The sequence below is a fragment of the Cariama cristata genome, unplaced genomic scaffold (genome assembly GCF_000690535.1).
Source record: "Cariama cristata isolate BGI_N322 unplaced genomic scaffold, ASM69053v1 scaffold3238, whole genome shotgun sequence".
NCBI classification, from domain to species: domain Eukaryota; kingdom Metazoa; phylum Chordata; class Aves; order Cariamiformes; family Cariamidae; genus Cariama; species Cariama cristata.
In genome coordinates, this window is record NW_009632665.1 from 507 (window position 1) to 72,595 (window position 72,089).

The 72,089-nt window shown below is 40.1% G+C and overlaps 3 protein-coding genes across 3 annotated transcripts; 2 read left to right on the forward strand and 1 right to left on the reverse strand.

Moving 5' to 3' along the window:
* Positions 1-1,080: 1,080 nt before the first annotated feature.
* On the forward strand, positions 1,081-4,893 carry TMEM254 (transmembrane protein 254; the record flags this gene model as incomplete). Its single annotated transcript, XM_009706430.1, has 3 exons — positions 1,081-1,184; positions 2,364-2,423; positions 4,773-4,893. Coding segments are annotated over 3 exons (285 nt in total), but the record flags the coding sequence as incomplete, so codon positions are not given.
* A 9,547-nt stretch (positions 4,894-14,440) lies between these two features.
* LOC104166487 (probable serine racemase) lies at positions 14,441-44,179 on the reverse strand. Its single transcript, XM_009706431.1, has 11 exons — positions 44,025-44,179; positions 36,225-36,567; positions 31,689-31,805; positions 30,541-30,782; positions 26,156-26,321; positions 25,590-25,686; positions 24,610-24,685; positions 23,794-23,919; positions 22,870-23,037; positions 22,498-22,555; positions 14,441-14,737 (listed from the first exon to the last, which is right to left on the reverse strand). Exons 1-11 carry the CDS (start codon positions 44,123-44,125, stop codon positions 14,639-14,641), a joined length of 1,593 nt encoding a protein of 530 aa, XP_009704733.1. The 5' UTR covers positions 44,126-44,179; the 3' UTR covers positions 14,441-14,638.
* Positions 44,180-57,312: 13,133 nt separating this feature from the next.
* On the forward strand, positions 57,313-69,455 carry PLAC9 (placenta-specific 9). The gene is made up of 3 exons (XM_009706432.1): positions 57,313-57,370; positions 68,243-68,343; positions 69,303-69,455. The coding sequence occupies exons 1-3, from the start codon at positions 57,313-57,315 to the stop codon at positions 69,453-69,455; spliced, it is 312 nt and encodes a 103-aa protein (XP_009704734.1).
* Positions 69,456-72,089: the final 2,634 nt, after the last annotated feature.

Sequence of the window (72,089 nt, forward strand, 5' to 3'; positions counted from 1 at the left end):
ATTGAGTTAAAATAGGTCAGATTACCGGAGTGGGGAGATTAATGACAGTTTTGATATATCTGACAAGTTTATGAGGGTCATCCATTTACTGCCATGCATTGTAGTTTTTCTTCTATTTGCATGGATTTTTCTACATGTAAGAACTCCCACTGAAAAAAAATAATGGTCAAGGCAGGCCAAACGGCTCACAAAAAAGCTTTTGGACCGTTTCAGGAAACAGAATGGACTTGAAGCAAATTCTCTGTTTAAATCTATCATCTTGCCGCATCCTTGGCATAGCCAAGTTTACATACAGTTAGAAACTGCGGCATCAATACCAGAGGAAAGATAAGCCAGTGTGAACTTTGGCTGAGTTTAGTGTTACCTTATTTCCCCAGTGGACTTGAAAGCACACAGCTCGCTGACTCTCTGCTTCTCACCCCCAGCTTGTTAAAATAAAGGTAGCCGGGGAGAAGCACTGTGGACAGCTCAGTGACAGGAAAGAGACCAGAATACTCCGTGCGTCCTTGGTCTTGGGCTTCGTGCCCAATTCTCTTCTGTGCCCTGTTCCAAATAGAAGAAAATCTGACATTTTCTTCTTTAAGAGACTAAAGAAGAAAGACTGGTCCCCTAGTTTTAGATAGTTATTCCTCTTTCTCAATCTGGTCATTGTTTGAATTCTTCAGGTTAGTTGCATCAGGTTAACTTCTTCAGGACAGAGACAATGTAATTTTACTGCTGCTGTGCATAACAGGTAATGAGCTTACAACTTAAATGCCACTTAACGTGCAGATGCACTCTCGGTACACAAATAGCAACCCTAAACTTATCACCTTGGCATCTTGTATGTCAAGGAAAAGATATTTCATAGGTTTCAATCTTCTTTAGAAGACTGTTGGTTTGTTGAAGAATGTGGGTCTTGAACAAGGTTAGTGGAATGAAAGAGTTGAAATACTATGAGTAGATGAGCCCTAAACCATGTTTGACAGACATAGGGGGTGGGGGAAATGAAAAGAAAGCTATTTTGAAAGTTAAATTGATAGTAATTCTACCTTGAAGTAAACTAACTAACAGATTTTTCTTTTTCTTTTTTTTTTTAAGTGGGTAACACTTTGGCCTTCAACTATACCTTATAGTTATTTGGGAATATTTGGTAGCTTCCTTAATTATTTAGTGGAAAACCACCACAAATGGGTATGCTATGGGTAAGTTATATTTGACTGTGTAATTATCTTGCATCTCTCTTGTTGCCTCTCTGACTCTTCTGCTTAGTCTGTGTTAACAAGCTTTCCTGTAACCCAGTTGTTAATTACATTTAAAGAGCTCTCCTTTCAAGCTCATTACAACTAAGGGTGTGGGTTAATAAGTATGTAGAGGACTAGACAGGCTAAAATCAGTATGAAATGTTAAAAATTCAACTTAGAAATTGGTATTTGTGTTGTTATAATGAGACAGGAAAAAAAAAGTAAGATACTACTTTTGGAGACTGTTAGTAGTCCATATGTAAACTTATATTTGTAACACCTCCTAAAAGTGGTTCTTCTGTCAAATTGTTACTCAAATAGTCTAATTCTTTCTTTAGGAGTCTTCTTTTTCCAGCTTCAATTCAAGAACATTTTCTACCCTCCTACTAACTTATCATGATCCTGTCCACGTGAGAAATAACCCGCTGAAGAAACTGCATGGGATACAAAACTTAGGTTTTGTTATTTTAACTAACAAAAGAGCTGGAAAACATTTCCTTGTAGCCAGGTCTTTCACTTCCTGTAAAGAGAGGAAGACAGCAAGACTTTCTTATTTATTTTACCATGCATCACGCAGAAGATAAGCCTTCACATTTGCTCAGAGCATCTTTTGATCCTAACTGAATTTCCTGTGTAACTTTTTTTTTAAAAAAAAGCTTCTATATGAAAATTTGTAGACCAAGTAATATTTTATATTCTGAATCTATACACACAGTTGTTTTCATAGAACTAAGTCTATAACCTTCAGTAACTCATTAGGACCACTAAAAATACTTGTGTAAGTAAAAGGATAGATTTTGCACACTTAACCAAGATTAACTTGTACTGCTGTTAGTAAGCATTCGCCTTTTTGGCATGATCTAAGTGCTGAAAGTTTTGGAAACACGCAGTGGATACTTGAAATGGCAGGTCAAGGCATATTGCATGAATTACAGTTCCTCTAGTTTTCTCAGAGGACTTTAGTTTCTTTTAAGAGTACGCATGGTTTTTTCCTAAGATAAGAAACATGCCTCACTTTTGAGGTTAAAGTGAGTTGTCATTTCTGTGCTTCCAGTTTTACATTCTCTGCATAATGCATCTTGAATACAACGGTCTTCTCCCTAACTTTCAACAAAGTAAACCATGTTTTCTTTTTATTAGGTTCTGGGTGTCCTGGTTAATTCACATAGTAGAAGCCCTCTACGGTGTTAAGTTATGCCAGTAAGTTGTTCCTTCCCTTGACCCCAACACAGATCCTCTGGAAAGGATCTCTGGTACAAATGACATGAGCTACAGACTGATTTTGGTGGTTCTCAGAAGCCATGTTAGTTCAGAGGATACTGATAAAATTCTTGCTGCAGTGATAGTTTGCTATCCTCCACAAGAGGTTACTGCGAATTCTGCTCGTGGTTACTGTTGTACAGGGTGGCAAAAGCAAGGGATGGCAACTTGCAGAATGGCAGCAGCAGAGTTTGCCAGAGATTTCATCTGTCTGCCTCTGAACTCACTGTTCCCTGGGTAACATTGCGCTTTAGGAAACAAAGGGAACAATAGCATTGAAATAGTCTGATAACTTCAGGTGTTATAATTTCATCACATCTTACCTCATCAGAATTCTGAGACTGGTAATTACCTCCTTAAATGATTGCATCTATATTGTGAGAATACAATTGGACGCTTCCATTTGAGATTATTTAAGATCTACTTGTATCTGCAGGTTTGTGGGATAAAATACTTTGACTAATCAGACTTTATGGCCAACTAAAGACTTATGCTAGGATAACGAATCATTTGGAAAGGTATGCTCTCCAAACACATCGTCCTTCTGTTCATTTGAATTTTATTTGTAGTAGTTCAGAAAAATTTAGATACTGGTTTTCATGCTCTAGAGAGTAGATGGCCAGCCTGCCATTACAAAAATGGTGGTTTTCTACTTCCTTTAGTTCAGTTCACAGCTGTCTGTCACAGGCTTCTCAGGTAACATCTCTTGGAGACAGAGGGATTTTGTTCCATGGAAAGCTATTTAAGGTGGTTCTCGAGATAATAGAATATGGATGAACATTTTCTGCCTTCAGAATGGGAGCTAGTAAAAATTTTTTTTACCAGGCTCCAGTTTTCAATTATGTAGCTTTAAAGTTAAAACTTTAACTCTGATTCTGCAGATAGAAAGGTATATGGGCTTAATGCGATTTTTAAATATGAGGGAACTTTGATTACTAGTGAATGTAACAAATCAGTGTATTGTAATCAAGTATTGAAGTTTTACAGAGCAGTGTTAAAGCCCATAAGAAAGAGAGTGCATAGATTGCCTGCCCATCATCATCTCTTTAAGCATGCTTCTGTAGATTACTAAACAGTTGTACTTTACTACAAGCCCCAAACACCATGTACTTTTTACTGATGTAAAAGCGATGTCTACTTATGAACCTCACAAAGGAGGCCTGAGGAAGAACTAGTGAGGAAGTAGATACAAATTTGTTAATCATTAGTAGTACTGTCATTGGCTGTTGGCCTGTATTTCCGCATATGGTCTAGTCAAGTAAGCTTGCTTTATACAGGCAGGTAAGTTTTTCAGTCTCTGCACTCATTTGGAAACACTGCAGCTGGGATTATTAAAAAAAAAGGGTTTTCACAGCTGGTAAGACAGTTTAAGAATGAACATTGAGAAATGTTGTGTTAATCAACACTTGCTACACAATCATTTTGTACGTGTGGAGGGTATGGAATAATGAACAGCTGAACTACTCCAGCGAAGGTCGGTAGAGGGAGCTCCCTTGTCAACTAATCAGTTGGAGCGCAGTTATGCTTGACATAATTTACTGGAAATGTGAAATTCATTGGTTTTGGTGTCATGTTTATACTCATTCTTTTCTCTGAAAATTCAGTAGTAATTCCCAATAACAATGAAGTGGAGGAAAAAGTGACATTTTCTGTAATATACGGAAAAAATCGTATATGCTAAGTTAAAACTAACTGACATAGGAAGGTCTCTGCTTCCTAAATCAGGTCAGGTGTCTTCAGCCCCCTGTACCTGTATTTTTCTAGGCAGAAATTCAGGTAACAGTGCTTCTCCATCCTGCATTACGCAGTAATTGTCAGGCCTCTTTGCCCTGCTAGCATACAGTCTACCTTCAGTGACTGTAGTCAACAAGAAGTTATATACTCATTTGTGTATTAAGATTAGTATTAAGCTACTCTAATTTCTTGGTTCTTTGTATATAAGCTTCTAGGATAAGTAATTTCAAATAGCATAGATGGAGATTGCAATTTATATATTATTGAGGAAAGTGTATGCATGAAATCTCCAAAGGAACCTTTGTTCCATAGATAGCTTAAAATCCACTAAAATCACAAGAACTGGTATGTTTAGTTAGTACAGGGAATAAGTCTCAGTAGATTGAAATTAATGATGCTAAGTTCAAATGTTCTAATCAAGTCTGATGTATCAAGAATGGGTAGAGATATCTAACCTTACTTTGTAAGTATCACAGTATAGTCTGCAAGACCATAAGGGTTTGGTTTTGTTTTGGCGTTTTTTTGACACCTTTTTTGCTTTTGTTAACATTACAGATCTAAAGGAATCACCGACCCAGCAATTCAGTTTCAATGGTTCGTTCAGACACTTTTATTTGGGTATGCTTCCTTTGGTCTTCTGGTGTCTTACAAACCTTCAGCCAAGAAGCAGTACTAGAAGACAGTGAAAGAAGTCACTTCTCACATTTTTCATCCTCATTTTTCAGAAAATATCCTCACTTACATGTCTAGGTGCTGTAATTAGCTAAATTACATTCTTGCTACATGATGCAGTGCCCTTCTACCCAAGTAACTCTGCTACTCTCCTCTTACTAAATAAGACATAATTCACAGGACCCTGTGGGTAGCTCAGTGGAAATTCACCCCTTCAGCCTTGGCACTGCCAAAGTTTAATCCTATTTATTATGCAAGAAGTCAAAAGTTGCTTCTCTCTGGTTTTTGACATAGACTGTATATTCTGATTGTCATTGAAAAGTCCCTGACAGCTGGTAGTAATGGTTGATAAATTACCTTTTTATGTGGAAGAATTTTCTTCTACAACAGAGGGAGTTATTTACAGCCACAGGACAACTTGCACCTCTTTTGTGATAAGATTTAAATTTACCTAGATATTCTCTACAGGGCATTTTACTGGCTGGGTTGTTGTTTTTGTTGTTAGAATTTGGTCTTTGTACTTTGTTTTGTCAACTTATTTTCTTCCACGAAGGACGGACCACTGTATTGATGCAGGCACATTAAAAAGAATAAGTCTCAGTTCATGTTGAGGTGCAGTGATGAGCTTGATACATAAAGCACTTTAACTTGGTTTAATACATGTGCCTTAAATTTCATGCAGCATGACCTCATCTTTTGAATGAATATTTTAATCTTTGAGTTACTACAGCATAAAGTAGTAGAGCCTGTAGCTTTCAGGGCAGCTTTTTTGAAAAGTAATACATTATCCAAGAAAAAAGAAAAAGATTAATTAACATTCCAAAACCTAGCTGAAAATGTTATATTTGTGAATAGAATTAGATGTAGTGAGTCAACATACACCATTCTTTCCCAGATGCTGATGTCCTGTAATCTATGGTTGAGAGACCATCTTAAGCACCCCTCAGAGTATTTCCTGTACATGTAGTGAGCCTTTTATCATATTGTCTTTTACTTTTGAACAAGAATTTAGCCTGTCTTATTTTAGCACTTTTAAAAATAATAACTATTTATAATACTAAATACTGGTGTGGGGAGAAGTTTTACCACGCCACTTGTGGTGCTACTGTTTTGGAAAAAAGGACAAGAAAAGGTTGTTCTTCCTCTAACAAAGAGCTCCACGAGGCAGTAACAAATAAACTTATGCCTTGTGCAGTACCTACAGAGTGTAACAGCTCTGATAGAGAAGTCTTATTCAAGCACAGCTACAGAAAGTTTTTGCTTTTCAGTGGGTACTAAAAGTATGGAGAAATGAAGGGTTTGAAGTGGTGGTTTGTTTTGGTGTTTGTGTTTGGGTTTTTTATGACAAACTGATAACTAACATTTTGTAGAGAAGTAGAAACTCATGTTTAGTGGCTAGAAATCCAACAGGAATGTCGAGAACCTAAGCTATGTTTTACTGTGTAACCTTTTATCTTAGTCTGTGACTCTGGAATAAAAATTCTAAAAAAAAGTAAAGTTGTTTTTCTTTAACTTATCCTGGAAGTAAATGTCTATACAAAATATATAGGCATCATCTTTACACCAATATCAGTATTCACACTTAGAACATATAGGATGGTAGTAAGACTTTTTTCTTCTTAATAGGCATTTTTGTCTGTTCTTGTTTCCCACTATTCACTTACCATCAGTGAAGCTCTAACTAAGGTCAGAACTACTACGCTAGCTTCCTCTCCCACCACCAAACCGCACACCAAGCACTTGGCGTGCTCACCATCGCAGCTTTCACAGCCCTCATGCCAGGACTGGGGAATGGCTATAGATAAATCACAGCTCTGAGAAGTTAACCGCTCGCTTACTGTTAGACTCAACCTAATTAGAAGGGCTTCCTTTTAGAGAGGCAATGGTAAAAGCTTCCTCAGTGGAGCCCGAGGAAGCTGTAAAAGAAAAAAAGTGTAGTCAATTCATAACTGCCTTAGTTGAAAAATATTTCCAAGTTAGAACAAGTTTTAGCCAGACACTGGGATCAGCAGAGTTTTTTCAAGCCTCTCTGGGTGTTGTGTTTTGGGTTTTTTTTGTTTGGTTGGTTTTTTTAAGCTTGACAGAACTCAGCAGCTCTCTGTTTGGAGGTGGTTGGACATTGCTTATCAAACTTTTTAGAAATGCAACTGCATTGTATTCATTTACCTTCAAACATTTTTCTCTTCCCTACTCTTGCTTGGCAGCAGTTCTGGTTTTCCACTTTTTTTTTTTTTTTTTAAAAAAAAGAAGTATTTACTGTCAGCCTCTGTCCCAGAACTGTAAGCATCACAGATACCTGTTTTCTAATGTTTTTGAAGCCCATGAGATCCCCAACTCAAAATTTGAGAAGCAATGCTGACTAGCTTTTAGTGTAAAATAGCCTTGAGGAAAAAGAAACAAACCCACGGAATGACAAGATTCAAAATAATATTGACATACCATTTCTGAATATTTGTTTATAGGTTCCCTACCATCGCAGCAAGATAAACATACCATAATACCTTACAAAATTACTAGCTAAAAAAAGCCAGCAGAAGCATGAACAGCATGCAACTCACTAAGTCAGCAACTCACTAGGCTCAGGGACGTACATTGATGGCTAGTAACAGGCTCTTCACAAACAGCACTGGTTGCACCAGACGTAAGCATTTCTGCAGGCTATCCTGAGTGACAACAAAGGATTACGCTTAATCACATAGAGCAATTCTTTCCACTGCAATCAAAATACCCTTTCCACAACAAGAGGGGAGAGCAACAGAAGCGTACCCTTACGTTCTTACAGCAGCTGAAAGGCTAGGCTGAGTGCCAAACCATCTCCCACACCAACACCCAACCCACCAGGCCTGCCAAAAGAAAACACTTGCAAATGTTAGTACTTCACTGTAAAAAAATGTTTCAAAATATTACTTCCCACCAAAAGGAAAACCAAATGAAACTCACAGAAGGGCTTTTACTATTGAAGAACACCACTAAATAAGGAGGTAAATCACCAAGAAAGCTAAGCTGACATTAAGAAAGGTTTTTTCAGGGTGGATATTTCTGCCAACTAGGCTGTTGACAGTAGTGAAGAGGAATAAATACCGTTTAGCCTCGATTTCAAATTGAAAACATAAGAAAAAACCCAATCTTGCTATGATAGCCTATGTGCAAAACTGGGTATGCTTTATACTAATAATGTAAAGTAGATGCCAAGAAAATTAAAACAACAGTGCCCATTTTTTCTAGGCATGTACAAAAATAAGGCAGCATTTATTTAACCTGTATTGGTGAGAAAAAAGAAATAATTTCATACAAGTCACAAATAACCACATCATTTACAACAGTGCTTTTATGCTGTGAGTGTTTGGTAACTTTGTTGCAGGAGAAAACAGGAAAGAGACTACCCAGATCCCTTTCCACTTATAAATTATAATATATGGAATTTATGGAAGTGTGTGTAATGTACTTCTTATAAGTAAGGCAGGTAATCCAGATCAGCATGTTTGGCAAATCACTGCTCAAATCAAGCTCTTTTGATGAGAAGCTGGGTCAGCAAATGCAGCATCAGCTCAGAAACTTTGCTGAGCCTGAACAGAGGCAACAAGATGTCTTCCATCTGCTTCCAAAAACTGTTTCTAAAGCCTCTGCAGCTGTAGCTCATTTTTGCAAGGGAGTGATGAAAAACCTCTCTCAGAATCACAGTATGTTGTCTTGTTTTGCTTTCATGCTGACCTAGATTTTTCTAAACACAACAGGAGGCAACTGGGCCAGCCTTTGGAAATACCGAAGTGTTGGTTCATTAAGAACATTTAACTTGCCCTGGGGCTGGGCAGCTGGTCTTCTGAATGGCAACAGAGCCCAGGTAAAGCTGGAGGAACGGCCTTGTTGACCACCATTGTTGTAGAGTCTGCAGTAAGTTTGACCACTATAGGCAAGGTCTTTGAAGTCCTACAGTCTGCTTCTTGTGGGCATTCTGGCACGACCGCTGCAGCGGGGGGACAGAAATTGCAGACCTTCCACAGAAATGCAGTAGATTTTAGAGGAACACGTTACAGAAAGCAACTTGTAGCTCACCGATTTTAAGGCTTGCAGCCAAATGACCTTTGCAACGGAAGAAGGAACTAATGCAGTAGTGTTTCCATGAATGACAGAATCTGAATTATATGTATCATCTGTATTTATACCTTGCATTTGAATAAAGAGGGGGACAGCAATTCACATTTTTTAATTACAGTATTGTTGTATATGAGCCCTTGTTAATGAGGCCATCAGTCTCACTTCACTATTTACAAGGCTATGCAGTTTAAAAAAATCCTTTGCTTTTTTGCTTGTTAATTACCAGCTTGTACATTTTTATTCCCCTGCCTCCCAGCAGGTGATCCCCACATACAAAATAAAGAGATTTTTCTAAAGGTTTTTTTAATGACACCACTCATTTAAGGATGTAATGAATTTTTTTGGCATGTTGCCAACAGCCTATACATTCAGTTTATCTTGTCAGCAAGGTGTTTATTCAGACTGGTGCCTGTATGAAAGGCCAGCATGGACAGGGCAAGAAACTGTCATGGTTTGTTGAAAGAAAAAGAAACAAAAATCCCCTCAACATTTCCTTTACCATTGCTCTTCAGAGGCGAGTCAGTACTATGGCACAATCCACATGCTGTGCTAGACCTTACAAGGCCCCTGCAACTCCAAGCATAACCACAGCACATGCCTAGGAAAGAGAAGGGGAGAGGAGGAAAGAGAGGCATAAGGAATACCATTCTGTCATTTATCAGTCTTCTTTGAGACTATTCTCTCAAAGCAAAACCTCTTAGATGCCCCTTGAGGGAATAGACAGGGAGACCAATTTGCCAAGCTTGGAAACCACACAAGTTAAAATCTCTTCATAAAGATATTCTAGATTTCTTAGACTCAATGGTTGGACTCAATGATCCCAGAGGTCTCTTCCAACCAAATTGACTCTGTGATTCTTATCAAAAGAAAAAACACACACAAACAACACCCTTTTCCACAAATTTCAGAAGCATGAAAGATTAAAAAGTTCACAGCTGAAGAAAAAAAAAAAAGAAAAAAAAAGAGCACAACTAAGAGTACCTGTATCTAGAAGAGCTCTCAGACAACACCAACAACACAGCTGAAACCCCTCACCAACTGCTCTAGGGCCAAGGCAAGCCCCTCATATCCTTTCTGTGGATGCAATCAGGTGTGGTTGATCTGGCTCTGCCCCTTAAGGACTTACCCAGCTCTTGCTTTCTTCAGAGAGGCAGGCCCTATGGGTTTAAGGAGCCTATTGTTATGTATGATTGTTATTGAATTACTTCAAAATATTCATATTTTATTAGAATGTTTTCCAACCACAGCCACCAACTTTTGCTGCAGCTTTATTTAAAATAAATAAATACAGTGCTTTTAAGCAATAGGAAATTCACCAGTTCAGGAGGGCATGAAAAAAATTTGCCCTGCTCTGGGATGTAGCAAAAAGTTGGGAGCATATGAAAACAAAGGTTTGTAATAGAAAGAACCTTGGCAAACTTTAATATCCTGTACATGGCAGACTGCTTGCAGTTCAACAAACAGCAAAGAAGGTGACAGGAGAAGCGAGGCCATCAAATAAACGACTGGCAGGAATTACAGCCCAGCCCTGGAGTCTTGCAGTTTCCTTTTCTGATCACTAAACCACGTGCCTAGGTCTGGACCTAGCAAAAGTTTGATATAGCATGTCAAACCCACTTACTGCATTTTGGGATGGGGTGGAGGAACACATGTTTCTAAATCTTCCAAAAGTAGTAGGCTAGATGGCAAGGTGCTACTTGTGCGGACATGACACCTGTATGGGGAGATAAACTTTTCCTGATGCTGTGCAAACATGTACTGGCAGAACTTTAGATATTAATCCACAGCTAACAGGACCCGGCTGAAGAACTTAAGGAATCACTGTGGGAAGAGATTTTGTTTCAATTAAAGATATTCCTTGTTTGCATCAGTCCTTGGAAGAAGTTGTGCTGCATCCTTGTTTTCATAGGACTGCTCCCAAAGCTGAGTAGCTTAGCTCTAGCGGTATTACCTCGGTCAAAGCAGCCTCTTCCACTGGAGACATGAACATGCCTCTTAGCTGGTGGAGTCTGCTGCACCCTGAAATTGAAGGACTGGTTTACCGAAGTTCACAGTGCTTGTGATGATTCTCTCCACAATCCGATTCACCAGGTATCAGGGAGTTAATTCACCGACACAAGCCCAGCCCAGGATACCTCTGCACCCAGACTCTACCCATTGCCCAGGAACACAGCCAGGTACAGGCAAGGTGGCATTTGCACCTGGCCCAGGACGTGAAACAATCTCCTTCCAAGCCAGCAAGGACAGATGCTTACCCAGCTGAGCAGTCTGGCAGTCTCCCATCCCAGCCCACAGGGCAAGGGCAGCAGTCCTGCCCAGCTGTGCTCACCTCCCTGGCAGCCCAGAGCTCAGCCTGCACGACTGACATTGTCAATGTTGATGACAGAGAAAGAAAAATAAAAAAGAACTCTGTTTTTTTAATGCAAGGATGCTATCAGTACCATATGAGAGGATGACAAATTTTTCGTTGCTGAGGTGGCATAGCATAATTTTAATTATTTTTCAAATAAATGCAATGCTTAGATTTACATTTTTCTGATTTAACAATTTGTGAAATTTTTACATAACCATTAAAGTTTTTTTTTTTCACGGTATATAAGAACACTATATAAAAATACTTCTTTAAATGAAACATTTAAAAGCACATTATTAGATCTTTGAAATGCCATAGTCCTATTATATTTCATAATGCAAAAACATTAGCAGCACAGATATTTCAGTATTCTTTCCAATTGCATGCATTCATTTAAATACTTTTTTTTTTTTTCCCTTGGAAGCAAGTCATCTTAGCTTTAAAGCTAATGGGCTCGCATTAAAGCAATATAGAATGGAAATCAACTCTGGTATCATTATATTCACATGTAAAGTGTTTACCACTGAAGAGTGATTTATGATTTATGTTTATACTTAATGCAATAAAAATAAAACCAAACTGCATATCATGTTTGACATTTTAAGTAACTTCTAAACAACATTTTCCTTTTTTTTTTTTTTGTCCCAGAACACATTTTGAAAATCATACAGTGATTTGGAGTGCATTGATTTTTGGTTGCTCTATCTACTACCTGCCTTGCCCCAGTTTTGTGAAGACTTGCTAAATGCAGTTCCCACTGATTAGAAAAGAAGTTGTTAATGCTCTGAGCTTCTGAAAAATATAAAGTCCAGGATAATGCAGGACAATAAACCAAGGACTCAGACAGCAGAAGCTGTTGGCCACCACTGAGAACATTGGTTATAAAGTCCCATTTTCTTCTCACATAGATAGCTGAAACATCCTCAAAATTTCCTGAGAGTTTTGCCAGTGGAGATGAGAGGATAATTAGACCCTTACTTATAGTGGTTTTACATCTCCAAGTCCACTCTTTGATGATGCAGTCCATTGCTTGTTTCAATGGAAGTAGCATGTACACAGTATGTGGTCTGTCATTGTGTATTTCTATACAGATTTCTTCAACTCTTCTGACTGCGAAGAAAGAAGTTGTGTCCGACAGGCTGTGATTTACGGGACATGTTCTGGAGACCAAGCCCTATACCCATCGTTCTGGATGGCAAGAAGGGAAAGAAACCATTGGGGCATCAATAATTTTTAGTTCCATGTGCAAACCAGCATGGCCCTTCCAAAATTAGACCAAATCAGTGAACTTCTATTATTTGTCCACCATTTGTGAGAGTCTCTTCTCTACTCCTGCTCCTTCATGAGCTACAACAAGAAGGAACAAACAGCCTGTTTCCCCAGACAAAAAATACTGCAGAGACAGCCAGAATGCTGCCCTCTTTGTCCCACCTTGCAGGCGCAAGTTAAGTTATAGATATAGCTGGATATCCATAAGTAGTAGATACAATACAGATGAGATCTGCTTAAGATTTGATACGCAGTTTGTTCTTTTTGGTCCACAGGGACTCTCTATTTAGGTTGTCCTAACTCCCTGGGTGATGCCCTTCCTAGCCTGCAGCTGGACTAGAGTTAAGAGAGGGCAGAGAAAGCTTTCGCCTACTGCAGGGCATCTCCTCTTCCACATATGACTTCTTGATTGTGCTTCAGAGACAAAAGTTTCCCACTGCAGGATGGGGAAAGGAAAAGTACTAGCAAGCCCATTCCTAACTGCAGGGGAGGACTAAAGATGGAAGCTCAAATTATAAATTGTAGTATGACAACAAAGGAGTGTCACTATGGGCTTGCAGCATCTTTCTCCGCAAAAAGCTATAGTACAAGTTGGTTTTCATGGACACCTAGCAACAGCTCACCCAGCTCCGCACCTGGGAACTGGAGTGATTTGATCCCACGCAACCTGTGGAGATGCTCACTCTGACCTTGCTGGATTTTCAGCTGGGCTCTGCTAAATACATCATATTTATTTTATATACTTAATTATCAACTTGATGTGCTAGTGCCAGGATTAAGACCTCTCATTAAAATACCTACACCCAAAATTTGGGTCAATCCTGGTGGAATGGTATATATTGGCTCTGTTGCAGCTGGCCTTAAAATGAATTTTGCCCAACGGGAAAGACGACTATTGTACGCACACTCAGAAGTGGGCCTGAATTTCTCTTACATTTCTTGCCATCCCACTCTGTTACCTTATTAGTTTGTCTCTGCCTGTAGAGATAAAAATGGTATTTAGGTCAATGTGTTCTTTGTTAATTGCATTAGCCATGTGCCTAAGACTCAGGCTTCCTCTTCTCCTGGCACTGCCTTTGGTTATTAACATGTGGCCTTTAAATATATTCACTCTTAACAGTGTGCTTAATCTGTCAGGTGAGATGGATATAGTCTCTTTTAGGCAGACTAAGATGATCAGTGGAATGCTAATTACAAAATTCACATGGGTGGAGAGACCCCTTTTGATAAAGAAACATAAGCCACTTTATATGCTACTTTTTTATACTCAGTCCCCAAAAGCAGAGGGAAGAATTACATTTGTGTTCTGCATATGAGGTCTAATTATATTCAGAATATATTAGGGGTTTTTTATTGCTGCAAAATCTTTTGGAATTTTGCTTTATAAATAAGATCATTTTTCCCTTGGGGGGGTGGGGGGAAATACAATATTAGGTTTTATCTTCCAAGGGGTTTTTTGAGTTTGTTTAAATCCCATTTTATTACCATAATTTTTCCTCACAAAGATCAGAACAGAAATGTGTTCAAACCCATGCCCACACACATGTATGTATCTCCTGAAGCAGATTCAGCAAATGGAGAACTGCCTCTCGCTTGGAAATGGAAAATTACTATACTAGTAATGTGACAAAGTCCAGCAAGAAGGAGCTGCATTACTTTAACTAGGGGCATCAAAGTCAAAAGACCTTTGAGAAGTCTGTACTCAGATGTAAAGAAAAATGCCTTCTCCCTGTTTATTTATTGAACACCATTGGATCCTACACGCTAGCCAAAATTCAGACAGTCAGTTCATAATGAATTATTGAATTCCAACACCAGCAGAAACTAGAAGTTTCCCTTAGCTAAGCTAAAATTTGGAGTTTAGATTTATTCCCAAGGACATTCACTATATTTTGAGCAGGAAATAAATATCGTGAAACTATTCGCTAACTGTTCAGCTTTGAAAGATAATATTTGTTCTGAATGCCTCAAGATTAGGGCTCTGTAAAACACTTCTCAGAGGACCTTGACCCTTTGCCTTGTGCTGTGCCCATCACCGCTCCGTCCAGGCGGCTGTGGGGTAGCGTTCCAGGAGCGCGTTCCTCAGCTGGGCTGTGTGGATCTTGTCTCTGGTCTCCACGGTGCAGGTGACCTGGGAAAAGGATTAGGAACATTCCTGACGGCATGGCAGCAATCTCAGACAAAGGCATTTCCAATGAAATCCTAAAATACACTCGTAAAAGCAAAATGATCAGTTCAACATAAAAAATCTGGACCTCGCATCCCCTTTCTATGCAGGTAAGAAAACTGACATTGCAGACATCTGGGGCATTTCCAGCCCTTCTTCATGGTCTTAAAATCTTCCAACAGCCCTACTTTTTATTGCCTTCAGAGTTTGAAGAAGATAGACTGATCCTCTGCTGGCTCCTGGGCAAGTACTTGTCTACTGTTGGCCTCCCTGAAATCATCTGTTAGCAGCTTCTCTTTTCCATTCCCTGGGATATGTACGTGGTGCTGCTGCCACCTCACCTATCTCTGACTTTTACCTCACCCCATTTCCCGTGTTTCTGGGCAGTGTTTGTTCCATCCTTCAAGATTTTATAGTCTCTTCCACTTCTCTCTCATGGAGTTTTCCCCAGTCCTTCATCATCTCTGCAGTATTCTGCCTGGTTTCACCTACTCACACACCAGGTTACTCTGATTTTTCATTTGCTCATTGATTCACTTCTAGTTTTCTGTTATGGTTCTGCTGCTAAATCAAACTAAACCCAGGCAAACCTAATCTTGATAGTTTTCTTTTTATTCTTCACTTGCCTCCACAAGTATTATTGACAATCCTGTCATGCAGCCACTGAAGATGGTAACTTCAATGTCATTTTTTCAATTCTTCTTTAATCCCTCTTTTCTACATACTCACATCTCTACTGCGTCATTTGAAAATCTGGGCACTACCAAAAGGGAGGCACCAACATGAAGGTGCAGAAGGAAAATTATACTTCACCATTTTAGACTACTAACTTCTGTCACTGCTGACCCTGCTGGAATTATCATTGATGTTGAAAGTGCCACGTGGAAAAAAAGACCTCACAGAAACACGGAAATCTAGCGAGGAAAGGAACCAAGATGAGTCACGGTGCAACAACAGAGTTTATTGTAACAGGCAAATCTACAGAGAATAGAGGAAAAACTGGTCATGGTAACCTTAAGGTGGACTGCTAGAGACAGATGCCCTGTATAATGTTGCTATCAGAGCTGCATCCTTTACAGAAAGCAACAAGGCAAAAAATGAAATCGTCCCGAATCAAGTATGTTTATGAGGACATTTCTAAATAAGAATTTTGTGAATTCATGTTTCTGAGAATGAGCTTAAAATAACAATAAACCTTTAGCAAAACTGTTGAATAAGAAGATAAATCACTAACTCCAGGTTATTCTAAACAGCTATGAGCTCACTTCATTAGAAAACTGGCTATCCACCAAAAAATAAGTACATTTCTGATCTGTTTCCACAATTCTTCGCCTCTTATCCTGAACACAGTTCCGTTCTTGTTTGGTTCTTTGGAACACAAATTAGATGCTAATTTCTTTCTCATCTGAAAAAGTGGGATTTAGTCTTGAGAAGGACAGTCACAGAAGACAATTAATAATGAGGGAAGAGGAGGGAACACAAAGATTAAGAGAAGTATCTAAAGGATATCTTGGCACCAAAGTACCAAATAGTCATTATCCACTCCCTGGTTCATATAAAATCCCTAAAGCTTTGCAGTCATATCTTCAAGAGCACGTACTCATCTCTCTCAGAGTCTGTAATCCCAAAAGATAACCTTTTCCCCTTCCACAGCAATCATGCCTGTTTTGTCCTGAGCAAATCAATTGCTGCACTGAGAACCAGTCTGGACTTGCCAGGTTCAGCTTCGAATGTTTAGCAGCAAGCATGGGAAAGTATTTTGATTTATAGAGCTAACTATCCTCTCTGCCCTTTTCTTTCTGCTAATGATTGAAACCAGACAAACTTGGATAGATTGGAGCCAGAGAGCTTGTAAACAGTTTGGATAAATGCATGCAGCATCCAACACGGGATATGGCCATTAATACGCTGTAGTGTATTTGAAAAGTAGTAACAACAGCAGCAACAGCAACAATAAACAACTCCAGAAATTTACCTGATTTTTCACACTTGTCAAATAGAGGAAGAGAGGACATTTGCTCGCAGCAGGAGCAAACAGAGAATCACACTACACTTTAGCGCAGCTAGAGATCTAAACAGCAAGGAAGGCAAGTACTTGCTCTCTTGCTCAGATTAAGCCAATTTACACTGCAGTTTTACTTTCAACAGAACTCCTCTCTCTTATTTGCTTCACCTGGGAAGTATAATTTACTGAAGTGTCCAACAAGGCAACCCTCATATTCATGGGGAGGTATATGAGGATTATATTTATCTAGGATGAGTACTCACCTAGGTACTACTAGCTACAGGAGGGTGCATATCTACTGATGAACTAGGAGTAGGAACTCCAAATTGGTCTTATTTAAGAAGAAATGACAAAACCTATTGCCTGAGGTTTCTTATACTTCAGACAAGATAACCCACAACAATTAGAAAAAAAACAACTTTACTTTAAATTTTTTTCAAACCCATAAGCCCTCAGTACTGGACATAGGCTTTTTGATCCAGCAGAGCTCTCATTGACTACAGGACCATGTTTGCACAGTAGACCTTCCTTTTCTGTGTATCAAAAACCCCCACAAGAAACAACAACAAAAAACAAGTACATTTTATGCATTTCTCTCCTGCATATTATATACTTGCTGGATTAAAAACAAAATAAAACAACACAACAACAAAAATTATCTGGTCCTGTAAGATCATTAAAATAGCCAGCCAGATGAATCTTTTGCTGCATTTAGAGTTCCGCTCTCTGCGGCAGGTAATCTAAAGATTGATTCCAGCCTAAGGGTTTAGTTACCCTGTTGGTTTTTTTTACATCAGACCTACAAGTAACAGACGACAGAAGAGTCTGAGTCTTCACTGAATATTGATGTCTTGTGGGTTTTATTTAATAACTAGAAATAATTGAGGGAGCAGGACAAAGATTGAAAAAAAGATAAAGGAAAAAATTGATCACAAGTTATTACTCTGTGCAACACCAAAATCCAGATGCATAAATTAAAATATTCATAGGAATTAATTCCATTTCAAAGAGGGGAAAGTTCATAGTTTCACAAAAGGAGCAAATCTGCAAAGCTCTGTGCTGAATAATTTTGGCACCTCTGCTCCATTTTAACTGCAAGTCTCACATGTGGGCACTTAGCCTTTCAGATCATACTTTCCTAGATATTAAAAATTGATTTAGTGTGCCTTTCAACTCCCTGATGCCTGATATCTCTAGGTTATGCGTGCAAATAGAGACATTGGGTGTACATGCTGAGCCAACGCTAGAGAGCAGAGGAAATGTGAGTAGCATTGCTCAATCAAAAGATTTCAGTCTTTTGCGCTTTTCCAGGCTCCATGTAAAGACAGATCGTAACCAGCTAATGCAATTCCTTACCTCCCTGACTCATCCATTGAACCTTTGTATCCCACTTGTTTAATCCTAGAAACCATATCCATATTCTTCTAAGCCGTTGGTCTCAGAGGATTCACATAACTTAATATTCATAATACACCATGCTCAGCAACAGTACAGGTTTGTTTGCACAAAAATCACTGGAGTTAGAAATGGAAACTTTATTTATATACACTGTTTTCAGTTCTGTAAAGCAAAGCTTTTCATTTCTATTAAAAAAAAATCAATAACTGGGCAATTTTCTGAATAATTCGGTAAACATTCATTATAGGTTACTGCACATTACAGATTATTTGGCAACAGCACTTCAGTTTATGGTTTGGGGATCAGCTTCCAGATAGTCCCCAAGGTCACTGCAACGTGGCGCTTGAGAAAGAGCGTAACAGCTGCCACAGTTGTCACTTGGTTGTGCAACCTGAGCCCTTTTCTTTTGGCATATTCTTGCAATCAGGTTGGTGAGCATGAGCATGAACAAGTTACCATCACATTACATAAATCAGATAATAATCCAACAGGTCTAACTCTTAGCCTCCCTGGAGTCAGGTTCTTATTTCTACCACTGGGGCAGGCTATTCTGTACCGTATTAGTCTGCTCTGGAATGCCATTAAAGAAAATGACGAAATTCTTTTGGAGGGCCTCATGTATTGTTGAACTTCCCACTCCAAGTGTCTCCATTTTGCAGATGGGGAACTGAAGTATGGAAACAGTGCCTTGCCCAGGTCATACAGGAAATGCTTTAGCAATGATAGCATCCTTTTCGTAGCTGGACAGCTGCATGCTCCTCTATTATTCTCTTCACAGGACAATAATATGGAATATGTTGGCAACTGGGGACTCTAATCCAAAATATTCTCCTCTGCCCTTTCACAAAATGCAAGTTGGCCGAAAGAAATTTACTCAAATTGACCAGAGTAGACTGAAACAATTTAATGAGTTCTAGCCTGAGGTGAATAAACTGTATGGAAAAAACAGGTATTACACCACACAAAGTGAGCAGGGAGAAACTCAGCACCACTGGGACAATGTGCAACGTTATCATAAAGAAAAAGCAACATTTGATTTAGGCATTAGTATTTTGTTGCACAGCGAGAGGGAGAAGTAGTGTGATGGATGGTTCTTTTTACAACTGGACTCTTCTGAGTTATTTAAAACGACAGCAGAGTTAAGATCCCAAGAGGTTTGAAGTGAACAGACCAGACAACCCCATCACATCAAACAGGACTGAGGTCAGAAGGAAAACTACCACCACAGCTGCTTCTCTGCAAAGCTGCTGGAGCACCTCAAGACCTTGCAGGCCCTCACTGCTCTGTTCCAGGACCCTCCTGTACCTGCCAGCTTCAGTTATGAGGAGAAGACTTTTCCAGAAACCTGATGAGTCCAAATATGAGACAGCCATTAGGCAGGCAAGCTGCTGATCTATAGCAGAGCCTTGCAGGACTTCATAGCAAAGGCAGTTCTTACCTTATTAAGTTGTTTACTGATGGAAGCAATAAGTGATAAACTGCCCCACATTGAATCTGAGGAATATTACTGATAAAGAATAGGGAAAGTTCACAGAAGCAAGTTGTAGTTTCCTCCCACGAACTGGGTAATCCTTTAGATCTCTATATCCAGTTAGCTGGTGATACTAGATGATTTTTTCCTTAGCTCTGATCTTTATTTCTGTCTAGATGTTCATGGTCATCTAACCTGCTTCAACAGCTGTAAAATATGAACCCTACCAGACTGGTTATATGTATGGTTTGCTAAGAGTGATCTATTTCAATATTGGGTCTTTGGAAGCCATTTCCTAACTGCTCAGGTAGGAGTGAATTAGGATGTAGTCCTCTGCAAAACAGAAATCCAGTATGAGTCACAAGGAAAGAGAATCTAAACTGGAGGTATGAGCAAGCAGTATGCAAAAGAAACTCCCATATTGTTCTGAAGAACATGACCAGCTGATCCCACTGCACAAGGCACTTCATTAAGAATCAGCTGAATTTAATGTAGCCATAATCCTTTTTTGTTTGGTTTTGGTTTGTTTTTTTTCAATTAAAAAAAATCTCTTATTTTTGCCAGTAAAATGTTCCAAGTTATTTTTCCAAAAGTGTAGTTTGATCATAAAGCTTCATTTTAGAAAGTCCTTACAACTCCATGAAATCAATCAGCAAGGATCTTCCCACAGAGTGTTCCAAGCATGTACCAGATGAATAAACACTAACCCAGCAAGTCATTTCACTACAGGGAAAAAACAAAATGCTCTATCTTCCTGATAAGCAATGACTAGAAGCCAAGTTTCTCTCCTTTGGAAATGAAGGAGTAAATCTAAAAGGATAATTAAATACAGAGACAACAATCTTAACAGGACTGATTTAGTGTTTCAAATAAGCCACTACACTTACTGCTCTGTTCTGTCAAACACTCCATCTACATCCACAGTGGAAAGTATGTGGAGTGGTATAGTTGTGATGCCTTTCTTATTATTACCATCAGTCCAACACACGATAATTTTGGTTCTTGATCCAGATTTAAATCCATGCTTAATTTAAAGTGCTATGATTTACACTGATGAAAATGATACAAAGTTCATTGCAGGTCTGCTTTAGTGGCAAATGCTTAAAATGTTATGCTGATGCAGGGCTTTGGCTCTTAGAAGCAGCAAAAGAAAAAGAAAACCTCCCCCATGTGTATTAGCCTTACTATGTACATTTTTCTATGTCCGGTTAGAGCAAATTCATTTTGATGCTTAGAGATAAATTCAATATTTTACCCTTTTTGATTACCTTTGTTTTAGTTTTCAAATAAAAGCTTCACAATTCACTAGGTGTCACCAGATAGAGCTGCCTCCAAAGTCACTGAGGTCTATAAATCTGGATCACTACTTTGTACTTCACACCTAATTATCCGATAGCCTCTCCCAGACTGATTAAAAGCCATCATGCAACTCCAACATCCAATTAAATTATTCAGGGATGCAAATTCCTCCCTTCAACCCTGTTGTAGTACAGCACTGTCAGATTCTTGAAGTGGGCAGTCAGTGAAAATACATTGTGTTTAAAGTGCAGACAATAGCACATGGCACTTTTTCATTCAGGGACTGTATATCAGAATCTACAGATTCTGATAAAATTGCCTCATTGGGAGAGGTTGCAAGAGCAATGGAAAATTGTTATAACATTGACAATCAAAGACTAAAGGAGTGGATTTTGTTTAATTTACTTAGTTGCACTAATAAAAATTACAAGCCTTGCTTCATAAAAATCACACTGAAAACTTTAGAAGAGTTACCGGGTTTGCCAAAGATAGCCTCCAGTAAAAAGGTTTTTCAGAGCTAAGTTAGTCAGTGAATCAGAGGGATGTCTAACCCTGTGCAGTGTCACGCTATCTTCAAGTTACCTAAACTAGCAAGCTGGCCTGTCATTATGGCACACTGCAGAAACACGTAGTTTTAGTCCCAGACACTTGAGAAAACATAATATCATGTTCTGAAAGACGTTTGTGAACTTCATTGTGGCCTTTTGCTATAGTCATCTCTAATCTAACCTATTCTTTATATCCGCAAGTGAAAATACTGAGCAGGTTTTTGCATCCAGGTGGGAAATTAGATTTAAATGCCAAAATCTAAGAACTTGCTTACTCAATAGAATTACTGAATTCCACTTAGGAGCCTGTTTAGCAAAGATGCCTAATTTGACTTCCACCTATGATTTCACAAACTAAGTCAGGTTGGACTTGGACAGCAGTAGCATGAAATCAGTGGAACCACACCTTTGCTAAACCAGTTGAAATAAGAGATATGCCAGAAGATAAATTATCCGTTTAAGAGATGCCATTAACTGATAACACCTCCTCACTGTTACTGTATCAAATACTCAACAAAGGAATAACAACTTTGCTCTGTGCTCTTTGTGGATAAGGTGCAAAACTGAGGCCCTAGTTAAAAATGAGGATTCCTTAAGAGTAAGGGTGTTCTCCACATTGCTTTAAGGCAAATTGATCTCAGATAATTACAGCCAGCTTACACAGCTGGCTCTTCAAGTTCTGGACGGATGCTGCAGCTTGCTCACCACCTCCGGCACACCACCACACAGGTAAGGAAGGTTTGCAATAGTAACAGCTGGAGTATTTCACCCACTGTTTCACAATAGCACGTAAAACAGGTCCCGTGTTATTTACATGCCTGCTAAGTGTTTGATGAGGCAAGGTGCTGCATAACACAGAAGAAATTATCTGTCATGCTGCTCCCCAAGGCACTATGCACACTCTATTGGCTTCTTCAACATAGTCACATAGAGAGACAGGAAAACAGAATAAAGTAGGGGAGGCCAGTACTGCTAGAGAAAGTGAAATTGCATCTCATCTTACCTCAACAGTGAAGAGCTCAGATATCACAAACGTGCGTTCTTGTTTGATATCCAAAACTCTAGATCAAATAAGAGGTAAATTAGAGATCACAACAATCCTTTGTCACTGTAAAACAGTTTCTGTAAGTGTTTGGACAGTAACTATCTTTGCTGCTTTCTGTATTAGACACTTATTCTATGCTGCAAAGTTGGTTTCACATCGGAATAAAAATGAAGGAAATAAAAGTTTTTCTGAAATATAACAAGAAAAACCCCATGGATTAATTAGTTACTTACAGACTTGCTTTCAGAGAACATTTGGAAATATGTCCAAATCTTTAATAATCTTTGTGCTATTCTGTGATTATATTTCCCTACTGTTAGTCCGATTTACCTTGCTTCTTCTCGAGCCAAAATCTCCAGAAGCTTAGAAATGTCTCCTGGGCAGTCAGAAAGCACAAGGGAAAATCTGCACACTCTGTTATCGAGGGTCAGGGCACGAGCTATGCACTGTTGCAGCAAATGTAACTCCAGGTTCCCACTGCATATAACAACCGCCACTCTGAAAACAGAGAGAAAAACAGGATTTTTGATTAGCACTTGTCTGTGCAAAGGAACCATGAATCACAAACACTGTATTCAGTATCAGCTTAAGATCTGCTAGGACCGCCCTTCAATAAATCCTCAGCAGTATTTTAGCGTACAATGCTGTGCATTGGAAATTTTATTTTGTCTTGATTGCACGTATGTTTAAATACATACTGGACTATGTCCTTCGCCAAGGCTCAATCTGTTTAAGTACTGAGTACTCAAGCCCAGATGCAAGAAGGCACTTACCCACATGTTTAATGCTAAGGGTAATCCCGTTGACTATCTGGGTAGGAGTTCTCAGGTCCAGGAGGCAGATGTCACTGAGCGACTGCAGAAGACACCCTAGCTCCTGTCCTACCACAGACAAGGCTGATTTCCACAAGTGGAGTGAGAGAAGGCAACAGGCTGACGAGCAGTATGCTCTCCTGGCAGATGTGACCATGCCTTGTGGAGCTGTGTGTAACTGCCTTTCCCCCAACCATTTGAGAATACAAGAAAATGAAAAGATTTGTCAGGTCTCCAGACTGACATTTGCCTTGTTCAACATGGTCTTCTGACCTGTGAGTGGTCTCTTCAGCTTGAAGAAGATGTCACAGATAAGCCCATTGACAGTTCAGGGGCAGGACCTTGTCAGTTGTAAAACAAGTAGCTTCTCTCTGTTTCCTGGGACCAAGACACTCACCCCCATGCTTTTGCCACAGTTCCCTGTTTGCAATAGCTGCCATACCTTTTACCCTTCAACTCAGGCAGCTTCCCTGCAACCAATGCTGCAAGTCCAATGGCCCCTTCTGCATCAACCGTGGCTCGCTCACACTCCAGCAATCTCAGCATCGAAATGAGGATGTCCTCCTCCCTGAAAGCAAAAGACTTGTGTCAAAACAAAACAAAACAGCTACCAAAAGCAGAAGACAACAAATTTATGTATAACTGGATTCCTTCCATTCTCTCAGGTACATATGACCCCAAGGTGGTGTTACAGAAAGCTGTGCTGCTGAGGGTGAATGTACATCTCAATCTTGTTATTAACTGAAAGACAGGATGGCATTTTTTACTAGAACCATTGTTCTAGTAAAATCCTACTGGTAAGTATATTCTGCCAACTTGGCCTTTCTGTGAAGATTTAGAAGAGTTTTGTCAAAGGCTGCCTTCAAGTGTTGTAGAACACAACAAGGTCAAGTTTTACACCCAGAGCATGACCAGGTACTACTAGCGGCAGGTGAAGTTTTGGCCAAAGGGGTCAGTCAGAACGACACTCTTAGTCACACAATTTAGTTTTAGGTAGTCCTGTGAGGAGCAGGGAGTTGGACTTGATGATCCTTTATGGGTCTCTTCCATCTTGAGATATTCTATGATTCTGTGACGTGTGGGATTGGGTTCAGGCACCCCACCACCACCATGCTCTCAGTGTGTACATGTTGACAACTTCTGCCAGCCTGCTCTCCACTGTACACAAAGAATCACCATACCTTGGTGGTACAGCACGTTTTTCATATACAACAATGTTCACACAGTATTATTAATTTTACTGCTTTTCTTCACCTACCTCACAGCAACAACTTTATCCACAAGTTTCCCAGTCAGCTGCAAAGAATTGCTGCCAAAGCAAAGCCCGCTCACATCTGCAGATTTCAAAAGACAAAACTTTAAGCTGGCTGCTTTAGACAAGTTCAGCATTTTTTAGAGTCCTGACTGTCCTATGCCCTTAATGAGTGCAGCACATTGCTGTTATATGAGCTTAAGTTGCTTGATTTTTTTATATGACAAAAATGCATTTGGTAACAAAAGACCAAATCTCCCAGGAAGATTTTGCCATTTTGGACCCCTTTAAGAGAATTACGATTCTTCACTGGCATAGTTGCACTGCGAGAGTGATGCTGCAGGCCCGGTGCTTTTCACTGTTCACGGAGGCTTGAAGGGGAGAAGAGCCAAGCGTGGCACTGCATTTGTTAGCTGCAACAGGGCAGTTAGCAAAGGAGTGCAGAGACAGGCAGAGCTTACAGAGAGAGTTAGGAAGTTGTTTGTTTATAAAACTCCCATTGAACCCAAAGCTTCCAGAGATTTGTACATCAGGTAAACAGAATATTCTTGAATTGCTTAACAGTTGAGGTTTTTTGAGCAAATGATGTGGAAACAACTGTATTGTTTATAAACACTCTTGTTCTGAGAACAGTTTTGTGAGTCTACATATTTAAGCACTACATTTTCCTGCCTTTTCACAAGTTTATCTTTTATATGAGAGCTCTCCCATTGACTTCATTGGTTAAGATGCTACTTGTGAGCACAATGGTCAGATAAATACTCTCATATTTCTGAGTATTTCACATGCACTGGAAATAGTATTGTACCCCAGGGTGGTGGTGGTAGAAATGTGGCAGAAGTTGCTCTTACAGCTTGAATAAAATTCAGACTCTTCAGAGATTTTCTTTAAAATATGTTTGAACTGAATTAATTAGAAAATAATACGGTTGAGGAAATCAATTACAACATTTATTTTACCTCCAAAAGAATAATGCATTTTCTTACCTCCGTAAAAGTGATGATTGCTGCAAGCCTGGTCTTCAATTGGGTGGCCAGCCTTTAAGGACTGTTGCAATACAGGGAAACTTTCAGATTCAACCCCCTGAGGAACACAAGTGTTGTCAATTTTTTATTGATCCACTTATAACAGAAGTTACCACCAAAGCGGAGAACAAAAAAGCTACAAAAAGTTTCCTCTTCAAATTAATAATTGATTTTAAATTGCATAATAACCATGCTATCACTAAACTTATCCTGTGGCTTATTTAGGGCCAAACTTTTCCCATAAGAAACTATTTCAAAATATAGAACTGGGTTTCATTTCCTTCAGAAGAGCCTTCCCACATTTTTTCTTAAATCCAGCCGAGCAGCCATGGGACAGGAGGCTTTCCAGGCTCTTCTCCTACATGAAGCCCACAGGATCAGATAGTCTCTGTTCCCAGCATATGCAGTCTCTGCCAGCGTCTCACTAGATACCAGTGCAGTGTTATCACTAGATACCAGTGCCTTTTGAAAATAGCTATGGCGAAAGCTGCCAAAATGCAACACTTGATAGGTGAAAGGAAACTTACAATTACAGAAATATGAGGGTTGAGGTGTTTGAGTGCAGCAGCTGACCCTGCCAGCAAGCCACAGTGCCCTCCTGCAGGGAAAATCACTGCGTCCAGCTTTGGCACCTGCTCGTACACCTCCAGCCCCACGGTTCCCAGGCCCGACAGGTAGACAGCACTATCCTCCCTGCGGGAAGGAAGGGCAAAGCTCAGCAGGGTTCACAGTTGTCAATGCAATCATAGTTCAATCTACTACTTTAAAGACATCGTTCAGCAGAAAAAGAGATATGCGAGAGTAAATCACCAGCACAAGGAGGGGAGGAGGCGATACAACAGGACACTGCCATCAGACAGACCATCACATGCTATTACCTACTGGGAGAAAACTTGTCCCATTGACAAACCCCTCAAATAGCCTTCAGGCTGAAGGGTGGTTGTCTCTGTTGTTACCAGTATCAGGTGTTTACAGAGCTGGTGAGACAGAAGTCATGTTTCCATTGCCATCACTTCCTTCAGCGTCATAAATTTTAAAAGTTGCAGTCCAAACTAAAAGCAAAGTCTCAAAAGGAAATCTCCTTTTCTTTAAGTGGAATTTAGCGTTTGTGATAAATGGGAATTTTCAGGAAATTTAAGCACTGTGTTCAGCCTCACAAATACCGAACTGATTGCTACAGAGTTAAGTCTTTCCACAATCCAGGGCCAATATCTGATACCTTCACATTACTTTGGAAGGGTAAAAGAAGCATTTAGTTGTGCCAAAATACTCACTGGTAAAACACTTTCAGGCAAAGGTAATATAATGAGCAGAATAGGGACAAACAGTCAAAACAGTGAAAAAAAGTCCACTGTATACTCACACGATCAACTTGGATCTATTTCTAAAATCTGGCTTGCGTTTTATTTAAAAGTTTGCAATGATGTAAATGTAGAGTGTTATATGAACAAAGAAATATGAGATCTCTGTATGTTCTGTTTTTTCTGGCAAACAGATAAGCAAACAGAATTATAGATGCAATGACTTCACTTGATTTACTTGACTCAGGACGTTTGGGTACTAGGACGCTATGCTTTCATTACTGTCAGGCATGCACAGAGAGGCTCAGCACAGGAGCACAGAATGCCTGCAAGGTGGGGACCAAGGTCCTCTTGAGATATATAGCAAAACATGGCAAATTCCTCAGGGCAAGAACCTATGTAACTACACAAAAAAGGATGGGAGGAATGAACTTTCACTCCTGTAGCACAGGTAAAGACAAAGGCAAGAAATCACAGTGGGATGGGTAACCGAACCCTTGCATTTATTCTCTTCATCAAAATACTGAAGGACCTCTGCCCTCCTTCTTCATGTAACAAAATATATCACTGGTCTCCTGAACGATTCTGGAGCTTTATTTGCAAATAAGATTCCTAACTGAGTTTGCAGAGTTACCCAGCCATGGTTACATGGGAAATCATGGGGACCTGCAAAAATGAATGAGTACCTAGGATATTCAATTTACGAATAAAACTTCCCTAACAACTGAAAATTCTGTCCAAAGGAGACTGCTCTGGGTGTGGGGATTTATTAGCAGTTTGAATGAATGTTTCAGATAATCATGTTTTCCTTGCTAACATCTAGTTAGAACACCAGTTCACTGATCAGCCTTCAGCTTTTTATAGTAAAATAGGTTACTTTATTTGCACTGTGACAGATTACTTTTGCTTTGTGAAAGCAAACATATCTCTTTCAGTATCATATGCCATTGAAGGAAAAATCACGGAAAAGGGCAGATAAATCTAAAGACTGTAGATTTAAACAAGCATTTTTGAGTCAGAGCTAGAAATTTGGCCATTTGCCTTCTGAAACGTGCAACACACCAGTAATCAAAGACGGGATGTCAGGGCTTCAGTTTCTCAACGAAATTTTGGCATGGCAGCTAGCAGGCTCTGTTCCCCCATTCTCCAAATAAAGGGCTCGAAAGCTATCAGCTGTACTTCCTAGAGTAACCAACTAACCAGATCACAAATGAACGAGGATCAGGTCTGATCAGTATTTGGATATAGAGTTACACAAGAAAAAACTGGACTCTCAAGGAAGGAAGGTAATTCAACCTGTAGCACTCTTACCTCTCTGATTCACAAATCTATCTTTCTCACATCATCCCCGAGGCACTGTGTTACTTATTGGCAATATTCGCATTGCATTTATAATGAGATCCTGAACATCTATACTTATTAAAAATCCCATGTTACCCAGACAGCAATTAGGCAGACTTCATGATTGAATTCCAACTTGAAAAAAAATCCCATTTCCTTCCTGGAATTTCACAGGAAGTTGCAGCTTCATCTAATTGAACTCTTGCATGATCATTTTCATAACACAGTATTTTAATTGCACTCAAGAAATGGGAAGAACTGACATTGACACACCCAACTACAGGACATTACCCGTGCAGGTGAAACCAAAGACAGTCACATAATGTCTACTTCAGGAAGGAAAAAATGAATTAAGGAGATTCAGAGACCAAATTGCTAAGGACTTTCTGCAAGCTAGAATTAAACTAAAATAAAATGACATTTCAGAAGTTCCATTCTAAAGCACAGGAGATCAGCTGATGTTTTATAGACAGCATTGGCAAGTGACGATGAATGTGTGTCACACACACATTGAGGAACACTGGCTATCCATATATGCATACATCTCTCTGGGAAAGCTTTCCCGGTTTAAACCTAACAAAATATGTTTCAGGCATCCCATGATGAAAAGGCTCGTAATTGTAGCGTGGTTTTTTTCCCCTACTTTTTTTCTCCAGAGTGTGAAAAATTGCATCTACGAAGTTTTAATTAAACATAGTAACAGACTGAATAACTCTGTTTCTTGTAACCTGTAATACCTGTTACTTGTAACCTGAAACCTGAAATAAATCAGAGTGCTGTGATATTATTGATGTTAATGCGTACATTCAGAGTTCCTCAATGCTAAATGCTGAAGTCCTTCACATGCGCTGTCCCTGGAGCTTCATGAATCTGGAGAATATCTACCTTATGTCACATAAATAATTATTTGGGGAAGAGGGGAAAATGAAACATGAAATTACAATAAAATAATTTGGTTCTGATGTGCAAATGTGACAGCGGATGCAAGCCAGCTGGGAGTTAACACATCGATCGAAAAATGGCTGGCACAAATTTGGAAATCACAAAGTTATGGAAAGCTGTGATTTTCAAAGACAGTCTAAATGGGTTTAAAATTCAGTGGGATCTAGGGCACCTCATGGGTTTCTTTGAAAGTCTCAGTCTGGGGCAGGGTTGTGCCCATGGTGACAGACAAGGCACATCAACCAGTGACCCAGCCCTGTGGGTCACTCACTTGCTGTCGGCAGAGATAACAGTGTAGTTGAAGAGTACAGTTCTTAATATTGCCTTCCCAATAAACCAACTGGGAAAGAAGAGAGGACTTTCTCCATTCTGCTCATTCTGGGATCCTCTTTTCAAGCAACATCACTACTCATTATGACTGTGTTTAACGCAGTAGTGCCTAGGAGCTGAAAGGGAACGGGCGCTCACTGCAGTAGGTGCCATACAAACACCAAGTGGTGGATAAAGCCTGCACAGAGGCAGTGATGGGCAGGGAGAATAACATTGCAGCCCAGTGCATCAGAGGGACTGCCAGCTACCTCATGCTAGTGATTCACCCCTCCGCACCGGAAATCTTACTTGAAAAAAGGTAAGCAAAGAAAAAAAAAAAAAAAGAAAAGAAAAGGGAAGGAAAGGGAAAGGCAGAAGAGACTGCAGAAAGAGAAGGAAAAAAGGGGAAATGGATCAGTTTACATATTTTTGCCTGTCTTATCTTATTCTAATGATGTTTTTATTAGATCCAGCTTGTTCAATGACCTCAAATAGTTCAAACTTAAATTTATACTCATCCTTAGCTTCTTTAAATATATGTATGAAGTAGCCTCTTAAATATCTTTTTTCAAGGCAGAATCACAGTTTTGTCACTCACACCAGATATGTGAAAATTTTACAGCAGTAACCTTCTCTTGATCTACACTATGCCACTGAACCCTATACGTTAAAGATTAGCTTTTATCCACCTTACTCTGAATAGAAAGACCAAAAATGAATGCTAGCCTTAATGCTTTCGGACATGGTTCATAAAGAATTAACATATATCCATTATCATACTAGTCCATATAATTCCTAATCAGGAAGTTTGCCTAATTTGGGGGAAGAGTGTTTCATTTTTGTTTCCATCTCCAACTGTTACACAAAGATTCATGATTTGTGCCTGGGAATATGTCCATACTTCAGGTAATGGCAACATTTTGATGACCTGTGATCAAATTTTAATGAAACTAATTGTTTTTGCAGACCTGTGCAAGTATCTAATCTAATCTCTCTTATCAGCCTGACTTTCCACTTACTCTTCGAGGCAGAGGTAACCATTCTCCTGTGCCAACCTTCTTGCGTGCATCTGGGAATCCTTAGCTGTAGTGCCATAGGATATAACCATGGCACCGTACTCACGGCATATTTTCACTCTGGCCGGGGACGTGCTGGTTGACATGATGACAAACACTGGGATACGGAGCTCTGAGGCATGGTAAGCAACAGCCATGGAAAAGTTACTGTCTGAAGCCACGATCACTCCCTTTCTTTGCTGATCCTAAAAAACAGGGTTGTTTATTGCACATTGTACAGTGTCACAATGTTGTACCATATAATCCTGGGTTATTCTAATGGTCTGACTTCCTTCTTTTCCTTTACTAGCTGATCATATTATGATATTATGATACAGTATATGCATGTCTGGTGTGACCTCAGGACTTGCACACAGAGCTAAGACAGCACAAGATCCAGCCCTGTTCCTGCTCTCCTCTGAGCTCAATTCTTGTTCCACTGGAATTAGCTGCAAAACTCCAGCTGATCCCAGAAGAGCTGGTATCTAGCCCCTCACAGCCAATATCTGGTTCCTCTTCCCTGCCTGTGTGAAATTATTTCACTTCAAGTTTCCTTTTAATAGAAGGATTTATTCATATTATTACAAAAGTGCAGGAATAACCACTGTTTCCAGGCTGCTGTATCATGCCAATTATAATTATTATTGCTGCGGAGACTCAATAACCTCCTACGACAAATGATAAACAAGCTATTCATGTAACGATACTGAAATTCATTACAAAATCAATTGGTGATCTAGATCCTTCTCATCACTCATTGTAATTGAATTTTGTCATCACTTAAAGGTTGGTGGTTTCAACATGTCAGAACCACAGTACGCATGCAAACACCTTCATCTAAAAGCCACAGAAAAATGCTGATGTTTAAATTTTGCAAGCCTTTCTTTCAAGTATTTTTAAGCATTTCACCAGCAGATCGGCCAAGCATTAATAAAGTAGTATTTTACATTCAAATACTTGCAGATCTATCTACGTTGCTCAGCATAATGGTTCAAAAGGCATGAAACACTGCAATTCCATGGACATTAAGGGTAAAAGTATCTTTAATTCTGCTTCATTTTTGTGAAACAAAACTAATCTATTTCTTCTTGAACATTGATATTTTGTTGTACCTGAGGCAATGATGTCAGAAGGTAAAGTACACCTCGTTCCTTCACAGATCCCGTGTACTGGAGGAACTCTTTCTTTAGGTAGATGTCCATTCCGTACTGCTTGGATAGCCTAGAATACTGAAGTATAGAAATGTTTTTATAGGGATGTATCTAGAATTAAGAAAAATCTTCCACACTCCATCAGCTCCCTGGTAAGGCATGCACTCAACTGCTATATGTGAGCTCTAAAAAGTAAATTTCATCATCTGTTTCTTTAGAAATATATGACAGGGTGTTGTTACCTACCAGATTCTTTGATTTATGGGAAAGTCGTTTTCAAACTCGCAGCAGTGAACTATGTACCCCATGCCATTATGAATGCACTTTTTCTGGTCTTACTATTCAAATACAGATATTAAAATAAGTAATTTCAATTATTTCAAAAACCACCCTATGGTCTGATATTTTAGCACTTGCCAGAACTGGATATTGAATCCTGAAAAAATAAAGTTATCTCCTAATAGATACAAAAGTAGTTAGAAAAGTCCCACTATGACTCTGCTATGGTTTCTGCCACTGATTCACTACTGAATATTGTCCATTTTGCATCTGAAGGCCAGTACAACATTAGTAAAGACATTTCTTATTTGAACAATGATGAAAATAATAAAAAATATTTCCCAGGACTGCAAGTGTAAGCAGCAGCTGTTGGAAAATCTTTGGAACAGAAAGGATCCCTGAGCTGAGAGGAATTAACAAGCATAGCACATGTGATGCAGTGTCCAAGGGCATGATTTTTTTTTTTTTTAATGGCAAACCTTTATCATTTTTTATCCTAAGACACTCACATCATGCATCATCATATTAATTCCCTATTACCATATTATCTAAAACACAAGTTTTAAACATGGTAACTTATGAAATAAAGCTGCAGTAAGCCTGTGGGTTCCAGTTCCCTAGGCTTACTGCATCTCTATTTCGTAATTGGCTCTATTTCTTCCCTTGGCTGCCAAAGCAAATAAGGACCTGGGATTTAGGGGATCAAGCCCTCATTTATGATAAGTCACAAAGAGAGATAGATTAAAAGACAGCATGACAATGTATTTTAAATATTTATCTCAGAAAGTATCTGCCAGTGTCATGCATATGGTGTATATGTACATAGTAATATGTACCGACATTTTTCAAACTGTGGGACTTTCAAAGTGAGTTTATATAAACTACATTATCTGAAACAGATACTCACTTTAAGGTATACAATTAAACTAACTAGTTCAGATGAATGTTTCAAGGCTTTTTAGTGGATTTACAAGCATATGTTAAGTTCCTCACCCATAGGTGGGGCCAGATTCTCTATGTTGCTTCTGAAAATCCTGCAATAGGAGCTACCACTTGCTGCTGCTTTGTGAATCTGGCTGCAGAACTGAAAGAATGGAAAGTGCTTAGTACACTAATAGGATAATGGTTTCTATCTTAAACAGCCTAATCTATGGAGAATGCCTATGCAAAACAGAACAAGAACACTAGACAAGAAACACTACTTTACTGGTTCTTTACATACTGTGTTAGTTTTATCATTTTTGGTTTTGTAGAGAATCTTGGACTCTACACTGAACAATGAGAAACAGGATTTAAGGAGATGAATCCTGTGACTTTATAAAGTTGCTAAGTCTCCTACATTTAAAAATATGTATCATTAAGTTTAATGTATCATTAAATTAACTCTTTACCTCAGAGGTGGTGTACTTCAGGTTATTATTATTTTTCTTTGATACTCCATATTTTAACTCTTTACGTTATCCTTTTGTGCTTCCTTGAACTGAGGCTTTTTTTCATGTAGCCTAAATATAACAATTACTTCTAACAAAGGAGGTGTCAGTGCTATTTTTAGCTGTACTGACCTGATGCATGACCTTGTAAGACTCATTGAACTAGCCTGTAAGTTTTCCCTTTTGTCACCGTGATCTTATCTAAGGACTACAGATACTCTGTAGAATGTACAGCACACTGTGTCTAGTGACACACAGCACAGCCCTCATTTGGCATCCACAAAGCTTAAAGTTTTAAAATTCCTACATTTTAAAATTGCTACATCAGTAACCAAACCAAGTGCCCAATTTAATGCTAATTCCCTGTTTTCCCTGTACTCCCTACCTCCATAACGTTACCATCATGATGCCGTATCTCAGCTCCAGGCAAACTCCTGCATAAGGATCCAGGATGCTCCACCCATGGTGTTACTGGCAGATTAGAAATCACCCGGCAAAGTGTTTCTCCATTCAATTAACTGAATGGCTTATAGTCACGCTTGCTTTTTTAATTCAAACAAATGTCCAGAAAGGTACTCTTACCTCTCAGTGATGAGTTAAAATAAAAGTTGTCTGTGTTTTTCTTGACACCACTCTGTGCTTTCAATACTTTCCTTTTGAATCAGTGCATGAAACATATACTAATGACTTCTGTGGGGACACTACTTTGAATAGTGGCAGTCATGGGCTATTTTCATACTAAAACAAGTAGATGTAGGTTTTCCACTATTCTGATCATCCCAAAAGCATAGTTCATAAAAGAGACTAAAGAAAGTTAGCTTGTTTAGCTTGGCACAGTGAATGCAGAAAGGGGATACAACCCTGTTGCATAAATCTGTCAGGGACACCCAAGAGAAAAGAACTATTTACGCCGAGGGGCAAAGTTGCCTGAGAACAAATGGTGTGAATTGGCCAAAGAGAGCTTAACTACTTGTGAGCAGGAAGACGGTCAGTTTATAAAACGTTTCGTATTACATGGATGCCTGCAGGAGCAGAAGATGGACTCAGTGTGCAGTCTCGCCTCTTCCTACGTTCAGATGTGTTGAGAGCAATGACATGGCCCAGGGGATGGGGCCACGACAGACTTTGCTAGTTTGGCAGAAGTGCACAATGCCGTGAGCTGGAGGGAAGGGATGATCCAGGCTATCAAAGGGTATGGAGCTAGCTAGTTCTGCTTTCCAAATTAAGTCCTGACACTCTCCCTCTGCCTGCCCGTAGACCTACCTTTGTATGGCAAGATTAAACCCATCTAACAAATATGACCAGAGCTGTCAATTACAGAGAAGTGCAGTGCTCACTACCTGCAATATAAATGCAAATCTTCTTTTCCTGGGACAGTTTCTCCACAAAAGCAGAACATTGACATTTGTGTCTAGAGCACTGACTGTGCTCTCAAGCCTGACAGTCTGGAGTTTTGGTGACAAATGATGCAACGTGCAGAGTTTGGTATGCTCCCTCTGTCTGCCCAGGCCCTGGCCCCCCAATCACCGGTGCTGCACATATGTTTGCTCACTCCAACCCCCGCCTTCCCAAGCAAGCCAACTTTTCCACTCTGAAAGGAAGTACAGGCACAACTGGCAAGGTGGTTTGGTCCCAAGTCACTCTAAACAGGCAGTATATGAATGCAAAATGCATCCAGTTTGACTCCCTGCACTCCAGCCAACACTACCCCTGCACGCTTTCTGTGCCACCTTACAGCACCAGATGGTCTTGCATCATGCCCTTTGTCATGAGACACACTTCTTCAGTAGCATGCTACAAAAACCACAGCTATCCTTATTTTGGGAACTCTAAGCTAAAAAAAAACCCCACCAAAAGTAATTATGATGTCTCTGGATCAGCAGGCACCATCTGGCCTTGCAGACTTGCTTTGCTCCAGGGACTGTTAACCCCAAGCAGTGGCTCAGACACCAAGGTCCTTTCTCTCTGACAATCCACAGACGGTGAGGCTGGTGGGGTGGCCTGGGTCAGCAACAGGGAGGGATTCACTGAGACCATGATGTGGGGCTGCTGCTATGAATTGCCATTTGGCAAAGATGCTCTTTTCACCCACTGCAGGGAAAAGAGGAGATTAGCCACAAAGTGCCTACAGTAGCCTTCATGAAGGACTCCCAACAGCAGAAATACAGTACAAATTAAACAGCTTGCCACTGTACTTCTCTTAGGCTTTAGCAAACTCTTGTACATTTATGGGAGTGCCTCAGTCATTTTCATATCTAGACTGATCAACAGGTGCGCATGTTTGTGTCGCTATATCTTAATGTCCTCGTTTTCTTGAAGACACACGTGGCAGAACCACCTAGTTACAGAAGATATCCAGCCTTGCCAGGCTGGCCAGGCTAGGAAGGAAAATCTGTACCTTCAAACTCTCCAAATGTGAGGGCTGGTTCCAAACCAGACCCTTCCACAAGGCTGCTTACCCAAACACTGATAGTCCGCTGTCTCCAACTCAGGTTCCTTGCAGCAAGAGTTTTTCACCAGGAGCATAATACCACAGTGCATTAAGTCTATGCTTAATGTGGTTTATCCTTTGTTTACAGGTCACTGCAATCTTTGAGGATTTAGGTTAGTATAAACAGGTAAGAAGAAAATTATTATTGACAGTTAACAACTGCTAATATAAACATGACTCATCTTAAGCAGATGTATCTGCTGCAACTCACACATCCTCTTCCTTCATTGCTGATCAACTTTTATAAAGAAAAGAAATGAAACATTGAGAGAATGCAAAGCCATAAAGACTCCCTACCATGCAGGGGGTTTTCTGAACACCGCACTGGATTTTGAAAGCTGCTGCACTAATATCTTCAAAACGAATCAGCTTGTTACAGCTTGACAGGTTGGTCCTACTGCTTGACTGAGGGATGCGTGAAAGGGCATCCCTGAGTAACTCCTCATTACGGCTCACGATCTTCATTTCCCAGGTCTTCACATCCCCGTTCAGGTAATCCTCCTCACCAAAATCTTTCAGTCTCTCAGGGTTGATAGAGGGTGGCTTCTGCCCAATAAGGCCATTTCTTATTGGCCCATCCTTACAACAGTGAAGATCACAAAGTGCAGCGGCATCTTGTTTCTTTATTTTATTGTCATCCCTAAAAAACAAACAAAAGAAACTTGTTAGGAAAACTTGCATGATTAAAGGCTTGACATTTAGCATCTAAGAAGGACGCGCATCTCAGCACATAATCTGTGCTGTCTGGGCCGCCAGACCTTCCTCAGTACTCAATCGGCAATGATCCCAGTTCAGTGCTTCCAGAAATTTTGGAATAACTGGAATTATATTTGCTGTATGCACTCTGTGTTTTTCAAAAAAGGCAAATAGCTGCTGAGACCATCGCCTTACACTATTAATAGCAGTAACAAATGTGATTACATTGTACACAAGAGGTCTGCTTCTCTGCTCTTACATACTAGCAGAGCAGTCGTCAACTGACTCGTGACAGGAAGGAAATTACTTAGATAAGTGACAAAAATTATATCCTACTACAGAACTAAAGAACTAGGTCACCTGGTCTGTGACTTAGATAAAAACACCTGTAGATAAGACAACGCCATGATGCCACACAAACCTCCTTCCCCAAGGAACGTTGGAGAGACAACGCTGCTACAAGAATTTGCCAGTTTTCTGACCTTCAACTGCCTTACTCTAGGGTTCAGTGTTCAGGAGTTCACAAGGGATAATATACTGTAGTGCAGGATTTTGCAGCCCTACTGACAAATAAATGCAACACTTCTATGAATTTGTGGAATTTGAAGAGTAATGTGGGGAAAAAATGAGCAGAGCTGATATCACCCCTGGTCTGTGGCTATGATTACACAAAGGGCTCGATATTCATCTATTTGGAAGAAAGGGTTTTCTAAAAAAACCCATGTTAAATCATGTCAGAGATTTCAGCATCATCTCCAACAAAAAATATCTACCATTTTCACAAAAAAATTTGGATTTAAGTTATGCAGTTATTCATCAGCAGGGCTGGCTAAAGCAAATGTTACCCTAGTTTTACAGTGCGATCAGTACTGTAGTATGCGTTGTAATGATTTCCAAAAAGAATTTAAAAATATTTAGGAACAGCTGCTTTTTGAGCATTTGCCCACTTTTGGCACTGTCATTCATTTTCTTTGTGGTCCAAATAATCTGTGCCAGTAGCTCTGCTTTCTATTAAACTTCCAATTGTTCCACTGAGGACGTCACATAACAATATGGGCAACATAAAAAGTTTTGTGGTCTGAATCAAGTAATATACCAGTAGCATCAATCATTCTGTATATCCTCACAGGAGACAGAAAAGAACGATTTTTGTAGCAAGGTCTTCTCTCTCCAGAATTAATGACATCAATGCTAATTTTCTAATAAAAATAAAATATTTATACATTTGTAACTTGTTTATGTTGAAACTCATGATTTTAAATATTTTCCCAATACCGTATCTTAAAGCTGATATACCCAAACAGCAAGCATTCTGCCTTCAAATTAAATAGCGTATCAAGTAGCTCTATTCCATACTTTTCTGCATTTCTGCGCCTTTGGCGTTAGAGGGCTGGAACACTTCATAAAGATGTTAAGTTCTCAGCGTTAGTTCTCCTGCATATTAGTTAGTTTAATGCAAAGATGAAAATCAGATCAGACTGTCTCCCCGTGGACTTGTTAGAGCACAGCCTCTGGCATAAATAACAGCTATCGTCACCTAAGAGGCCACATCGCTGCTAGGAGTTCATTCCCTACTTGCTCCCCCCACCCTCCAAAAAAAAAAAATTTTCCATGTCACAGTAGCCCATAACCACTCCAAAAAGAGAAGAACATATACATCTTATCTCTAAACATACTATCTAAAATGTTTAGCAAGTATTAGCAGTGAATAATACTTCTTACACTGGCAATGGTTTCAAAGGGCATACATAGGGTAAAATATATAGGTAGATCAAAAATTTGTGATTTTTTCTAGGTCAAAATTTTTTTTACTGACTGGCATTTGAGATAGGAGATAAATTCACACTTTTTCCTTGCATCAGCTACAAGAAGTTCATTAAAGAAACCCAGCCAAAGATGACCACTAAAAGTCCATTGATGAACCAGGATTCTGCTAGAAAGTACAAACTACAGGGCAATGCCTCACCACACTAGTGCCATCAAATATTTTTATCTGCAAATAGAAAGACCAAAATGGGATATTGATCTTTAGCTCTAGTCTTGGATTTCCTTTTTTTGGCAGAACAAAAGAGGGAAGTAAATCAGATTCTCAGTCCTTGATCTGCAGCATGGCTCTCATGAACAGTGAATATCTGCTCAGGACCCTGACGGAGACAACACCTTATGACCCTTGGAAAAAAAGAACTAAAGTCAAACAGTTGTAGAATATGTGTAGGCTTTTCAAGCTTGAGATAGGTTTAAAGCACATCCGAAACATTACCATCAACATTTAATATGGAAACTATCATCCATTTGCATCTGAAAGGTCAGCGGCCTCATTACCAAAGCAGTACCACCATGTTATTGTATACGTATGTATTTATTTCAGATTGATTTTTGTCTCCTTCTACGTACATATTTTTCATTTACATTAGCAAATGACATTTTTCCTTGTTGAACGTGCCTGGATCTGCCACTGAGAGCTCTCAAACTCCCAAGGTAAATAGTCGGTCGAGATTTGATGATCCATCACAAACAGGCAACTAATAACCCTGTTGGGGCAGATGCATTTCTCTCCTCAAACATAGTTCATATGCTTGGCATAGATCACCTCAGTATGAATTTCTTTTGCAGGAACAGTCCAAGTAGGCAGCAAAGCATGCAAGTGCTCACAAAAAGACAGCACGTGACTTCTCATGCACAGTGACAAAATACAACCCCTATTCTAGAGATCATGCCCACCAGACGAAAATCTGAGCCAATATAAATACAAGCCCCAGCATTATAAACATTGCTCCTTTCAAATGGATCATTTTTCCTTTTTTTGGAGTTTATCTAGGAAAGTTTTCATTAAAAAGTCTGTTTATTTCCAGCCATAAAACAAATATCCAGCTGGCAAGCTTTGTTAGATGGTTGTAAATTACGACATTTTACCTTTAAATCGATTAGTAAAAGCAAACATGAAAATACAGTTTATAAACCTACTTTTTCAAGAACAGCTGCTCAGCATAACTGCAAAATATAAAAGAGAAGATCTGTATGCAGACATTCCATGAATAATTAAGGAACTGGAAAAAATATCATTTGTTTAAGCAGATAGCTTTACACAGTTTAAAGTCTCAAACCCAATGCAAAGACAGTGTGTGCCGAAATGTGTTCTCAGAATGATAAAAAGCAGCAACTCTGAATGAATAATTTTTCTGTTTCCAATTTGGTTTTTTGAATGTACTGATAATTTTCATCAAGTTAAAGAGCACTGGGGAAAACAAGTTTGGAAAAATAGTAATATTAATAAACTAAGAAATTAATAAAAATAACAAAAATAATTTGGGGAAGATAAAATGCGGTAGTAGTGCATACTATACCTAAAGAACACCACTGTTGCCTTCGTTACAAGGAGAAAGAAACGCTCACACAGTTATCCTGCAATGGTGGGACAATTACATGTCCCCATCAGATGAAGCACATGCAGATTGCCCTCAGGATCCAGGAAATGGACTAAACAGATTAAACTGATATACTGGGTCTCTTCAGCTTCTAAAACTGAAGGAGTGAAAAATCTGCGGTCATGGATGTCCAGGAAATACTAAACTGGGCGGGATTAATTGCTGTTTACCCCAGTGTAAATGTTAGGGGGAGATCATATGAAAGTATCATATAGAAAATTTAAAAGTTCCCTTCTTACAGAAAATAATTAGCTTGCAGAACTCACTGCCACAGGATGCTATGAAGGACAATGGTATAAATGGGTTCCTAAAAAAACTGTGCAAATATATGGAAGTAGGTCTAATAGTGACCAGTAATCACATCATTGAAGAAGCAATCTGTGATTCAGGAAGCCCCTAAGCACTTACTTGGCAGACTCCACAAAAGCATATGAGAGAAAGCATCTTAGGTGGCTTTTAATTAAATCTCCAAGCTCCTGTTACTGGCCACCACTACAGAGAAGACACAGAGGTGGACTGCTCTTTGTTCCGACCCAGTGTTGCCATTTTGATTTGCAGATGTACCCAAACTCAGCTTTTGGCCCATTTGGCAGCTTTTACACCTCTTACAAAAATGAATCATAACAACGCATTTCGAGGCAGAATTGGAATTATGGACATACATTCCCATGTTATTGTGCTGCTTCACAGATAGAAATTCAAGTGTCACAAAAGAAAGCAAAGGAATTTTAGTATAAGACTGAAAACTCATCATTTCTTTGTCATTTCTACAGCAGTTTTTATCATCTGCATTCACAATGATACACACTCACCATGAAGAGGGACTGACAGTATGGTACAAGTTCTGTAGAGTACTTTATCATCCTTGTAGGTCTATGCCATGACAAGAATTTAAAACTCCAATGCCTGACTTGGACTGATCAGTGGCACCGTGCAAACTGGCAAAGTGTTAAGCTTGAATACCACTTCAAACCATCCCAACGAGCTGGGGCTGGCCTGTAATTAACTCATCAGCACACATACACACATATGCACATGTTCTTTACAGGTGAATTTTTAATTTCTTTCTTTTTTAATGGCTTTGGGGTAGGGGTTTCTTGAGCTCATATCTATATGTTTCCATCATCATCAGGCTCCCTGAACACCTTCCTGGAGCACACCAAGCAAGAGACATTGGCAAGATACAGTTTTAGACATACTTGTCATCTGCTTTCTGGGTAAATGGGCTCAGATTTTACACCTGCAAGTTTGGAATACTTATTACAGCAAAAAGTGATCCCTTTAAAGTCACTTCTGCCTCATTCCTCAAAGCGTTGAGCAGAGATGGGTCATGTACTGGGAGGCAGGAGGAGCAGCCTGCTGTGGGTAGCAGTCTGCTCAGCTTATGACTGAGATGTGACTAGGGCTGGGATCTCCTCTCAAAGGAGTGAGAAAGAGGTAATCCCAGGATATGGCAAAGAGGGCCCTTTCCCTCATCCAAATCCCTCTTTTACCCAGAACCTCTCCAGCTCCATTAATCCTTCTTATTCCATGTCGCCAGCACCATCTCCTCTGACCCTTCCAGATGCCTGAGCCTTCCACACCCCTCTCATACCTTCCTTGTTTGTTGCAATCCTGTTTTCCAACAGCTCCTAAAGATTTCTGTTCCATCCCAACTCCTCTCCTACTTTTTTCCCACCTTCCCGAAACACATCCAAATGCTGCAATAGCCACAATTCATAAAAGCATCCCAGCAGCTTGTGCAAGCGGATCTTTATGAAAGAGAAATTATAGAAAAACTGAGGCTTGCTGAGATACAAAGGGCAAGAAGCATCGTAACAGATATCATCTTCATTGCCAGTAATTCTAGGTTACTGCATTGTATAGGTCTGAGTGTGCCCCGCAGGACTACAGGGTGACAAGTAAACTCCCCCAGGCATGGCGAAGGAACACATGAGACCTCTCTTTGTCAATACAGTTAAAAGAGATCAAAGACAATACTGCACTGAAACATTACTGTCTCAAATTATCATTAGTTTGTATGACACTGGTTCTTAGAAACACCCATTTGAGACCTTACCATTTCAACTAGTGGCAATTACAGGGTGGAAATTTAAAATGCGTCCCTGACATTTAGATACCCAAACCCTATGCAAAGTGATTGTTCCTAAATCACATAGGACTCACCAAAAAATAGAAAGACAAATTCAGTAAATATTACCTCAACTTTATTGATAGAAACTGGGGCACAGACAGATCGAGTGACTTGCCTAAGACTCCTGCAGGAAGTTCGTAGCAGGGCTACTTATCAGAGTGTCTTAAAGACAAAGAGATCAGGGCTTAGTTACTAGCCTGTACGACACAAGTGTTAGGAGATGTAGGAGTTGTGACCCTCCAGCACAGACAGGTACTGAATAACCAAGTCCTGAGATTGAGCAGATATTTATAACTCTACTCACCATATACAAAACAGTCTGACAAAACTGTATGATGCTACACCAGAAACAAATGCAAAGAAAGCTCAGGCTCATGCTGGAACAACCAAGCTGCATTATCAGTTCTGATAAAATATCTCCTTACTTTCAGTAAATCAGATTTACCAGAGCCTGAGCCTAGTACTATTATCTGCCTTCATCTGTGGTCATAATCCGTTGCCAGTCTTCTGTACACACTACGGAAATGTCATTGCTTACTGCTGGCAATGGCAACTGGGTGTCAGCTGCTAAATAGATAACATGAGAAAACGTAATCTGAAAGCAAGAAGAACTCGGAAGGTCACTCCTCTTGGTTACCTCTGCTTCAACGCCTTCCAAGTTTCCCTCAAACAGACCCATCCCTCTAAGCAGTTCTTGCAGGACATTCACAGTTGTGAATGTCAAATGATCACTATCAAACACTACACACGGTTTGGCAGTTAAAACTCTTCAAGTAATTAAACTTTTTTCTTCTTTAAGTTAAATGTATCCTGAATTTAGAGGTTCTGTGGGGATTAACACATCCCCATAATTCACTTGTAATAAAGAACAAATAGCATAACCCAAACTAGATGAAAGAGTGGTCCCATGATGAAAGGACTGGTTTAAGGTTCTCACTTCGCTGCAGAACACATCACATCATGTCTGACTTTGGCCAAGCCACTTTTTCAATGCAGAACTGGGATCTTGTCTTCCCCTTTCGTGTTCCGTGAGGGTTTATTAACAACACTAAGCACACTGAAACAATTTATGTTTTAAATACTACCAACATGTGTGACTATCGGCAGGATGCAAGAAATGAGAATTGCCTCTTGTTTATACCACATCTGGCAACACCAGGCTGTGATCTTGCTAGCGGTGTCCAGATAATAAAGTCGGGGGAGAAACAACTGTGGAAAAGGTTAAGAGCGAGGTTGTGCGAACACAACCACAAGCCCCAGCTGGTGCTAGCAAGGGCACTATATGTCTCCTAAGTTCTGTCTGCACTATCCAAGCCTGAAAATGGGAATTCAAGAAGATCATAAGCACCATAACAGAGACAACCGCAGAACACCTGTAATAACAGGACCTGATACAGGCTATCCCAAGACAAATTTTCAGCAGTCCATCGGCATGTCTAGGGTTATTTCTAATACTGTACTCATGAAGAAATAAAAAAGCTGAACTCCATGGGCTTAAAGTGTTCAAATCTCCACTGTTTCTAGTGGATGACTCCAAGAGCAACTCATACCCACAGAACCCTAGGAAATACTGGAAAATTACAAACATTTTTTTTTTATTTTTTTTTTTTTGCTTAAGAAAGTAAGGAAAGGAAAAAGAAAGCATTACCTATACAGCACAGCGACTAAATAAACAACGAGGTGAAGCAAAACTCCAACTACGACACTGTAAGGATGCAGGAGGGGTCCAGGGGTTGTCATGTCCGTGGGCCTGGCCCTGGGTGGACCCCGAGGGCTGACCATGACCCCTGAGGGGGAGAAAGGAGAGCTCTAGCTCTAAGTCAGACAGCAATATTCTCCAACCTTTGCCAGAAAGGATCGTAGTCTTCATCTTCCCTGGAGCGGTCCCTGGGACTTCTGTTTTTTAACACCCTGGAGTAGAGAAACTGTGCTGCAAAATTCATTGTAATTCCTGGTGCAAAGCAAAGCTGGGAGACTGCGGGCAGGGGACACACTTGCCTGTGAGAAGTGCCAGCCCTGCAACGCCTGGGTGTGAAAGAGTGGGCAATGTGCTGTAAGCAGCTCTCCAGCGCTGGCTGGGGGAGGGAATTGCCTTCGAGAGAGATGGCTGCTGCTATTTAAAGAGATTATTTCAGAGGCCAACCTGTCCTTGTCAATTTGAGTCAGGGCTTGGATTATGCTTGGGTGACACTCTGTTAGCAGGACATTTGAAGCTTTAGTTACTTACTGCTTAGCTGTGGAGCATGATCTAGACGTGCTGTAGGGCCCACGGTTTAACAGCATGCGCTTGGGTAGGCAAGGGCAGCAAGAAAGGGATGCCTTTTTTGTGGTGGTTGAGTCACCTGCAGGGATCCTTTAAGGCAGCTCTAAGGGACATGGGTCTTCCTGACTGAGGCGCAGAGGAGACCAATCACTTCGTTAGGGTCTTCTCTTGGCACAAGTCCTCGTAGCAGAAAAACAGAGATATCCAGATTGTACAGATAGAAAAGAAAAGATCATCTAGGGAAAACACTGCAGCAACAGATGTAAAAAAAGCCCATCTAAATCCGTTCTTCATCGCCCTGAGAGAGTGCAAGCAAAGGCAGTGCCACATTTCCAGATGCAGAATGGCTGTGCAGTGGGCACGGGAGCAGGGGGTCCTTCTGTGCTTCCTCTCCTCTGGAATACAGCCCTGATGGAGCACAGGCTGCAGGCTGCTCAGGGACTGACCAGGTGTCCCTTTTCAGGCATCAGTGGTCCCTCAGTACCCACTCTTTTCTGCTATTAGCGTACAAAATATTAGCCTCCAAGACAGAGAACAGGCACATTGTAAAACCTAACCCAAGCTGTGACCTAACCCTCCCCACAGGGTACCATGACAAATATTATAATCTGCTTTATATGGGAGAGTCAGAATAAATGATCAAATAGTCTTCTGGGATCTGTAGGAAACTCTGAGCTGTGTGGGTGGAGCCTTCCCTACACTGGCATGTCAGACAGGTCCATGCCCCTACGAATTCATCAGTACAGATGAACCTCCAGATTCACCATTTTTTCCTGCCTCTCCCACCCAAAGCCCCTTTATCGTTCCCTTTCCAGGTGGTGGATGTGCAGGTTGTGGAGGTGGCACCAGCTACACATGGCCCCAACCCAGCAGCACGCTGCTGCCAGGAGCGAAGAGACAAAAAGGCAGTCGGCTGCTGCCGGCACTTGCAGCTCTACGCCAGAGTGAAGTTTGGGCCAACTTCACAGGTGCCTTGAAGCACAGAGAGAAGGCGAGTGGAGCTCTTACTTTGCTCATAACACATCTGAAGTGCAACGATGGGCAGGAGAGGGAACTTAAAAGTAGTGAAAATTGCAATGCGTAGCTTTCGAGTATCTGGGTGTCCAGATCGATGCCCTGAAGACTTGATGCGAATTCATCACCTCACAAAATGAGGCCTGGATCTGTGATCGGCACTTGTAGACCGTGCAAAACCAGTAAAAGGATTTTTGGGACCATTTGGCCAAGCAGTTGGAAACAAATTCACCAAGCTGTTTCAGGACAGAAGTACATGAATTGCTGTCCTTCTAAAACACTCCCAAACAAGCAGACCGCTAAGGAAAAAGGATATTTGGAAATTTCTGCTGCAGATTTAGGCCCACGTCAAACATTCCTTCAAAGCCCTTCCCTAAGTGTGTTCTGGAAATGCTGACTGTGCAGTGTCTCAGAAGGTACCACATCACTGTTAATTTCTGTAAGTTAACTACGACCATTTTCTGAGCTGCTTATCTGCTTAATGAGAGAGAAATGGTTAAACACTTAGAAAGACTGTAGTGCCTTTGAGAGAGATGGCTGCTGCTATTTAAAGAGATGATTTCAGAGGCCAACCTGTCTCCTCTGACTAAGACATCTCTCTCTGTTGTTACTTGATTCCTTTAAACAACTCAGCCACCTTTATCTAGGAAGTTAATCTGGTCTCCTACTTCTTCCTAACATCCTTCTCCAGGCAATTCCTATTTATTTCCTTTGTCTTTACTAATCATAGAATCATAGAATCATTTGGGCTGGAAAGGACCTTTAGAGGTCATCTAGTCCAACCCCTCTGCGGTGAGCAGGGAAATCTCCAACTAGATAAGGTTGCTCAGAGCCCCATCTAGCCTGACCTTGAATGCCTCCAGCAATGGGGCTTCCACCACCTCTCTGGGCAACCCGTTCCAGTGCTTCACCATCCTCATTGTAAAGAATTTTTTCCTTATGTCAATTATTATTATTAATAATGCAATTATTAGCAGGAGTTGACATTGCTGCTGCTGCTGTCCAAGAACCAGAACTCTCCAGCAGAAGGGCAATATCCCTGTAAATGACATATTTTAGGGGCAGTCTTACATCAAAATACTTATGCTGGAGCTGAACTTAAGTACCTATTTTATGCTTTTTGATTTAAGGTTTAATACACTTGAATTAGATTAACCCATAGTTTAACAGCAAACAGTATGACGGAGCTCCTTCCCAATTTCATTGCCTTTTCAGATGTTTTTTTCCAAGCAAGGCGCTGTGATTGTTAGAGGAGCTTTACAACTGACAAGGCGAGTGCTAACAGCAAAAGTCACAGCAGCAGGCTGTCACACAGCCTCCTTCCCACTGCCACCAAAAGCATCTGGTCAGGCATGGGGAGGGAATCCAACCCCTGTTGCCTATGGTGCAATCTACTTAATTTACATCAAAAAGCACACTGGTCGTGGTAGATCGGTTATGCATTTGAACTAGTTGGCTATAAAGGCTACATCCTATTAGTGATTTTCCTGATACCGTCTTCTGTCAATTCCTTTTTCAGACTGCGTGCTTCTGAATCAACTGTCTGCAAGGGGTTGTTGTCTGCTGCAATTGAAATTCCCAGGATGCCCTCATTTCTCTCTGGTTTTGCACTTAATCAGCAAAAAAATTCTCTAGTGTATCACCTTTTAATAACTGATCCCGCAAACCTTTCACATATAATCTCACTCTTGGCTTTTAGCTTTGAAAAGCCAAATGCCCCTTAGCTAACAGACTGAAATACGTTATTTTCATTATATTTATTAATCTTGAATAGGATCAAGCCAACCACTACCAGCAGATCAAAACATATGGAAAATGAACAAGTTACCTAAGTGTCTAGGGATCAGTTCACTAACTACTTGAAGATTTAAAAATATGGACCATAAGACTAACCAAAGATTTAACATGTGAACAACAAACTAGCTGTCCTGGCATAGGATGGGGTTGGCTTTTCTGCGCCTTTTGCATTGATTTGATCTGAGCTACAGCCTATTTGGAGGTCTGTTATCTAACTTCCAAATAAGCCAAACTAGTCAACCATTTTCCTAGTTCTCTGAAACCATGACCTGGAATAATTGAATGTAGCCACTTCCAAATTTGTTCACAGTGCTTAAAAAAAACACCACAAGTACTACAGGAAGGAAAAACTACTTTTCATATTTGAATTTTTCCTTTTATATGGGGGTGAGGGGGACGGGTAAGATGTAATTACATTGCTGGTATGGTCAAGTGAAATTCATATCTGCACAGCTTTAGGCATACCTAGTTCGAGACTTCAGTAAAACCAGCCTCTATCGGGGCACACTATACATCTGAAATGGCAATTCTTGAGAAGAGTTTTTATCCACGTCTTTATACAATGTTATCATCTTGTACTTAGATAATTTTGAGTCCAAAATAAAAAAAAAACAAACACCCACACTTTAATCAAAGGACAGAATTGAAATTCAGTGGTCATGTGCTAGTGTGTAAGATCAAAGATTAGGACTGGAAAGAAGTAGAAAATTCAAGTCTCAGAATAACAGTTTTACACTCATCAGGTTGTATATAACTGCCTGCCTTCCTCCCTCAGTCCCTGGCACAAGAACTGTTAAAAGACAGTACAGTGTGGTAAGTAACAGCTGCTTCTTTTCCTAGAAAACCTTTTCAACAAGGTTATGCTGCTTTTTCCCCAAACTTAAAAATAAAATAGGACCATTTTGCTGTGAAAATGGAAAACAGCGCTTCATTCTCAGAACTCAGTTTGGACAGCACTGGGAAAAATAGCTGTTACTACCATAAATGAAGACTTCATTGAATTACAGGACTTCAAATATGGTTTTGAAGGGTTAGCCAAGTTTTTCCCCACACTAAATAAGATTAATAACATTTCCAACCTCAGTGAGAACAGCATGGGTGGGAAGCAATAGTCTATCCAAAGTGCAGAATTCTTTGCAGAATTCAATCAGTTGCAGAAGGAAAGAGGTGGAGACAGTCTGCAGTTAAGCCGAGAAAAACAATAAAAGATGTCCAGAGAGTAGCAACACAGAAAACCAAAATTATAATTTAAGATTATGCAATGTATCGATGCAAATGTGGTGGTAAACCACTATAATAATCAGTATGGATAAATAAATATAGACAATGCAAAAAGAATTGCCAATTAAAAAAAAACAAACAGAAAGAAGTAATAGACACTAAAAAGCTTCACGTTTCCTTTTAATTTAGCATACTAATTTAATTTCCATCTCAGTGTCTGCATACATCAGTATTTATAGAGCAGACCAGAGTTTCAGCCTGCAGTGTTTCTACTTGTCAGATAGCAGCTGACCCACGGTAGTGAAATGTCACACTCCCGTTTGTTATCTTTAGGGAGCCGAGAAGACTGATAAGGTAGATTGAAATCAGTGGAAACAGATCTAGCTTCCTCAAGCTATCTTTTGTAGTGACCAAGAGCAAGGACAGGCATCAATTCAAAGAACACATTTGCTGGCACAAGAGGCTAGAGGGAAGCTGGGGTGTGCTTTGTGTAAAGTTACTATGTGGGACAGACTGTATCTGCTTATCAGGTAAACGTTTTGCAGAAAGGATGAGATATTTCTCAAGACAAAGAGCAAAACTTTACATTAGAGGTCCAAAAATTATCTTCCCAAAATAGTATTTGTATTCACAAGAGGCCTAACTCCAAGATGCCGAACCAATACATTTCAACAGCTGAGCAAAAACTGGGAACTCCAGCACAAAGCTTACGCTTTGCTGTTACAAAAAAATGCACACTCTCTACTGTTGAGATGAGATATAACTGATAAGAACCAGCAAAACACTTTGTGTTGCTATTTGGAATATTTAGCTCTGTGATATCCTGCTTATCTCAATTTGAAATTGTAGGATAACATCTTTAATACATGCAGAGGCAATAAATTATCATTGCAGATGCATGAAAGTAACCAATAATCTATTCGAATCCACCTCACAAAATTATATTAATTAGCAAAGACTGTATCTAGGTACCTTTGGGTAATACGAGATACCTTATGTTATCACTGACTCCAGGCGTTTTGTCCTACTGGGTCTAAAGCATTGGACACGCAGTTGCGTTCCCATTAGAGGAAAAGTACACTGGCTGAAGCCCATACAGTGAATCCTGAAAATACATATTCGTTTGTCTGCACAGAGTGCAGCAACTGATCAGCAGCTTTTCCTTCCGCTATTTCAGATGGCATTAGAACATCACAGCAGCACATATCAAAGTACTATTATAATCATTAACTTTGTTTTCACTAACAAAGATCACCAAGCATTCAAATAGCAAGTGAATGTGAGCTGAAACACAATAAGCTTTTTTTTTTTTTTTACAGACTTACTCTCAAAGTGACTCTGATTTGCCGCCATCTGCAGATCACTACTACATGATGCTTTCAGAGGTTTGAAAAGCCTTAAAAGATGTTTGACATGTCACTGCTTAGATATCCAACAGCAGTGAAGAACAGATTATGGTTTCTGCTGGACGTGATTAAATGCTTCGCCGGGACGCCATACACCAGCCCCTCTCAGCATTGACACTTAGGTGAACTCCTCTGCTTCCTCGCCAGCCTAAGCACACTCAAGGTCAAGTACGTAACAGTGCGGGGTCTGTTACTTTGGCCTAGACTCTCATTGATCTAAATCCTCTTCCCTCCCCTCCCGCTGTGTCTAATTAAAACACTGAACTCTCGGTTGCAGTTCACGCTGTGCTGGAGATCAGCTCACCTGGGCTGTACCCAGCACGGCCCTCAGCTTTGTCGAGTGCCATCGTGGGAAGGGCAAAACGAAGGAGCTGCCTGAGCAGAAGACGAGGTGGGAGACGGAGCGGCTCCTGGGGTAACCCGGTGGCCCTGCAGATGGAAATAGGTCACCTCACCAGCCGCCTGTGAGGCAGCTCCCTGGCTGCCCGGTGACGTTTACCCGTGTTAGCCAGCCTGCTCCCTGCCCACCTTCCCCTGCCCTGCTGCTGGGCTCCTCTTCTCTCTGCCTGGGCTGATGCTCTCTTTCCCCTGACTCCATCAAGGCTGCACAATCAAGTCCCTCCCAGTGGTTGTTTCCTGGTCTTAATTGTCTAACACCAGTAGAACACTCTCTGGACCGTGGACTGGTGTAATTTCTTCTAAATTCAAACCACAGGCTCTTGCCCTATTGGCTTCTTTTAATTCCCTTTCCTACCAATAGTTTAAAGAAAAGAGATTACCTTGGAATTCCTTATAGCATCCTGACGATTCACACTACTTCTCTAACCTCACTTCTGATGCTTCTTATTCCTTGAACACATGCAATGAGCCCTCTGTTCCCCTCTAAGCTTCTATTTCTTCTTTTCTTAATGTTAATTAGAAGAGACCTTAGATAGTCACCGCTGTGAAACAGAAAATTATCCCTTTGTTATTGTGTAGATGGTGAAAAGTAGTGTCCAATAAGGAAAAAAAAAGAAAGCACTTACAGAAATAAAAATACAAAATGACAGAGATGAATTAAGAAATAATATTTCTGTTGTTCTTACAATGAGTTCCAGTGGTGGATCTGAATTAAAGAACAGTTGGGACAGATAATTTAAAGCGTTTTATTACATTTGGACAGAGTATTGTAACAGATATTTTAATATACCTAGAGCCAATTGGTCTCTTAAATCAAGGTAAAATGTCCTAAAATCTGGCATTAGAAACAGCATTTATGCTACCCCAATTTCCTGCAAGGACTTTGTTTCAGGTGATAATTTTTGCTCTTCTTTGTTTAATCCTTAACACTAACTAGAATATTCATGCAGATGCAGCAAACTAATAGCAGGTGTAACCACCATCAGCCTCGTCCCTAAACACATATGGAACTGATCACAAATCAAGGATCTCATTAGAAAAAAATTCAAAATAAGGGGTGGAGGACAAGAATCCAGAGTCCACATCTGTTTTCTAACAATCTGAATTAATGCTCTGCCTCCAGAGTTTGTGGTGCACGCTAATCTTGTTAATCTATTAATTTGTTCATACTCTCACAAGGTTTTTTCCATGCCCTGGATCAACTTTTAACAGAAATTTTTTCATGGGCACTTCTCTTCCCATTCATGATTACACAATTTCCCTGTGGCAACTACCACATATTATCCTATTAAAGAGTGGCATTATGAAAGTATTTAAGTTGTCTTTCAATGCAGTTTTGCAGCTGGAATTAAAGAGGTGAGAAGCCAGTACCATACAGTAATAGCTAGCTGTACTGTCGGAGAATCTTGTTGGACAGGATCCACCATGTGATTAATTACGCAGACAGCAGGATGAAAAAGTTCATACACATTCTTGGTCAGGCTCTGCCTAGAAGCATGTGTCGGAAGCATGCTTGAAGAAAAATTGCAGCTAAAGATGTGAGGGATCTGTAATAACAAAGGAACTACTATCATCCTGCTACAGTATTCTATTTCCTCCATATATATTACAAGAAGTCTTAACCTGGGATTCTACATTGGCTGTAAAATAATACATGTACTGTAAATTTTCAGATTAATGGCAGTGGAGTGATTAGCTTAGCTTGTGTCTCTGGCAAGTAATTCTTTCCCTTCCGTCTGTCTGTGACCTTGTGGTAATTAAGAAGAAAGGAGAATAGGCTGACTAGTAATCAAAAATGGGATTTATTTCCTGCTGTTTCTCTGTTTCATTAGATATCTCCACTCTACAAGTCCCTCATATGGTAAATATTACCTATATTCAAAGGCTTCACATACATGGCTGATGCATTGCTTAATGGAGAAAGGTATGCAGATGTTAAGTAACACTGATCTCTGCTTTACTGCTGTTTGTCATGACTCGTGTTCAGCAAGGTGCTATTCAACAGATGAATACCTTCTCAGGTATTAGCTGCTCCTTCACGTAATGAAAAAGTTGGTCCGGTTTCAAGTAATTATCTCATTTAATTGGTGTGGTTTGCAATACTGATCTGCTAAAGACACTAGCTGAGTAATTCCAATTTGGGAATAATCAAGTACTCCCCCCATGAGTATTATTTTCTAGAATATTATCTGCCATCGACTCACAGATCTATTTCACATTTTTATGTGACTCAGTTGGGTGAACATAGTTACAACAGCAAAGGGACACAGCCTTCTGTAATAGAAAACACAGCACAGATTATCAGATCACCATGTGTGCAATACAAGACTGGGAGTCAAGAGTCTATTTCTGAGTCACTAATTTAGCTGGGAATACGGTTACCACAGCTTTGTTAGGACAAAGTTTTCCTTTCCCTAAAATGGGCAGCACATCGCATACCATATCTCATAGGCATTTCTGAGGCATGGCCAGGCTTCATAAAATGCATGAAATCTGTCAAATGAAGGGATCTAGCAATTGGTTAAAAATACAAAACCAACTACGTCATTCAGTAATATTCCGTGCGACCCACCTTTTCATTCAGCTTTCTGATTCAGTTTCCTCACAGATGATTGCTCAGGAAGGTGAAGCCACAGATGCAAAAGAGCCTGAAGCCATCAGATACTTACCTAATGCTGGCAAACAGAATCCAGCCTAGTGTGTTGGCACCAAGATGACACAAGACAGTCAGTTCCTGTAGCTGACTCACTGTTGGCTTTAGGTGCAGTACAAAACATATTGTTTTGAAGAAGGCTGGATCAGAGTTGTCTGCTCCAGGACACGTACATTTAACTTCTCCAGGGAGGGTAAAATTAGAGACGGAGCTGATCTTGACAGTACCCCATATCATCAACCATGTGATACATTTTTAACAGCACCGAAGATTATGCCTTTATGACAACAACAGAAGAACTTCACACTTTTTGATGTCCCTTGCAAATCAAGATAATAAACACTAGTACAAATTGATATATCAACAGAGTGGCGAAGGGACTGCACTGGCACAGAACCTGAAAGTATTCACACACTGAAGGCTGCAGCTCACAAGACCTGTAACACCAACTACCTGAAAGGAGGTTGTAGCGAGGCGGGGGTTGGTCTCTTCTCCCTGGTAATTAGCGATAGGACAAGAGGAAATGGCTTCAAGTTGCGCCAGGGGAGGTTCAGGTTGGATATTAGGAAGAACTTCTTCACTGTTAGAGTCGTTAAGCATTGGAACGGGCTTCCCAGGGAGGTGGTGGACTCACCATCTCTGGAGGTGTTCAAAAAACCTTTAGATGTGGTGCTTCAAGACATGGTTTAGTGGGCATGGTGGCATTGGGTATACAGTTAGACTTGATGGTCTTTGAAGTCTCTTCCAACTATAATGATTCTATGATTCTATGATTCTAACTGAGGCTGCCCCATGAACAACAGAGACAAGGAGGCTCAGTGGAGACTGTCAGAGATGTGGTGCTGAGAGCCACTACTATCAAAAACTTTAAATGGCAATGACTACCTTCATTCTGGTGAAATCGTCACTGCAAGAGGCCTTTCATCTGTTCACAAAACAGATGTACCAGTTGCAAATCAAGCTTCTGCTTCCCTTAGAAGCAGTCCACAGGCTGTATACCTGCTCTGTGGAAATCAGCCTCTCCAGGTAACAAAATCATGCTTCCGCATCTATCCAGGTGCTGTTTCAACCCAGCAGCCAGAAATTGAGTAAATTAGGAGAGTGAAAATAATTTACCTCTTCTAGAAAGATCATGAAACAAGCCACATTTTGCAAGAGGTGTTCAACAGCCTTCAAGTAGCAATAACTTCTGGTCATGAGCAGCTAGCAGATATTAAGCTTGTGACAAGGGCCCAAGGAATCTCCACAGTCCCTAATTGACACAAGTCTTCTCTCAGGGGCAGGTAGGCAGAACACATGAACCTGGCACTGATTTCATCATCCACCAGTGTTAAATCCAGCATAGAGATTATTCTCTTTCATTTCCTTCTCTTCAGTGTAAGGCACTTTCCTCTCTCTACAAGGATGGGTTTTCTACCATATTTTTGTTCCCTGAAGTACTCACTTAATTTTCTCTCTGTCTCACTTAAAGTCCCAAGGGACTGCAGTATAGTGCACCCCAATTTTTGCCAAGTGTATGCTCAGCTATATCCTCTGTCAGCCCAGGCTACAGGATTTCATGCCCAATAACAACATGATGTTTTTCACATAGCACATATGTCCTCTGCTGACAAATGCCCTTTGTTTATTCTGTTCCTTCTCCCTATGCACTCAGTGAGATCACTGTGCACTTATTTATTGCTTTTGTCAAACATTTGACTAGTCCAAGAAAGAGATACAGAAACACTGTACAAAAAAACCCACTCCCAAAATAGATTTAATCCTTATGTTTGCTCTCCCTTTCACCAGACTGCCTGCTGGCAAAAATTCACATCCCTGTACACTGGTATGCTTTTTTTGGCTGCTGGTATCTTGGGAACATCTCAACAGCTGGATTTTGTGCAAACCTATATTCATATGATCTCATATTCTCATATACGGACATTTCCAAGATGAATGCACTGAAGAATGCTTTCTCTGATGGTAATCAGTTACTGACTAACTTTTCAGAAGACAAATAGGTTTCTATCATATTCTTTCTGCTGCTTTCAAATCTTCTGTCTTGCACTGAAAAATCTACTTCACAATGTAATGATTTCTGTCACACACCCTGGATTTTTTGTACTTCATGTTGCTAGTTAAGCTGTCTTCATCTGTAGCTTCACTCTGAGTATTTATAAATAATAAAAGTAATCTTAGGTAATCAACCAAGATCATAAAAATTCTCAGGACAGGTAGTCCTACTGAAAACCAGAATCCCACTTAGCAGAAGTATTCTTTCTGGCTGCATTTCCCCGCCATGAAAGAGCTTCTCTCTCATTACAGAAACAACACCTGGAGTATGATACCAGAGAAAACCCTCACTATTTTTTTAGTTCTCCATGGCTATCAGACCAGCATCTCACTATTGTCAAACATAACACAGTATGTAAAAATAAGAAGCACGTGCCTTGGAGGGACAAGACTGTTCATGAGCCTGAAAGCAATTGAGGAGGAACCTCAAGGAAGTGTGCTGTAATGGGGGTGAGTGACCTCAGCAGAGGTGGTCTGGGATGGAAATTGCATTATTTTTTACAGTGTGTTGAAGGGAAAACTGATTCAATTAATGTTCATTGCTTTTTAATAGTATGGTATAGAGGACAGCAGAGAGCATGTAGAAAAGCATCCATGAATAGGCTCCCTTTGCAATACAAAGAGTGCATCAGATGATTCTGCTTAAGAAAGGACAAAGGTAAAGGACAAACACATTCCAAAAACAGCAGCCAACTATTTACAAATATTCTTCTCCTGCCCCTCAGTTTCCTCTCTCCAAAGAGCAGACAACATGCAGATAATCTCTCACTTCAAAAATCACAGCCTACTACATCAACGTCTCGTATTCAAACCAGAATGAAACAGTGTGGACTCACTGTTACCTGTCACAGTTCCTCTCTAAAGATCTGTTTATAACAAAATTTAAATTTATGTAATTTTTCAGCAGAAATGATCAGATTTATTCTCAAAACAAGAATTCGTAAAAATTGCAGTATTGCTAAATAGTGATTTAAGCCAAAACACCCAGAAAAACACTGCCACTTTAATTCTCAAAGCCAATTTAATTTTTATTTCATAAAAATGTTAGCTTACTAGCACCAGCCCTGAGGGCTGAACACACACTAAAGTTGTTCCATGCCCCGTTTTGCTCAGTGCCTCAATGAAGTTACCAGCTATACTCTAGTCACAGAATCTTTATTGCTGAGGCTATTTTGCCTTGTAATTGAGCTTACAATCTAACTTGATTTGGAAGTCACTGAGGATGATTATACTTTGAACTCTATGAAAGCATCTCTACAGGCTCACTTTCAGATATCTTAGTCAAATAATCTGATTTTCTGATGGCTAGAGAGGTGGTAAAGTCTAAGGAAATCTGTTCTAGTTTGCAGGTTTTTATTTTCAATAGTTACAACACTGTTTATCCTGGACAGTGGCCTTTAGGATTAAGGAGGACACTTTAATGGCCTTTCACCTTTTACTTGCAATAGTTTGAAAAGAGGTAACTCAACTTAAACGGATACGAGAAACAATACCAGGAAGGAGATACCTTAAGTCTTTGAAGACCCGTCTAGTGGGGTCAGAAATTGACACTTATTCAGTCAGCATCCATGAACCCTCAAGACAAACAACTAACATTTTGATTAAGATCCTGCTAAAAATCACACACATTGTCAGAATACCATTAGCAGCGCTATTTTTGCATGTGATGTTACCAAGTCTAACCTATTTCAGAAACCTGCCAAATTGGGAAGAAATCAGACGGCTCCTCAGGAGTTCCTATGATACTGTCCAAATATAACGCACTACAGACAGTTGCCACCTCCCACAACACTGCCATGCTTCATACTGCCCAAAAAAGATGTTTCTGGAGTCTTCAAAATGAACAAGTAATGGAAAAAGCCCTGTAAGCTTACAAGGTCTAAAGATACTGTGTTTTCCAGTGTTCCTGCTTTCCCCGCCCTAGATGAAATCCTACAGGGAAAGAAACATCCAGCACCCCTTCCTCCTTCTTTCTCCCTTCCTTTTCTTGCCCCACTTGCTGTATTTACAGGTTCCAAAGCTCTTCAGCACATTCCAGTTGTAGTCTGCATAAATACATACAAGGGTAAAAAAAAAAGAAAACAACTTTGGGGAGCTTGGACCACTGCCACCTTGCCTGGGTAACTGGACTTTGCTTGGAGCTGGAAGGGTGTTTTTTAAAAGGAGGGAAGCAGAAGAGAACAGCTCAAGAATCTTGGCTCAGCCTGGGCATATTTCCTCCTAACTCTGGCTAAACCTCAGCACAAACGGCTGGACGGAGGAGTCGATGCGAAGCTGGGGAGGGAGGCTGCGAGGACTACAGCAGAGCTTGGCGAGGCTGAAACCATGCTTTTCCTTTGGGCACTGGCATTTATTTCACTCCTGCAGGAGCGAGATCTTTTAGGTAAGTGATTCCGAGCTTGCAAAACAGAAATTGTGGCTTAACCGTAACATGGTCAAAGCCTTTGCATGGGGCGGCAGGGGGAGGAAAAGAATTGCTTACTCCATGGATTTTATATGAAGGTGACACAGGTATGTGTCAAAATTCTATGAGAATATTGTTTTTAACAGGGAAAACTCCATTTTTGTGCTATTAAGTCCGTTCTGGAGGCATATTGCTTTGGTAGAGATTTTTTCACTTCTCACAGGAGATACTATCACTGTATTTTCAGAAATTTAGAACTGCATTCAGGTGCTGCAGCCAGTGCCCTGTATTTCCATAATTACCGTTCTGGCAGCCTTAATAACATACACATTAATCCACTCAGAAATGAGACTGAAGTTCAAGGTGAACAGAGAAATATTTTTCCTTTATTCAAACTCTTCTTTTTAGATTTGCTGGTAACAGCACCGCATTTTTGTCTCTTCTGATTTGGATTACTTGTTCCTGAGATTTTGAGGCACATAATGCCTTCTCTAAATGTCTGGAGAGCATGAAGTATAAACACAGAACATCTGATAAGCTTGCATCTGAATTTTACTTTCATCAACAACAGATTAGTGTTGGAATAACCTGTAATCACATTGTAGCTAACAGTGTGACTGAAAGCTATTCAGTTTGGCTAGTTCAAGGGTTTATAGTCCCTGTGTAACCACAAACCTGGCTTCCCAGCCTGTTTGTATTACATGTTTTCTGCTAGCTGAGGCCCAGCTTTATTTCCCCTCTGCTCTTACTTCTTGACAACACGCAATGTTTGTATTTCATGGCAGAGTAGTATGTTTCCATTACAATCAAAACATTTCCTGAAAAACTGTTAGTCCTTTCTGCCCCCGAGTCCTAGTCACTCTCCCTTGCCCTGTCTCCCTCCCACACAACTGGTTTTGTAATGTTTATCAGTGATGAACTGAAATATCAATACCCCAGCAACAACACTAACTTGTTTTCACTCCACAAATACTCATTATCCTCTTCTGAATTTTGCAAGCTTCACAAAAAATTTGTGAAATTAAAGAAGGAAAAAAAAAAGAAGGCTGGAAGAATCTTTTGTTTATTCCCCCAAAAGTATGGGTTTAAGCTGAAATCATTAGCAAATAGATAAAATCCAGCTAAGTAGGATAGTACTTGAGTAATAACTGCAGTGGAGACTAGTACCCAGTATCATGCCAGGTGGCAGCTACTCAGTGAGGGAATCATTTTCACTCGCAATGGTGTACTTCATGCAAGATGGGAAATTTTGTGTCTGTCACGGCCAGGGGAGTACCTTAAAAAAGTCATCCCCACTTTCCCTTTGCTACTTTGGAGTCAAGGAATCTAAATTTTTATTTCCTTACAGATCCTCCCTCCCAACCCCCATGGGTTCCTCTTAAAAATGGTTTGGGGTTGGCCAAAGTAGAATTTGTTCAGCTGTTAATATGAACAATCTCAGACTCACAGAGCTCAGCCTTCAAACAGTTCAGGAGGAGAGGCTGGCGCAGGAGCCCTTCTCTGTGCAACCACATGCTCCTGCCTAATGGCCGCAGTTTCTAGCTCTTTGCTGTTGTTGCTGGGTTAGTTTGTGGGGTGCTGCTCAAATATAGCATACAATATAGTCTGAGGGACTGGAACATTCAGCACCTGCACCATTTGAACCTGTCTCCATTCTTACAAAAGCCTCTGGCAAATTGTTCTGAGAGGTGCAGCACCCCAACAGCAAAGTCTTTGCTGCATGTTTATGCATGGCAGAGAGGTGACCTGGAGTTCTCAGGTAAACAAGTACCCAGCAGGCAGGCTGGCCCCACGGACATGCTCCATTTAGCTCAGCAACCCAAATACTGAGCATGCTACTAAGGAGACAGCAACGGGAGAGCTCCTGTGGGGACATTGCTGCTCAATACTCCACACTGTAGCATGATTTGTTTTTAAACAGCAGAAGTTTTGTTTGGTTGTAACTACAAGTTAAAGTAAACCAAGTGTAAGGATGCTTTTCTTCATTCAGCTAACATATTATGACTTCTCAGAATATTTTGGATCCTCTGATATCCACATGCAACATCAAAGCTGAGAAGATCTATAAGCTAGACCATTGCCTAGAAAACAGAGAGGAAAAAAGTCCTTTCAGAACAGCTTACTTTTGCCCAAAATTGACCACTTGCATTCTCACAGACCAGCGTTTTGCCTCCAGGAGATTAAACTACTGCATTGTAGAATTAAATCCACAATAAAAATTTATGAAATGTGTCCCATCTTAAACCAGACTTGGCCTTACATTTCTCTACTAATAAACTAGCAGTGGTTTAACCTATACTCCATGTCATAGGATTTTCTGTCCTTATAGAAACCTATCGGCATTATTGTCTCCAATGCAAGGATTACAGTCTTTGCAAACATTCACCTCTGATCTCCAACAAGCAAGGAGAAAGAGTTTGTCACAACAAAGTGTACCCAGATGTAGGTGTGTTTCTTAAGACCTTGAGGCATCTGAAGATAGGGGTTCTGTACAGAAGTGAGCCTTTTTACAGATTTTATGTATCTGTAAAACCCTGTGTCTTGTTATATTTAGTTAAAAGGACTTTATTAAGTTCTGTGGACTTTGTAACCTCCATCTGTAAAACAAAGGTTAATATCAAACTCCAAAAGTGTCAGGGCTTTAGAAATATAGGACTCCTGTTGTTCATCTACAGGATGCAGCTGTATTTATAAACGCAGTTGATCTGTTCTGGTTGAAGCAGTTGTGAGTCTTGGCCGTGAATGCCAGGATCTAGTATGTACGTATGTATGTATATCTAGCTCACTGTTCTACTTGCTGAATTGTTGCAGAACACATGAACTGTCTGCCAGAGGAAAATGTGTCTTCAAGCAAGTTCTTAGACTTGTTTAGGTATTGGGAGAAAAAAAACTACAAGGATATTCTTTCATTGTACTATGATATTTCTTTCCACTACCATAACTTACTCGTATGCAACTACACAACCACAGATCTGACTAATAAGTCACAGACTAGCCTCACCCACTCCCCATGACCGTAGCTCTTATTACTAAATATGGACCAAAAGCCACGTCCTCGTAAAATTGAAAAACTCTTTATCCCTAGATACCAGTGGTCATCCTCAAATTGATGGTGATATCAAATACTCATGTATCGCAGCTTCTCCAATCTTGAACCAGCCTTAAGCTCACTTATTCTACACAACTTACATTCTTTACATATGCTAGAACATGGCTCCTCTTCTTCCTAAAACAGCTCATCCGCTTCTCCACACACAAGTATGTCCTATACAGCTATTAGCTACAATCTTAACACTTTTCCCTAGTTTCCAAAGCAAATATATATTCACACAGAAATAAGTACATAATAAAGAGAATATTTTGTTCGCAGCGCAAAGCATAAGGGTATCGCATCCTAAGTTATGACATGAATTAGAGTAACCTACCTGCAAATTATGTAGCTCACATCTCTTATCAATCCAATTCCCTGAAGTCATCTTCCATTGCAGCAGCAAGCACAAGAGGATATTCCCTGGCTGCTTGTTCAGAAGACCAGCATGCTGGAAACATATTCCAAGCCAACAGCTCCCTGCAAGGAACGTTTTATTGTTATCCTGCTTCCTTTGAATGAAAATACACAAAACTTACGTGCTTCTTACAATCACAAATATGGTAACACAGCAGAAGAAAAAAAGTGTTTGTTCAAGCAGTAATTTTGCTTCTGGCAGGCAGCTAGGGCAAGGGCCCCAGATTTTGCTGTGCCTGAAAAAAAGAGTGCCCACTGGCAGCATGAACTATCCCCGGCCTTGTACACTCCCTCTCGGTCTCCACTGCTTTGTAAGCGAGAGCGGAAGCTCCCCTGTGACATGAGAATGGCATGGATCATGGTAGCAAAAACTTTCTCCAAAGTAGTTTTACACAGAAATATGTGGCAGCCATCTCCTAATCAGGAACAATTTCTATCAAATCCCATTTCTAATTTTGCAAGCACAACTGAGGCACAGCAGGACCAGAACACATCACAACATGACATCTCACACGTAGGTTGATGGGACAGACAAGTTAGAGAAGTGAGAACTGGTAGGCTGATACCCTGACTCACCTTCACTAATGCAAGACATCCCACACTGCACGAGATTTCCTCTTTGGTCCTTCTCTTTCAGGGAAAAAAGAATTAAAATAAGTTCAATCTTAACTGATCTAGGATCTGAAATAATATTCATAGTAGCATATTCTACATCGTGATGAAGAGCATGAACTAGGTCTGCCAGTTTGAAACTTGACTTTCTGATATTTATTTAGCTTCTAAAATTAATATTAAAAATAATAATTTCATGGAAGAAACTTCTTTCAGGATGTTTCCATTCCTATCAAAGGCTCACGAATCTTGGATATCAGAGGAATCCCTTGGATTTTGTTACATGTTTGAAATCTTTCCAAGGCTTGGCATTCAGGTAGAAGTTGGAATGTACAGTAAATGTATAGATTACAGATTAATCCCTAATCAGGCATTAAAAACTTTCAATGTACTTTCTTGAAATGACTTTAAAAAACCCCCAAACCAAACCAATCCTCCTCTGCCCCCCAAATTCCAGAAGAGCTTTCTAATGTCAATTCTTTGTCTAATATACAACGCCTACCTTCCATCTCCCACTTTGGATATTCCAGATTTGCCCTGTATGGAATTTGCAATGTTGTTCTGCTATAAAAGCTAGAGCCTAATAAAGGTGTGTGTACATATATATACATATATATATACACACACGTGCAATATGTGTATATAAGCAAACAAATGAATGCCTGCAGTTGCCTGCAGTGTAAAGCATAGTAACCTATGACAGTGTATAAGAAGCTAAGAAATTTTACATATTTATTAACATTCGTGCAGACATTATTGCAATCACAAAAGCCCAGAATTCCCTTATCTTTAAGCAACTAGAAATTCTAAACTCTAGAAAGAGGTTCAGAGGTGCCTAAATCACAGCTAAGCATTACGCAAGGTTTTATAAATTACAGCCTGGAAGATGTTCTATGTCCAGTTAAAGATATGCTCCTGAGCATGTAACAGCTTGAAGACAACCTGCACATCAAAATGCATTTCCAATACAACACGTTCTATCCAAATCAATTCTCTTTGGTGTCCGAACAGTAAAATTTAATATGGATTATGTTATATATAATACAGTTTAAAATGAATTTGGGTACACTGGTGTTAATGAAACCAGTGAGTGGTACAGAAAGTTAATCCAGTACTTCTATACCTAAGGATGCTGATGTAATTATGGGTTGACTTAACTGGAAACTAAGTTTGATGCCTTTAAGAACAACCCCCAAAATTAAAAATGACTAACAGTCTTGACTTAACATGGTCTTAGGTCTGAAAGCACTAATACTGATAATATCAGTTCAGGTTCAAAGCAGTTGAACATCTGTATTCAGCTGCAAGTTAACTTCACCAACCACTTTTGTAAACCGCTTAATTTCTTGAGCTAACACTTCAGAATTATATACACATGTTAAAGTGGAGTCCAACACTTATATTTAGACAAGGAAAAATTTAAGCAAATCCCTTCCGAGGTCTATTGCATTCTTCCCAAACTGGATAGGGTGTTCACCATTTGACCTTGATACTCAAGTTATGACCTTTTTCCTATTGGGACATAAATCCATTACTACCCCCTTCATTTTCTCATTAAAAGCTATCTGGCCGCCTTATGCTACATGCTCCAGGAATAAAATGATAGTGCTAAACTTAAGGCAGCGAAAAGGAACCCACAGCATAGTATGTTTACTTGAAGAGTTACATGTGTTCTCCTTTATCCCTCTTGGTCTATCACATGATTTGCTATCTTCCTTATTTGCTATCTAGTTCCTGTTTCAATCTCACTGGTCTTTCATTTGATTTGTGGTCTGCTTTGTTTTACCCCTACCTCCCTACTGAGCATAACACGAACTCTCAGTTAACTTTCAAAACCACACTGGTCATAGAATGATGCAAAAGAAATTTTATAGACTTTAAGACCAATAAGGAACATTATGGTCACTCAGCTTGACCTTCTCTGTAACACAGACCAAAGAACCTAAACCCAGTAATTTCTGTATCAAGCCTGTAACCTCAGTTTGACCAGCAATGCATCGTTAGGAAGGACTTATAAAGACCTACCAGATCTGTGTGTTCACATACCGCAGTGCTGTCAGACTTAGTAGCAGCAGCAAATGACAGTGAAGAGACAGTTGCCCAGGTTTATTCTGATGCTTAACATTAGTAACTACTTGGATGATCAAAATGAACCATTTGACAGCATCTGGAGAGACAGAATCCTGATGGTCCTAGAGAAGGGGACTTCTCCAGGGAGTGTGTAGAAGCAACATTTTGAGGGGTTAGGGGAATATATAAAATACACAGGAGGCAGAGGAGCTTAACTGAGAGGTATTCTAGAACTATGGCCTTTTTTCAGCTCATTGCTCTATCTTCTGCTATAGGATCAGGTTTTGCACAGTCAGGTTCATCATGATACATAGATCTTTACTCTTCATCATCCTACTTCTCAAACATTAAGCATATTCTTCTGTTAAACATATTCTTATTAGCAACCAACTCAGAGATTCTCCACTTTCCCGCTCCATCTGCTGGTGTCTGCCTGTATCACAGCGCAGGGCAATTAGAACCAGCCAGCTTTTATGGGCACCATCAACATAGCATAGAGGACTTAATCAGAGGGAAAAAGGCACGGGTGGGTTTCTTATCTTGAACAAGAGACTTCTGATTCTTGATGAAAATAGCCACCTGTCTTTCAGATAGAATGGGCTTCAAGAATTGAACTAAGCACCTCACTTGCAGGAAGCATCAGGTGGGAATTCACAGACAGGAAATTAACTGAAAGGTAATGTTCTCTCCAACATATTGAAACATTACAACAAATATCTGCCTGAAGCAATCCATCAAGTTTCGAATGAGACAGTCAAGACACTGAAATATGCCTCCTACACATTTGCTTAAGCTGCTACAAGTTGCAAATACCCTTACATTTTAAATATGCCATTTATACAGCGTACAAAGAACAGTTTACTTTTAAAAAGCTGTTAGCTTTGAAATTTACTGTCAAAGTTTTCTGCATTTATGCATGTGCTTTGACACATAGGCAAGTAAAAATTCTAATTTACATTTTCAAAAAGTTTCTTCGGCAACAAGAGAGCAAGTACATGGAAGTATCCTAAAAGGCCATTCTTCTTTTGCTTACATGGCTTGCAGCCTTCCATTCTTCACTCCCTTTACAACGTGACTGCTATTATTACGTGAGGTAGAGATGATGCTGGAGTGGGTCAGTGCCAAAGGCAGACCGTGTCATTTTCTTTCACCAACTGCAATGCAGAGAAGGGCAGAGCTCATAAGCAACATGTGATTCTCTTTGAGCACATGGAAATTAGTGCTTCAGCTGAATTGTCTGACCATAGTGACTCAGATATGTGCCATTATTTACAAGGGACCGGATGCGTCCTGTGAACAGCCCATCCCAGAGATTAAGTCTGTGGGTTAAGAGCTAAAGCCAGACAACAAAACAACAATCGGGGGTTTTAGCAGCCATATCCTCAAGCCAAGGCTCAGAAAACAGTAGGAAACTACACTGACCAAAGCACTGGCTGCCCAGCCAGCAGCAGCAATTGCCCCCTTGAAGTACCCTGTTCTGGCACGGTGGTCAAGGGGCAATCGAAGTACAAGAGCACCTCTGCTCGGGTGTGAAAGTTGCTAACCAGATGTGGACAAGCAGGCCCTGGCTGAGAGGGTTTCTGCTGGGTCAGCCCTCAGCTGACTCCATACTGAGAGGTTTGGGAACTAGACACGCTTTGGTTTCTACTGACTCTTACCGCTCACTATCAGGTGCTTCCTGAAACACTTAGGCTTGGACTACTTGTCAAATTTTTTAGGCACTGTACTAGTCCTGTGGTTCTGGGTAACATCTTACAGTCTTATCAAACTAGGATGAGACACTTCCTCCTTCTTTGTTAAGCCCATTACAGTTTATAACGCAGCAATGTGCTCTGAGTGCCAGAAAGCTGTTTGTGTCAGAACAGAGGAATCAACCACCCCAAGGAACCGAGCACTACTGAGTCCTACCTTTCACAGCAACCTCTTTACCTAGTTCTCTAGACAGGCACGTGCACACAAAGCTGTGCAGTGTTTTGCTAAGCTCACAGTGAGATGCAACAACCTTACATTGCCTATACGTACCTATCATGGCACACCCTGCTTTGAACAACTGACAGCATCATTTATCATATCTAACCTCCCCACCTATATACACCTGCCTAGAGTAGAAGTCAGCACAATGCTGAGCTTTGTGCTGAACAGAATCCTCTTTCACACAAAAGGGCTAAGCTAAAGGAAATCATTAAAGTGGCATTTTGGGTAAGACCTTCTATCATTTCTGCTTTAAAAAAGGTCACTTTGAGGATTTAAGGTCTTGTAGCACGAAAAAGGTGAAAGGAGTCTCTGCACAGTACCAACAGGCATGCCCACCATGCTGTTAGGCAGTTTGGAAAGGCCACAGTATCTCTGGATCAGAATCTGATTTGGGCAGGACAGACAGCTACTTCTGCTTTTCCTACAGCAGAGCTCTGGGCTTTCTTTAATGGACCAGCATGATGTAAGATGCGTGATCAGAGAAGGAGAAGTGGCCAACACTAACCTGGGCCAGCCAACATTAACCCTCTTGCATTTCCATTTCTAGAGAACTGGCAAAACTAAACAAGCCTGGCCTGTCACTTAGGGCTGGCCAAAAGCTCCTTTAACAACCACATACAACTGGTACTGGCCTTCACCCAAACTTTCCATCCAACCTTGTGATGCAGCCATCTACAGCTGGGTTAATACAGTGAAAAATAACCTCCTGGAGGATTCTTAAATTCTTACATTTGCTCTTAGTCCACCTAATGATTTCTGCTACCTCTTTTCACAGTTCATTTCTAGTTAGATCTGGGAACGTTCTCGGCAGTCAACAAATCATCCGCAGTTACCTCATCACCATGCCTTCTACTTGCCCTTGGTCCTTTCTCCAACATGATGGGTGGTAGTTAAGCATTCAGCTGAATCGGGCCATCAGGCTTCACGCTGAGAGCTAGAGCTGGGAATATTGGAAAGGTGGAAATTTTATTAATCTCTGACAGTAAAATGGAGCTTACCTTGCTATTATCCTATTATTAGGAAAGCCAAGGTTTGTAGACAAAGACTGGCCACCTCTTTGTAACCTCTGACACAGAATTTCAGTATCTCCATATTGTTTCAGCCATGATGGAAAAAACATGTAAATAAGTAAAAATTTTGAGAAGTAGCATGGCTCACTTGACCTCTAAGCAACAAGGTAACAACACTCCCAAAACATCACCAGCAGCAACAAAGGGGAAAATAAGGGCAACTGCAAAGCAGCTAGTGTTCAAGTACCTGCCATATTTCAGCAGTATTCTGTAAACAGGTAGATTAATTCTTTGGGGTTCTGTCCTAACAGCACCACCTCCTGGTGAACGCACCAAAAAACCCCAAATCAAAATCTTGTTACACATAAACAACCAAAAATTGCCTCTTAAGCCCTGCCAAACCAATTTCTAAATAACATCTAGTACAGTGATCCTATTTCAGTCCTCTCCTCCTCCCCACCCTCTGTCCTCCAATTTCAAGGATACCATTCCATCTCAGAGCACATCTCTCATCCCATCAAACTGCAATGGCTACAATCCTTACTGACATGTGCTTGCCATCATCTGATACCTACACTCCAGAAATCTTGGCACAGACTTGCAATGAAGCACTGCAGCAGTTCCAAATCACTGCTCTTGCACAACAGTACTGAAGACGAGACTAGTTGCTCTTATGTTTCTTACTGTTCATTATAACACAAGCTTAGTTTCCTCTCTGTCTCCATTACAATCAAACGACAACAGAAATGAGTTACTGCTGCTTTCTCATTATCACAGCTTCTTCAGGCCTCAAACAAGAACCTGACCTAATTTTACCAACATGGAGCAAGATATGTTATCACTTTAGTGGGGTTTAAAATACACTGCTACAGTTCTATGTACTTGCATTAAAATCTAAATGTTACTGAATGTTGCACAAAAGTTATGAAAAGGAAATTGGTGCCATTAAAGCATGGATCCCAGCAAGTACTGACCTTTCATGGAGTAGAGCCAGCAGAATGAAATGTTCAAAGAGCAAGAGCCTATGAGTACTGAGAAGTAAATACAGATAACTGACAGAGATAAGTGACTTTGTATATAGCACCATATACAATGACTTGATCAGCAAATGGCATCAGCTGTGCACACTTTTATTGTTCCCATTGCGAAATCAGACTGACGTGGACAAGTTTCTGGGACAATGGAATCACCAGCTTGTATCCATTTAGGGCATAAGTGGACAAACTTAACTAGTCTTCAAAGCTTTACTGTACCAGCTACTTCTGAAGAAAGTCTAAGAGGAACTGATGTGTAAGGCCGATCTTCCCAATGCTTGGCTTTTATACTTGTAGAGACAGAATTACAGTCTATAAACTTACCCTACAAAGGCTGAAGAAAAACACATTGTGTAAAACAAACACACATACAAACAAACAAAAAAAAAACAACCCCAAAAAATACTCCTGGCAAGAAGAAACACCTTGTTCCAACCAACTCTGACAACGTCAACAGGCAAGGAGACATTCATGGCACTGGGGTATAGCTATAGTTACTGGGAGAGAGGTTCAATTTCTACCTGGGTCTCCTACATTTGGTTTCATAAACAGTGCTGTTTAGCATGCAAAATACCACTTCAGAAGTCAGAAAGGTAAGGACTGCTATTAAAAAGCTCCTGGTAATTAACTGTGGCTGTTTTTCCAGCTGCTGCAGACCCTGTCAGTGTGTTACCTGGAAGTTTGGGAGGAGGAAGCTGGTGTAATGAACATGACACAATCCACAAACGTTTAGATATTATTGAAGAGGTAAGATCTATTACACTGGCTGCTGGACCTTACTAGACCTCTGCCCCATCCTTTTGACCAAAAAAAAAGAAAGAAGAATAATGTTTCTAGACCATGTCTCTTCTTGATTTTATTCTGTTCAAGGTCTGACTATTTTTTTTCAGATGTAATGGTCTGTAACCATCCATAAAGCCATTATTACCAGAAACATATAATCCTGATGAATTCCAAACAACTGATAAAGCAACCACTGAATATTACATATCAGCCTTTTCGAAAATGTTTACAACTGTGCCTGTAATATAACAATCTCAGAACTGATACTTGCAGACTTTCACATCTGCTCATGGCTAGATGTGAATTCTGCAGGTGACTCAAAGACTCACGGAGCAGTTTCTGCTTGCTCCTGCAGACACTCAAGAGCTAAATGAACTCTATGACTGGGATTCTAGGAAAGCTGCAAAGTTTAAATTTTGTTCCCTCGTGTCTTATGCACTCACAAGATACATGTCCAGGGCTAACTATTCCCAGCTGGGTAGCTGCCAAACTGCATGCTGTTAGTTCTCCAATGGCAATGTTACCTCTTGCCTGCTCTAGTCCCAGCCCTCTTCTTTCCACCCCATCAGCTCTTCTTATCTCCCATGCAGATTCTTTTCTTGGATATGACAGTGGCTCAGAATTGAGAGAGAATTAAAAACAAATTATGCAAAGCTCCCTCCAAGAAGTCAAATTATGTGTGATTCTTTATACAGAGGTGCTGTAACCTACCTCCTGCGAAACACAGTTTTAATACTTCCTGCCACTAGAGGCGAGTATAACACAAGAAATATTTAAACCTGCAATGCGGAATATAAATGAATTGGCTGTTAGCACTATGGGATATTAGATATGCACTTCTGCTAACGTATTTGGTACAATTGCTTCCGCTTGACCTTTTGACTACCCCCTTTCTCCATTTGTCTCCTTTGTTCTTTCATTAGAAGGTAATTAAAACAGTGGAGCATCTAGAATCAGAAGTCAAGTCACTACTCAACATCATCAGTGAGACAACATCGAATATCCCTATCGCTCCAGGAACCTCACTTATAGACATTTTTGATGGTAAGTATCTAGTGGCATACAACCGAAGTTGAAAACAGTGTTGCATATGTTATTATCAAATACGCTATCTTTTATCTCCCTAAGATGTGAAGTAATTCCTTCATTCAATTCAGTGCAGCTAAGGCCTCAGCTGAAATACTGAGTCTGGTTTTGCAACACCAGATTTCAACAACCACTAAAGAGAGGGCAGAAGAAAAGGAAAAGAAAAACATCAAACCAACCAAAACCCAGCCAAGGAGCTAGATACATGAGCTAGACAGAAAGGTGGTTTGATTGGGGATGTTTAGTCTAAAGAATGTTGGAAGTGGTCCATCAGAATAAGTAAGGCTGCCACAAAGATGAAAGCTGTGTTTTCTTCCTCATTGCAAAAGCGAATAAAAGAAGAAACAATGCAGAAAGACAGACTCAAGCAAAACACAACACAAAGCTTTCTCACAAGGACAGTGAGCCACTGAAATTATATGACTGTAGTTTCCTCACCACTAGAAATGTTAAGCAAGCATCACACCTTAAGACAGAAGCAATCTTGAGGTCTCTTTAAGATCCTGTGATTCTTTCATAGACTAGAATCATAGAATTGTTTGGTTGGACTTGATGGTCCTTTCCAACCTATAAACTTAGCATGGCCAAGTCCACCACTAAACCATGACCATGTGTGCCAAACGAAACAAAGGAGGGCAACAAAATACAAAAAAAATTTATGGGAAGTATTACCATTTTGATATCTTAAATCCAATTTTGACATGCAAGGCCCTCATACAAAACATGCTCCTGGATAAGTGTTTCTGGATTAAACCCCAACAGAATTTATTTGGATGAGACCACCTGTTCTATACAGCTTATTATAATGTTCTGTCCTTAGCAAGGTGAGACACACTGCTGGTGGAAAATAAACCTCTTGTGGAAAGATATGAGCATCCACAGACATGTTTATGAAGTCAGTTTTGTCAGTGTTGGTTTCGTTGTTTGTTCGTTTAAGACAGCAGTACATGGGTACATACACATGTGTGTACGATAGTGCACTTACATAATAGGTGGGCTTAAAGGAGACAGCAATAGAGTTTATGTTGGTTTTTAGCTCTTGCAGTTGGCTGTATGGATCTGGTCACCATGACTGGTATGTCTTCACCAACTTTGTTATTCATTAAAATTTCCAGTTCTCTGTGAGGGGCAGTTAATAGGTAACAGTTTAATCTGTGCCCTGGAACAATAATTTATTGAAAAAAAAGAAAAGTATTCCAGTAAAGTGTTACAGTGAATTTAAAATGGAAATCCCAAGTCAACTGTGGCATATTTACAGCACATCTATAGTAAGTACTACCCAGATGGAGCTTGCAACAATTGCCAAATGGCTCAAGAACTGCAGATAGGACCTTCCTTCTGTGATTTGGTGAATCAAAGTGACAATTCCCCACTCTAAAGTAGCAGGATTCATGTTTTAAATTATGTTTATCCACAAAGATTGATCCTGATCTTATAACCAAAAATAATTACATCAACTCTTCTCTATACAGATACCAGCTGAGCACTAGGAAGACAGAAGACAGCTGAATGTAACAGTATGGTTGTCACGAACGGTTGCACTTTCATTCATTTAGTAAGCTTGTGTTTCCAGAATTTGGGCAGGGATGAACAATTCTTAGCTGTAGTTTGCCTTTTGTGTTCCTGTGCTTTGTAATAAACAGGTATTTGCTTTTAGACACTATTTCAAAGTTTTATATTTTAAATCTTTCATCAGCCCTACTTAATCAAAACTGCATTTCAAACACAGTATTCTCAGTAAGAAAACAAGATCAGGTGGAGTCCAGGACTAAAGCACAGCTAACAAAGTTCCCTTAATTCAAAAGCTTACTCCTTCCCTGGCAAGGAAGTGAACCCCTGCTATCAGTGTAAAGCAATGAAGATACACTTTCAGCTGCCATTTCCTCTCAAGATATGTTTAGATTGTCTGACAAATGAGTATAGGGAGTGATCTGACTTTGGACATAGTCACACTGCTGCCATTGACTGAAATGAAAGTCCTATCTGCACATCCTAGTCAGAGTTTGTCATTTGGATGCACAGCCACCTTATTCTGATATCTTTACACTCTTCCCCCTTGCCATAGTGACAAAGCAACCCAGAATTAATTCCAACATCTGCCCCCATTACACGCCCATTTTCTTCCATGAAAAGCTGCAACACAACTTCTTCAGGGAGAAGGACCTGCCTGACCTTTACAGAACAGAGAGCGAGCATGTGTGTGTGTGTGTGTGTGTGAAATAAGGAGTTTGCACATTCTTGATTAATAAGCAGTCTACTTTCACTGACCTAGCTCTAAACCTTTCCCCCTCTTGTACTTTTTTTTTCTTTACATGTTTCTATTTTGAGAATGACAAGCTGAAGAGATGACATCCATGCTAGCAGAGAATAAAAATCCAGAGTTCCAAGAGTCAGAGAAATTACAACATGCAAAATGAAAATACTGAGCAATAACTACAGATTACATGTATCACGTGCAAACAATTGCTCAACAGCACGCAAGTCCCAAACTCTTGTCAACACAACAATTTCGAGTAATTCTGTGGATTCAAGCAGAGAACTTCTATGGAAAAAACTAAGTTACATAAACTGAGTCATCACTCACACATAAATCAACATGAACATCAAAAAGCATAGTCTGCAAA

Coding starts and splice junctions, on each gene's coding strand:
- PLAC9 (XM_009706432.1), top strand. CDS start 57,313: ATGCTTTTCCTTTGGGCACTGGCATTTATTTCACTCCTGCAGGAGCGA. Junction 57,371..68,242: donor GCAGGAGCGAGATCTTTTAG/GTAAGTGATTCC, acceptor CTGTTTTTCCAG/CTGCTGCAGACCCTGTCAGT. Junction 68,344..69,302: donor GTTTAGATATTATTGAAGAG/GTAAGATCTATT, acceptor TTCTTTCATTAG/AAGGTAATTAAAACAGTGGA.
- LOC104166487 (XM_009706431.1), bottom strand. CDS start 44,125: ATGAATTTTGCAGCACAGTTTCTCTACTCCAGGGTGTTAAAAAACAGA. Junction 26,322..30,540: donor GGTTACCTCTGCCTCGAAGA/GTAAGTGGAAAG, acceptor TCCTTCCCGCAG/GGAGGATAGTGCTGTCTACC. Junction 14,738..22,497: donor CTGAGCTCTTCACTGTTGAG/GTAAGATGAGAT, acceptor TCCTTTTCCCAG/GTCACCTGCACCGTGGAGAC.